This window comes from Thamnophis sirtalis, unplaced genomic scaffold (assembly GCF_051295495.1).
Source record: "Thamnophis sirtalis isolate CommonGarterSnake01/CBP01778 unplaced genomic scaffold, rThaSir2_p1.2 scaffold_12, whole genome shotgun sequence".
NCBI lineage: Eukaryota > Metazoa > Chordata > Lepidosauria > Squamata > Natricidae > Thamnophis > Thamnophis sirtalis.
Window position 1 is genome coordinate 17,641,793 of NW_028261392.1, and position 72,089 is coordinate 17,713,881.

Below are 72,089 nucleotides of genomic sequence, written 5' to 3' on the forward strand. Positions count from 1 at the left end.
TAGGAGATAGGACAATCAATCAATCTTAGTTACTGTAAGAGATAATATGCTTCAGTTACCAAAGATTGAAGTCAAGGAATGAAAAAAATCCATCCCCATCATATGATCCTAGCAAACCCTAATAACTATTTGGGTGAGGACTATTTTGAAATATGCAGTACCAGAGTGAGAAGTTGTTGTATCATCATTTTTCCCTTATGATCTTAAATTTCTGATAGCTAGAAGGAAAACCTGCTTGAACACAACATCAGAGAGAATACTAAGTAAACACTAACATTTTTAGCTGCTCTTGTTTCTAGAGAAAGCATTATATTTGCAACAATTTTGCAGCTGAACATGTTTCATTCAGGATCTGAACAAGCAAGCACATGTATATCATAGAATTTAAACAGGTTTAGAATTTATTTTCTAAACAACTTTTATTTCATGTTTTCACAGGGAAAAATCTGTGAGCATATTGGTCTAAAGAACCTCCACATCTATAGCAATGAATTACCCAAGTAATTAGAAGAGAGCGGATTTGCATAATTTCTCCTGTTGAGTTCAAACAGCTTGAATGTATCTTTAATTGTGGGAATGATTCAGAGAATTAGGAAATAATGCACCAAACAAGCAGCTTTAATATTCAGCAGCAAGCTATATGAAGAAGCCTATTTTTTAATCTGATCATCAGTATCTTCATTTCACACACAAACACACACGCGCACATGCACATATACACATACACCGAGTTTCCAATTCACAATAACTATGTCTATGTATCACAATAAGCTAAAACTAAATGTAATTTGTTTAATTGCCCATGAAGTCTAAACATAGTCAAAATGGTAGAGATGAGCTTCAAACCAGAGAAGTGGCTGTTTTTGCTATCAAAATTGCATTTCTTTATCCCACAGGCCCCCGCAGTAAGTACTGAAGAATAATAAAATAAAATAAAATAACACAAAATAATATGGAAATGTTCAGAGTTTAGTAGAATGTACACCAGTGCCCCTTGCCATTTGGTTCATGTGAAATGTTTCCCATTTCTTCTCAACACACACCACTTGGTTTTATCTCCATTATTGATCTTCTTCACTTCCTCACAATCTTCTTTTATTGATGCCTCTTCTATTCACCATGATAAACGGAAAATATTGTGAACTTACTGTTATTAATTAGAATGATAACTCAGTGCTGCTCATTTAAAAACTGATCAGAGCTACCATTGTCATCACACAAATCTAAAACTCTGCTATCTTGTATCTCAAGCCTTCACTGCGATACTTTGGCAAAATAAATACAATTATAAAATCAGGAATAGTTTCCAATGTTGGCTGAAAAACTTTGGAACCAGATTTTATTAACATGTCCCGTCTCCCCCAAATGTAAGCAGGAAATATAGTACCGTGGTTAAAAATTATATATACATCCTTTGATAATTAGAGAAGAATGGTGCATAAAACAGAGGATATGTTAAACAGGGAAGAATTTCTGGGATAATCTCTCTATCTCAGATCAAAAATAAACCAGAAATTGTAGCAATTAATACATTGTTTTTAGAAGGGCTAGACAAGATATACACTCAACAAATATATTTGAAACAAGAGTAAAACTTGCTCTTTCCAATCTATTCCTACCAGCAAAATCTAGGATGAGTCATTCCATCTTTTAATTGAAAAGAAATATTAAGTTTCTGTGGGGATAAGCTCTAGATCAGGGGTGTCAAACTGGCAGCCTACAGAACAGATGTGTCACATGAAGGCCACTTCCATGCCAGCACCGCGAAGGGGAAAAACATCATGTTACGTCACGTGACAGCAATGTCACATGGCGAGTTTGACACCCGTATTCTAGCTATTACCACTGTCCTTAGTGGTTAACATTATTGTCAGCTATCTATTAGCATCTTATCACATGGAGGATTATGCTAGAGTTGTTTGCACTCCATGCAGACTTGCACAGTCTCCGGCATTGTGACGAAACTTGACTTGACTTGGGGTCAAAAGTTATGGTGCTGGACCTTAAACCAGTGGATCACTCAGTGATCACCCAGAAGCTGTGCAGGAAGGAAGAGAACCTTGTAAGATGGTGATTCCAATTCCCAACCCCTGAAGCACCCTGACCAGGAAAATGTCATGATCAACAGTATAAAGAGCCACTGAAAGATGAATCTGCTGCTTCTGCAGAATGATAAGATGCTATAGGGCAGTGATGGTTAATCTTTTTATAAAGGCGTGTCAAAATTGTCTGTGTGTGCACATGCCCAGACCCACAATAGAATGCGCCCCAATCACCTGTGCATGCCCGCATGCCCTCTATGCATGCGTGCGCCCCCCCCACATATGGGGAGCAGTTTTCAACCCCCCCCCCAAGCTCCTGAGGCTTTCCTAAAGCCTGAGGAGGGTTCAAACGGCTTCCCCTGACCCCCCGGAGGCCCTCTGGAAGGCAGAAACAGAGCATTTCCAAACTTCCAGTTGGACTGTTGGGCCTCTTTCTTGCCCTCTTCAGGCTCTGGAGGCTTTCCTGAAGCCTGGGGAGGGTGAAAACAGCCTCCCCCCCGGCCCTCTGGAAGGCCCAAAAATCAGCTGACCAGTGTGCATGCTGAGGGCTGGCATGCTTGCAAATATGCCTCCATGCCATGAGTTCACTATCATGGCTATAAGGCAAGGAACCAAAGAATTGTAGCAACAAGATGGGGAGGATATGAGAACAAAGCAAAGCAAATATTTTCCTTAAATGTAGCTTCATTAGTTCTTGTTTATCATTAACTATTTGAAAAGAGGTTTTATTCTCCAGAATTTGTGTGTGAGTGGATTTGAATCTGTTGCCAGCTATTCAATTTCTAAATGCATTAGCCAAGACAAACAAATCTGTATTTCTTAATCTAGTGGGAGCTGAAAGCCATCCCTACTTCTTACAAGGAAATTGTGGTTAATTGGTTTAAGAAAAGAAAGAATTTTGACAGGTTTCAGATTCCTTACAGCTTGGCAGACATCATGGGTGGCATCGTAACTGCATTGTTTTCAAAAACACGTGTGTTATTTTGAGTTTTCAAAAGAATTAAACATTGTTTGTATTTGTCTTCTTTAAACCCTTGATTTCTGCATAGTTTTCTGGTTCGGGCATGCATTAATACCAGTTGATTCTCCAATACAGATGGTCCTCCTCTTATGACCACAATTGAGTCCAAAAATTATGTTGCTAAGTGAGAAAAATTTGTTAAGTGAGTTTTTCCCATTTTACCATTTTTCCTGCCACTTATGTTAAGCGAATCACCGCAGTTGTTAAATCGGTAACACGGTTGTTAAGTGAATCAGGTTCCCTTCAGAAAGTCAGAAGGTCACAAAAGTTGATCACATGATGCCAGGACATTGCAACCATCATAAATATGATTCTGCTGTCAAGCATTTGAATGTCAACCTGTCACCATGAGGATGTTGCAATGGTCGTAAGTGTGAAAAATGGTCATGAGTCACTTTTTTCAGTGCTGTTGTAACTTAGAATGGTCATTAAGTGAACTGTTGTAAGTCGAGGACTGCCCGTACTTGATAACTTCAAGGTGAACTTCTGAGTTGCATAAGGTGACCAGACGTCCCGATTTCAGCGGGACAATCACGCTTTATAACAATTTTTCCCGTGTCCCGGAGCGTTTTAAAAAAGTCCCGATTTTCTGGCTTCATGTTGAAAGCCCAGTGGATTTGCTTAAGAAATCCTAACCGGGGCAAGACAAAAGACACCCTGTCTAAGTAACCTCTCTCTGTGTCCCAGTACTTTCACTGAAGATATTAAAACGTTAAAGCAACAAAATGGACCCCCCACGCCTCTTTTTACCTCATTTTTAAGAAAAAATGACCAAGTACCATAGAGCTCCAGGAAACACGTGGCTAGAGAGGTTGGAGTGTTACTTCCTGGATTTTCCGGAAGGGAGGGGCACGGAGGTTGGAGGGCTGCTCCAAAATGGTGGCAAAGATTCTTTGAAAAATATTTCCCTGACTAATTTCACCATTTCAATTTGCTCAGTTCTTTGTATTAACATCTATATCATTCTGGGTTGACTTGTAGTGCAAGCCTGCTGGTAAGTGAGCTGGATTTTTTTCTTTTATTTTTTTAATGTATTTTAAAATAATGTAGGTTTTTAAAAATGTGCAGCTGCTGTTTTTTTTATTCAAAACAATATGTGTAACACTATGATGTCCCATGGAAAAATCATTGAATTGATATCTGCAAATATCTGTAGTAGGAAGAATGGATATTGTTCCCAAAGCAAGGTTAAAAAAAACCCCTGAAAGAACAAAAGGGGTTTTTTAGGGTATTTTCCTGATCAAAACTATAATTGTTTCTGCATGATACCCTTAATCACAAATACCCAACTACACTTCATTCTAAATAGTTTTATTTCCTTTATTGTATGTGATTACTCAAGTCCAAAAACTGAGTTAATTGGATAAACTCAGCTCCACAATTTACTAAATATACAGTTACAGGAATTTCATGTATAGTATGCTGTCTGACTTAATTGAACATAGGAGAATAATATGAGAGGGATTTGATGTAAAATAAGCTCTTTTAATGAATTCAAAATCAACTCAGCAGACAAGACACGAGAGTGAACATAATACACACTTTAACAATATTTTTTTTTCTTTTAGCCATCAAATACTGCAGCAAATGTGTCAGTAATAATAGCAAGACAGGCATAGGATTTTCCAGCCAGGTTAATTTTACTTTTTTATGGTTTTGATGTTGTATTTAATTTTATCTGTATTAGAAACTTATGAAGGCTGTGCAACATTTTGAGGTGGTATAGAGTATGTAAAGGCATGAATACAGTAGAACCTCTGGTCACAACCATAATTTGTTCCATAACTTTGCTCGCAAACTGATTTGGTCATGAATCAAATCTAATTTTGGAAATTTGGCGCTTACAAAAAAAAATCGTGCAGAAGGGGAAATCACCAGCCGGGGGGGGGGGGGCATTTTTTCTGATGCTTACTATAGCCTTATTGTAATTATTATCATTAATTCTAATCTACTGATTATAGATAAGATCTTTTGGTCAACCTGCCAGAATTAGGTAATTAGATAATTCTGGTAGGTCTGTGTGAAGCAATATTTCAGGTTAAAAAAAATATTCCTAGGAGTTTTACAGTCTGAACATTATATGTGCTTGCCTGCTGTTAAGTGAGCTGGGTTTTTTTCTTTTATTTTTTTTAATGTATTTTAAAATAATATTTTATTTATTGTGCATAGGATTTTTTAAAATACTTTTATTCTGTGTGGATTCTTTTTTTACATTGTCTTAGACTATTTAAAAAAAAGATTTTATCCAAAATACAAAATACCAGCTGCAGTTATTCACTTAAGAACTGTGGCAAGAAAGGTGGTATAGTGACCAAAGTTACAATGGCATTGAAAAAAGTGACTGATGACCATTTTCACACTTAGCGACCATTTTCACACTTAGCGACCGTTGCAGCATCCTCATGGTCACGCGATCAAAATTTTGATGTTTGGCAACAGATTCGTATTTATGATGGTTTCAGTGTCCTGGGGTCATATAATCACCTTTTGAGAAAGTCAAATGGGAAAACCAGATTCACTTATGCTACTAACTTATCAGCTGCAGTTATTCACTTAAGAACTGTGGCAAGAAAGGTGGTATAATGGGCTTAGTGACCAAAGTTACAATAGCATTGAAAAAATTGACTGATGACCATTTTCACACTTAGCGACGATTTTCACACTTAGCGACCATTGCAGCATTCTCATGGTCACACGATCAAAATTTTGATGTTTGGCAACAGTTACAATTTATATTTGTAAATTGTAGTTATGTTGAAATAAAAAAAATTACAATACTATTTTTGCGTTGTATGAAAATTTTTGTTGCTCCGTATAAATTTTTTAATCAAGCCCCCCCCCCCCCCCCCCGGTCAAAGGTGTCCATCTTTACCAATCTGAAAATATGGTCACCTTAGAGTTGCACAACTTTCAGTGAAAAATATTTCCACCAGAAACAACTATATTCAACTAGAGATAGAAGACATAAAATGCCCCAGCTATGCTTTTGGTCTTTTGCAACGTGATGATTGACTGATTTAAAATGACATCTAAGTCAAAACATAATGAATGTGTAGGTATGAAACATCTGGTCACCTGATGTCTTTAATAAGAACTAAATTTCCAGTCAAAGGGAACCCACCACAACTGACATCTTCTGACAATTTCTATGGTATTTTGTCATATATTTCCTTTTAGTGCTTCCCTCCCAGCAGAGATAAAATAGGCATTTTCAAGCCTGTGTTTTAATACCATGGAAGGATTTGGAATTGAAGACTCTTACTAAGGCCATCTGTCAGTAACTATGACACGTCTTTCCCAGGTTCCCTTTCTTTATTCCATCATTCCGCAACAAATTCCAAATTTTATACCTTATTGCTTTTTAAATGAAAACATGAAAATGCTTAGAGAAATAAAACTGCAAAGTAATTCATAAAAAGAGATTGCCCCATACTGTTTCTTATGAGCCATTATAGAGGGTAGAGAGGCAGTAACACAGACAGAGTAGCACACTGTTTGATCTAAAAAAGCAGGGATATAAAACCATTCTTGCCTGCTGTGAGAATGACAACCAATGTGTTTTCCTAAATCTAGAACCATAACAAAAGAAGGATGTTGATGGAACAAGAACTGGCCATTTTTGAAGACGTCATATAATCTGGAATCTCATATAAGAATAATAAAGCCTCCCAAGGTTTTACACGAAATCTCACAATAATTTTTCCATAACGTCTAACACATTCTAAAAAATCAACAACACATAGTATGTGTTTTGGTGCAAAATCACCAACCAATTAGATTCAGTATAGGTAAACCTCAATTTACATCCATAATGAGTTGGTCATTTCAATTGTATGGTGGTGGAATCCCCTGTTTTCTGACCAGACTGAACTGGCTTTTCACCTGGCCTATGGTGTTTGTAATTCTTGCTAGTCTGTTTGGCAACATGGAATAGGATTGTGTGTGGCACCTTGTGCCTACACTCTTGCAAGGATCATGGTTTCGAGAATGGTCCATCGGTGATTGGAACTGGGGGGGCAGAAGCTGGATTTTGGAACTGCTGAATACATGGTGCACACAGGAAGTATTCCATGTATTTTGTAACAATTGGCAGTGTGATGGTGGCAAGGAGGATGATGATGCTGAAGCATGAATGAGAGGTGCCTTTTTCCTTGTTGTCACATGAAGATGAAGGATTTTCTGTGGGAGAGGCAGAACTGGACCAGTATGGCTTAGCTGTCATAACCCTGTAGCTGCAGTTTCCTCTGATGCATGGTTAGGTACTCATTTTTACCTTCCGTCTGGCTGAGATCTAATGTCAGCGTTCCAAGTATCATGTAGAATTAAATCAGAGTCCAAGGCAAAACGATCCTTAAAGTTCCAATTTAATAAAGCAGACATCTTAGCACATCTGTGTTAATCCCAATTCTGGAAATGACATCAGAATTTCACCCAGTTAAAAGTTCATGATCTTGTCCCCACACCCACAATCCATCACATGGTCCAATCTTCTTCTTCCACACTAGCACCCACGCACAGCTGCTTCCGGTCAGGTGCAAAGGTGCGGAGACAAAAGATGACCTTGAGCTTCTAGACAAGAATGAAAACAATACATTCCACAATCCTACTCCTGTCTATTCCCCACTCCCATCAACTATACTATTGAAACAGCATAATGAAATAAGAGAAAGTGTGGCAGGCCAAAATTCTAAAAGGAATATAATTGCAGGCCTGACATCTAGAAGGTGTTAGTAATAGCTAACCACATGAACTGTTTAATTAGCAACAGAATAACAAAACTGGAAGGGATCTTGGAGGTCTTCTAGCCCAATCCATGCTCAAAATAAGACCCTATACTATGTCCGACAAATGGCTGAGGATCTGCATGGGAGGCAATGGTCTTTGAGTTAACCCAAGCTTATGAGACATGGTAAACTGCCCAAATATTGACATGTACTGCAATTCTGTTAATATAAAAGGAAACCACCCTATGATAATTTGTCTCAATAAGATCTCACAAACTTATCAGTTCAAATGCCGTTTCAGAAAGCAGAAGAGTAGAAAGTTTATTTATTGTTAAATTAGAGTTTATCAATGTCACAAGAGTTATGTATTTCTATTTTAGCAGAGCCAGATATCAGTGTTTATAGAAATACACAATATTGAGCAATTGCAATGGAATTTACTGCATAAGAAAATTGTTAATTTCTCTTGTAGGTCAAATTAAACATTTTCAATATATTGTATTTAACAGAATATAAAAGTTGATGAAGGATTCAACTTTACATCAATTCTCTTATTTTATCTTTGAAACTTAAATACTACAATATTTCATAAACTGGTCCTGTCAATCTAAAATACCTAATAACTAGTCTTCTTCTTCTATGTAATTGACGGTTGATAGCCAATTACAAAAATTGGAAAGACCTTCACTTTTTTGATGTTCCCAGAAGATAGAAAATGATTGGCTGAGTTTGTGCCATCCTTGCTTGAGGAAAAAGAATCTCCCATGTAGTCTTTACAATGGCTCTTTACTTTATGAAAATGTTGCTATATATATTCACCATAGAAGGGTTAATACCCTCTGCTAATCTTGGAGTTGACTTTTTGGACTAAGGTTTCAGGCTGGTATCCTATCAATTAATTGTAATAGTCCATCAACTGCTTACCAATGCCAGAATAATTTAAATCTTGTTTACTAGAGAAGTAATTTTTAAGATATACAAAAGAAGAAATTGAAATCTTCAAGGCATGTGACCTAATTGTCCTTGGGAATCCTTTAACATAAAAGGATTTCATTTCTAGCATGTGACTTAGACCTCTCATTATGAACAGTTTAAGTGGAAGATGGAATTATGATCTGTGAAAGACCTGAAATTTTGGTCTATGGAAACCACCACTCCATCTTAAATGATTACACTTGGAATATTGCATCCAATTTTGGTCGTCATGATATAAAAAAGATGTTGAGTGCAGAGAAGAGCAACAAATGTGATTAGGGGATTGGAGGCTGAAACATATGAAGAATGGTGCAGGAATTGGGAATGTCTACTTTAATTAAAAGAAGGGTGAAATGATAGCAGTTTTGCAATATTTGAGGGGCTGCCACAAAGAGGAAGGGGTCAACCAATTGTCCAAAATACCAAAAAGGCAGGATAAGAAGCAATGGGTGGAAACTAATCAGGGAGAGAAGCAACTTACTCGGTGGTGGTTTCCAGCTGGTATACCCCAGTATGGGCGTACCAGTGCAACCCACTGCCCGCTCACATTCCTTACCTGTATTTAAGCCAACTGGGCCATTTGTGCATGTGCACGCAGCATATGGCACCTACGCGACCTCCGCCCAGCAGCTGCAGCATCACAGGGTAGTGGGTACGCATGCGCGCACAGCACACATGCCCAAGGTGGACATCTGACCCTGTCACAATGTACCGGTTGTGACGGGATCCAGAACCTACCACTGAACCTACTTTAGAACTAAGGAGACATTTCCTGACAACAACTAATCAGTGGAACAACTTGCCTCCAAATGTTGTGGATGCTCCAACACTGGAAGTATTTAAGAAATTAGACAACCATTTGTCTGAAATGATACAGGATTTTCTGCTTGCAAGGGATTGGATTAGAAGACCTCCAAGGTCCCTTCCAACTTTGTTATTTTATTCAGTGCTCCAAAATTCCATTGCATTTCACTTTGTGAAAAAGCTGCACCAATTGATCCATAATGCATAAAGCAATGGAACACTTGTATTTCAGTATGATAAACTGCACTTAAATTTAAAGACATACATTTCCTTTATTTATTCGTTTTGTCATTGTTTTAAAAAAATAAATTCTCCTGGATTTTAATGGAGCTAGGAAAATGTCTAAAATTAATTCTATGATTTGTAGCACCTTTCAGGTTCCTGAATTCATGTGGATGTGTGTTTTTTAACCTCAGGTGTACATTGTACTACCAAATCAGGTCCACATGCTGAAAACCTTCAAAAGAGCTTCACATTCAAACATCTTTCAAAATTCTTTCCAGAATAAACGCATTATATGGATGTAGAATGTACGATATGGAGGCAACATTAGAGACAGATTGAGGTTAAAAGAAAAATGTGAGAGGCTCAGTCATCAGCATTGGCACAATGCATAGCTGCATAATTTGTGATCCGTCAAGCTAAACATCTACAGTAGGGACTTCAAATTTTCCTCTGAGGTCATCCTGCTTGTGATAACACTATAATTCATTTTGTATAGTGTTCAATATTTTGCCACTTTGTTGATAGGGACATGTCATGTCTAAAGCGTAGCACAAAAATACTGCTTTTCATTGGTAACATATGGCCAGCAAAGTAACATTCAAGGCCAATGGTGTGTAAGAAGCACTACCAAAGTTACTAATTACTATCAAACTTAAAATATTGACTATAATGTAAATATAATTGTGATATGAACAATTAATATTATTACAAGTGTTAGCACTACTGTTATTATATTATTAGAGAAGGTAAAATCAATAGGAGGGCAATGGAGAATGGAGAACTATAAAGGCTAAACATGAATGCCAATACAGAAGGCTGGATAATTACTTTATATTGTTATGTATGTTTTTTTGTTTTTGTTTGTGTGTGTGTGTGTGTTTTTCTCTCTGTTTTTAAAAGTAAAAATGTTTAATAAAACTATTTTTTTAAAAAAAGCATGATATGTAAGAAGCACTCTCAAAAATAAGCATAAAGCAACAGATAGAGCAATGATTGATTGCATGAAGTTCATTTCAGTTTAGACCATGAAAATATCCAATAAATCTGGTTTGGGCTATTCAGTACTATATAGATAGCTTTCAACTTATGACTACAATTGCAACTGGAATTCTATTGCTAAGTGATTCATTTATTAAATGTAGTTATGGTGCCTGATTTTATTGCTATTTTTGTCATGTCATAAAGCAAATCATGCAGCTGTAGAACGAACTTGACCTCACATGGACTTTGTTTGTCAGAATCTCCCTGTGAAGTTCGCAAATGGGCTCATAGGATCTCAGGATGCTGCATCTATTGAATTCAGGCTGGTTTTCAAGTGAATTTAGATCGTTACAGCTGCAACAGATTTCAGTGTGACGATCTGCTGTAAATCACATTTTCCAGGATCATTGTATTTGAACAGTTGATAATGGTTGTTAGTTGAGGGCTACTACTGTAGATGAAGCTTCTTGAAAATCTATGGAGATTCTCGATCATCCAGTTCATGGTAGTCCAAAATGTGCTTTTTCAAGAGGCAACTGGACTTTCTGTTTTTTCTTTGAAAACATTTCGCTTCTCATCCAAGAAGTTTCTTCAGTGCTAAAGAAGCTTCTTGGATGAGAAGCAAAAAGTCTTCAAAGAAAAATCAGAAAATCCAGTTGCCTCTTGAAAAAGCAGCTTTAAGACTTTTTTGAAATCATTTCTTTGATTTGGCAGCAGAAATGGATACTTTATAGACAGAACCAGTAGTAATAATACAATATATGGAAAAATAAAATCCTGTTAATATCTGTAATCGGACAGAATTTTTTTTTTTACAAAAACAATCAAATACAGTATATTTAAGGAATCATAGAACATGACTTTGTGTTTTGAATTAGGTCTTGACATTTTTGAAACCCTTTAGAGGTGTTAGGGTGGCACAGTGGCTTAATAGTTAACACATGCTGAGGTTGGAGATCTGAGCACCATGCAACAGGATGAGCTTACGTTCTTACCCCTGTTCCTGCCAAATCTAGCAGTTTGAGAGTAGATAAATAGGTATCACTTTGGTAGAAGTTAACAGTACTCCATGATGTCATACTGGCCACATGACCATGAAAATGTCTTCAGACAGCGCTGTCCCAATGGCCTTGCAATGGTGATAAGCACCGCCCTCTATACTCAGTAAGGACTAGCTGAATAAAATCTGCAGGGACTCCTTTACCTTTTCCTTAATAGGCAGAGAAACAAAATTATGATGAAAATGGATGTCATGAAATTGAAGTTCGAGTGCTATGTGGTTCATCTTCAAGGTTTCAAAGTTGTCTTGATTAATTTTCTATGGAAATTGCAAAACAGAAGGACTTTTCAGCAGATTGATACAATAGCACATCTTATGAACATTAGTGAACTGCCTTGCCTTGCATGTCACCCATTCTAGTTGTCCATCCTTAAGATATTCAGTGAAGAATTGAACTTTAAAGCTGAGTTTATAAAATTTGCAGCAGATTTTTTTTCCCCCTCTCCCTTTGGGCTATATACTACGACGATAAGCAAAGGAGAGAAGACTCTATATTTAAATCATGCTGCAGCTATTGAGTTTGCTTGATCTTTTATTTATTTATTCAATTCCTTATTTTACAATTATTACCACCCTGGGGTAGAAACCTGGCTACGAAAATTATATGACTGTTGAGAAGCAAGGATTACATGATGAAGGATAAAGTGTTTGGCTTAGAGGAACAACAACTGAGTTGATAATTATTTAGGATACTTTAATCTATTTTACCAACTCACTGAAGCATTTAGTTGATGCTTTATTGAAGTATTAGTCAATAAAAAACAAGTTCTAGTTCACTTGAATATCAATACTGCCGTTACAGACAAATAAGGGAAAGGAAAAGATTTGTGTGATGCTGCCTATATTTTAAAGACTTACTACTTTGTGCCTTAAAGGAAAATTAACAACCCAATTAGATTGTCAGAAAAGTTGGTATTCATTGTCCCAAAGGTGTTTTTTCAGGAGGCAACTGGACTTTCTTGGATTTTTTTCCTTTGAAGACGTTTTGCTTCTCATCCCAGAAGCTTCTTCAGCTCTGACAGGATAGTAGGGAATGGAAGGTGATTCCAGGGTGGAATGGAAAGGATCCTTTCAGAGCTGAAGATGCTTCTTGGATGAGAAGCAAAATGTTTTCAAAGAAAAAACAAGAAAGCCGAGTTGCCTCTTGAAAAAACACCTTTGGGACAATCATGCACTGGATGACTGAGAATCTCTACAAGCTGGTATTCATTATTTTCCCCAGAAACTTAGCTGCTCCCATGGTCTTTGCATGATTCTGTTACCATAGTATGAAATCGAGTGGCGGATTAAGGCTCGCGAGTGCCCTAAGTACTGACAAATCTTAGTGCCCCCTCTCCTTTGTACATACTGTACAAATCTTCATGGTTTTTTTCTTTCTTTCTCAACTTTGTGGTGCCCCCTTTGGGCCTGGTGCCCTAAGCATGTGCTTAGTCTGCTTAATGGTTAATACACCAATGATGAAATATATTTTCTCCAATCCTAATTTCAATTAAACCAACGTTTCCTGAGATTTTTAGTTCCATTTGATTTGAATGCAAGAATGTGCTATTCCACATTAACTTGTTTCCTTTTGACAAGTGTTTCCTCTTGAATTTGGAAGCCTTTTCCCTGGGTAGCTAAGTTTCTTTAGGCTTTCTGACAATTTATTATATTTCACTTAGTAAAAAGTTGGATTTTAATCAAAAGAGCTTTTTGAGGGTGCTCATCATTCAGACCAATATCCTGATTTTATAAATGTTTCTGCCTTACCATTATTTTAGAGAGCTCTTGATGGATCTTTTCCACTTAACAGAGTGGGATATCAGCTGGTTATTAGATACCAGTATTTTTATTGTATTTTTCATTGCCAGGAAGGCAAGAAATGGGTCTTAGTATTTTCTATCTGAGGAGGTAAACTATTTTGGATAGCATTTAGGGTTGGGGGAAAATGAGTATTTGTTTTTTATCCTTATATATCAAACTTTCATGGGTGAATCTGGATCAATTAATTGCTTTTCAGCTGCCAATATTATAATTGGAAACATCCAGAAGTTGTCAAAAGCTGCCTTGAATGAGATATGTTCCCTCAGGGATGGGCAGAGTGATGTGAAGACCTGGGTGTGCACAATTCATGTGTTATTCAGCAGGTTTCTTAACAAGTCTGATCATGTCAGAATGAAAGGAGTTGACAAAACAAAACATGCATTTGAAGTAGCTGTGGCATTTGCCCAAACCTTGTTTATGGAAATGAAATTTGTCCGGAAACTTTTGGGATATATGAAAACATTATGAAGGAATGTCATCCAACCGTGATTTGGAAGTAATTTGAAATTATCCCATTAAACCCAACACATTTTAGAGTCATCTCTGCTGAGAGATAAATGTCAAATATTTAAATCAGGGAGGGAAATACATTCTTATAGGCTTTCAAGGAGAAAATCAATATTTTAAAAAAAATCTTACAAGGGCTTACAACTGGAACATTTAAAAAAGGCTTGATTTGGGGAGGAGGAGGAGAAGGAGGAAGAGGAATATTTTCAGTCTTTAGGTTCAAGCATGCTGTCATTTTCCCCTACTCCACATTGAAAATAAATATATCCTGAAATGTAGGACCAACTGCGAATGAACTTATAAGAAAAAATCCTAGCTGCAAAATGTTACTGTTATGCTATCACTGGAGGAGGAGTATATCATGAGAGTGAAGATGATATTAAAGTTCAAACTCACTGGGGAAAATATTATCAATCAATTAACAGCTGGATAATTTCATTCATTCAACAGGTATACAACTGGCATAGTGGGCTAGAATCAAGCAGCATAGAAGCCTTGGACAGAAAGACCAGAAAAAGAATGACAGTGAATCATGTCTTCATCCATGAAGCAACTTTAACAGAATTTACATACCAAAGAGTTTAGGTGAAATATCTAAATATCTAAAGCTGGGGTGTCAAACTTGATTTGATTGAGGGCCACATCAGGGTTGTGTTTGACCTTGGGGATAGGGGTGGGGGACATGACCAGCTCAACATGATTCGTTGAGGCTCTGTTTTGGGCTGCAATGGCCTCCTGCAGCCCTCTGCCAGCGAAAATGGAGCTCAGGGGGCTGCACATCCTTCCTGGCCTCCATTTTTGCTGGCAGAGGCACCACAGGCTGATCCTTCGTTGTTTTCAGGGTGGCCTTATAGACTGATCTAAGTGCCCTGCTGGGCGGATTCGGCCTGCGGTGTTGCATTGGTTCTGGAGACTGAAGATGAGTGAAAAGCAAATCAATCCACGGATAGCAAAATCAACAGAAGCTTATTTAGTATCCAGAATCAACAGCAGAATCAACAGCACCTTATTGAGCGTGAGACAGGATTTATATAGTTTCTTAATGTCTTAGTTCTCACCTACTTTACGTGTTATTCCATTATTGGTTAACAAGTCTCCAAGGCACAGTAATTGGTTAGTAATTACATCATTGGTGTTCATGAGAATATGCATGTTTTCACACATAATGAAAGAATCAAATATTATACATAGAGCAGTAAATATTACAGGTTATACATTGTATCATCCCGTGTCCTTGTTCATGCTTGGGAAACACTGCAAGCAAAGAATTGTGAAGTTTGCAATCAACGTGTAACCACAGTTCTAAGAACCATCCAGATGATGCATTGTAATAACCCTACACCGCGGGCCTTGAGTATGACACCCCTGCTCTAAAGAATAGTGAAGAAGATGCACTGAAGTATACTATGAATGTTTACTGAATGCCTGAGAGACAACACTGGCCTACAAGAAAACCAAATGAAGAATAGAAAACAGACATGGCAAAGCAAAGTATTATATGGCTGGTACATTTTAAAAATAATAATAATAGGCTGATCTGATAATATCAAGAGTTGGCATTGGCTAAGACCAGGACGTTAAAGAAAGAGTGAAAGGGGCAGCATAAGATCAAGAACAAAAGCATACAAAGACAGAATTGATAAGCCAGCAACGGACTGCCAATGCTGCCTTTTTCAGCACAGAAGCTGAAAAAAAAATAGCTGAACCTCCTAGTTAGTTATTGCAAGATCAAATATACTGACTACAAATAACAGCATGAAAAAGTACCAACAATGATGCATTGCAATATCTGCAAGAATTGCAAACAGGAACCAAGAATCAACTGACAAATCTCTCTTCTTTTCTCCAAGAAGATTGCTAAAATGCTTCCATAACACGCACTCCTCTCCTGAGGCTACCACTATCCATCTGGCAACTTTAAACTTCCCCTAGGAAGGGACGCACATCAAGAATCTCACAAATGAGAGTGCCTTGGACTTTATATCTAGGGAAAGCTTCTTAAGAGCACATATTGTTATATTGGTTCTGACTAATGAAGAATAAACATCAGTGTGGATCCTTAAACATAGAACTATCTAGTAATAATTTGATAAAGTGACTGCACTTATGAAAGAACAAAGTAATCCTAATGTAGAATAGTTTGTGCTTAGCAGGAAAAAATAAAATAAAAATTGAACTCCAGCTCCAGCACCAACAGAGAAGAGGACTCACTATTACTGTACAATGAAAAGGGGGAGAATTGAATTAATAATAAGGAGCTGTGGTGGCTCTGAGGTTAGAACACAGCATTGTGTCAACCCTGAAGTTGGCCTAACTGTGGTCATTTTCTGCTCTGTAGCCTTTCCTATGTGAGTTTAGTCTTCACATTGCTTCAGGGCTGACACAGCCTGGAGCTGACAAGCAGGTAGGGGCGGTATAGAGATAGCTGGGGAGGGTAGCCAGAATAAAATGATTTCCCCTGGGAATCAAGGACATTTCTGCAGGTGTTTGGAAGGTGGAGACTGAGGTTACCTAGCAACTGGACTGTATGCTGATTGTATTATGTGACTGGTGACTTTAGGGGGAGAGACAAGCTTTTATTTTAATTGGGTGCAAAATTAGCAGGAACTTAGAGCTGGTTTTCCACCAAGTGTGTGCCAATATGGCATGTTCCTATAAACTGTTCTTTGAGGAATATGCCTGCCTCAGTGTTCTTATTGCTGGAGATGTATTACTTGGAACTTGACACATTGCAGGCTAACTCTGTTGACAGCCAGGAGTTCGATCCTGACCAACTCAAGGTTGACTCAGCCTTCCATCCTTCTAAGGTTGGTAAGATGAGGACCCAGATTGTTGGGGGCAAGATGCTGACACTGTAAACCACTCAGAGAGTATTTTAAAACATAAGTGCTATTGCTATAATCAGATGTTTCAAACTGATTGAGTCTTACTGCCTTGCATAATGGTTTATCCAGCAGAAATTCAGCACATGACAACTGTCTCCTTCATTGCATTACTCTGCCAGGAGTAGCTGAATCTGCAGAACTGCCTTCTGTCATGACTCTGTAGGAGAAAGAGAGCTACCCATTTCGGTAGAGATCTGAAGATTGCAGTGCAAAAAAAATCCCCCAAAACACGAAAACCCCTACAGATTTTATACAGTGAACTCATAGTTGTCATGATATAACTGTTAAAACACGTATGTCACAGCTAACTATACTTTTCATTTATCAGGCTAAGATTTCTGACACCTTAATCTGCATCCGACCCTCTTGTATTCCCAAAAGAGACGATACCATTGTCAGCAGTACTGTGCAAATGTAACTGCATGTGTACATTAATAGTTTTCTTTACTCCTTTCAGTTCTCATACATGTAGCAGCTATTTGTTTTTCTTCTCCAATCTGTATACTGCTGTTGTAGGGAATAAAAGGCAACAAAACAAAATTATTCCTGTTTCGCTTCTTGCACAAGAACCAGATGTCTCCAATGAGCAAAACATCAAATTTATAAATGAGAAGGGAGCTGCAGCTCACATCTGGAAAATACAAAGGAAACCTTTAAAAAAGATGAAATTAAGCCCGTGTGAGAATTTTTCATTAGCAGCCTGACTCACGTGATTCGTAAGCATATTGAATTTAAATTTCTCTAGTTTGTTGTTTTGGATGATGTAGTAACAACCTTTTAAGGCAGTGATGGGCAACCTTTTTGGCACCAAGTGCCAACACCTGAATGCACATGCATGCATAAGCATGTGCATGCACACATAAGCCGGAGCGCCAGAAACCCAAAGTCCAGCTGGCAGGCTCATGCACGCTTGTTTTTTTGGCTATTTTTGGCCCCAAAACAGCTTGAAAATGGACCCCAAAATAGCCCCAAAAAACCAGCCTGAAAACTGCCCCCAAAATATCCTTTTTCACCATTTTTCAGGCCATTTTTCAGGCTATTTTTAGGCGCTCGGGCACCCGTGAAGACCAGCTGGCCGGTGCACATAGGTGCACCAGAAACCAGAAGAGCAGCTGGTGATGGCACATGTGCCCATAGAGAGGGTTCTGCATACCACCTCTGGCACGTATGCCGTAGGTTTGCCATCCCGGTTCTAGGGTAATGTACTAACAATATTCTTGGAAATCTAGATCTTACATTATATTACTGTAGCGAATCTTAATCAACCAAAATAGGTATTTAGCCAATCACTTTTCATTCCTCAGGTTTTTTTTTTTACTTGGGGAGTGGGGGTTTGATAGTTGTCTTTTCTTTGGAGGAATGCTCAGTTGAAAAAGTCTCTCTCTCTCTTCACTAGTCATGAGAATGTATGTAATGTTTATTGATTATTAGGGATCTACTGAATAATTCCCCCAGTGCTCTTAGTTGAACCTCTTTACCTCTATAAAGATTTTTTTTTTAAAAAAATAAGCAATTTCTTTTTTAAAAAAATACTTCCTCTTTTTTCTTCCCAGATTGTATCATTGGTGGCGGGGGGGGGGGGCATTCCGCTATGCTTATTTAATAATAATCTATATTTTGCTGGACAGTATCTGTTACTAGGTAATATTCAACTCCACTGACAATGCTGATGCTCTACAAAGAGACTTTGACTATGTGTCAGAATGGTCAAACAATTGGCAACTCCAATTGTTAAACACAGCTCATCTGTCTAGAACCCACACTGCATATCAGACATTAATACAATTGAGCGAGTCCAAAGATATTTCACAAGAAGAGTCCTCCACTCCTCTGTTCACAACAGAATACCTTATCCCACCAGGCTTGAAATTTTGGGCTTAGACAACTTAGAACTACACCATCTTTGGTCTGATCTGAGCGTAGTACAGAAAATTATCTGCTACAATGTCCTACCTGTCAATGACTACTTCAGCTTCAACTTGCAACAATATACAAGCACCCAATAGATGCAAGGTAAACCGCCCCAAACTTGATTGCAGAAAGTACGACTTCAGCAACAGAGTGGTCAACGCCTGGCATGCACTACCTGACTCTATTGTTACATCCTCAAATCCCCATGACTTTAACCTTCAACTGTCTACTGTTGACTTCATCACATTCCTAAAAGGTCTGTAAGGGGTGTGCATAAGTGCACCAATGTGTCTAGCGTCCCTATCCTACTGTCCCCACATTCATATCCATTTCCTGCATTCATAACCATGCTTATATTTATATCTGTTATGTTATACATGCTTGACAAAATAAATAAATAAAATAAATAAATATTCACACTCTTCTGCAGGGTGCCACCAAGTTGTTATATGTTTAAAGAACTGCTAATACTCCTGACTATTGTGTTTGTGTTTGTGTCACAAGCCCCTACAAAGCTAAGCAAAGGATTGCTTAAAGGATTTGGCAGTGACAACACTGTTGCCCAGGGGACAGCCAGTTGCCAAGAGTAATGCAGTGCAATGGATTGTGCTGATATATTAACACCCTTTCTATGCACAATATATCTATTTGGGACTTATTCCTGACATTTCCCACTTTCTGAACAGTGAAGAAGAAAAGAGAGACTGAGAGTCAGGTTGTGGCTGGTTGCTCCCATTATCATTTACCTGCTGTGTCTTTTATCAGGCTATCCGAATTGTTTTCATGCCAGATTTTCTTGATGAGAATGCTAAGGTTTTGTGTGGTTTTTTTCCTGCTCTCACAATACTTTCCTTTTTTCCCCCCTTTAAAAATGCATCACCTTGTTTTTGATGAGAGCTTGAAAAGCCAATTTCTTTGGAAGTATATTTGTTTGCTTCCCTTCCAGCATAATTTATGAATGTTCAGTGAAAGGACATGTCTGGTTTGTTCAAAAGTTGTTGCATCGTACAGAAGAAACTTTGTAGTGGAATGTCAAAAACCAACAAACTTACCAAAATACACACACACTCACATTGTGTGTGTGTGTGTGTGTGTGTGTGTGTGTGTACAGAGAGAGAAAGGAGAGAGAAGAGAAAGAGAGTGAGAGGAAAAAGAGGGGGGAGAAAGAGAGGGAGACAGGAGAAAGAGAGGGAGAGAAAAAGGAGAGAAAGAGATGAGAAAGAGAGAGAAAGAAAGAAAGAAAGAAAGAAGGAAGGAAGGAAGGAAGGAAGGAAGGAAGGAAGGAAAGAAAGAGAAAGAAAGATTCTAAAGTTGACATGCCAATAAAGGAATAATAAAAGGGCTTGGTTTTACAGATGTCATGTGAGTATCTAAGTTTTATCCTACTACTTTATTCCCTACAGTTAAATTTGGTATGATCTTACCTTTGATTCTTTTATAGAGTCATAACTTTTTGTGCATAAGCATGCAATCACCTCTAATGGAATAATACTAGTACTGGCATTCTTGCCAAATGTGAGATTGGAAGCAGAGTGCTGTTCCAACACATCTTTCTTTTTATTGCAATCAAAGGAAAGCTACAAAAAGCAAAATTCTTCCTTTTAGAATGGCACTGGTTCCAAGGAGCTCCAACATCCTCCTCCCCCGACCCCTTACTCTCTCACTCTATTGTGGAACTACCTGATTTACAACTGAGATTGCTTCCCCTTCTATGGAAGAGGAAGATAGGAAGCCAAATTTGTTTTTTTTTTTTTCAGAAACTTCTGCCAAAACTATACGACATTGTCAAATATAAAGCGAGAATTCATTGCTCACTTCATTGCTCAGGCACATCATGTTCTGTTGTGTGAAATAGCATCACCCTAGAGATCTTTATGTCCCCTACTTTGACTATTAAAAAAGAATGATAAGAAAATGAAATCCTGGATTTTTCCAACGTTCTTGAGTTTGGGTAGGAGGCCAAACTTTTGGTAGGAACTTATATATTAGTTGAATGTTTCCTTCTGAGAAATACATTGGGTTTTTCTTATATTCTGGGATGGTTTTTTTGGAGGGGGGGTTGGGATGTTGTTTATAACTAGACAAGCGATGCCCTTTGGGTCATCATTTCAGATGTATTTCTTTATCTAAACAGAGAAACAGAATGGGCAAGAACAGGCAAAAAAAGGCAGTGGGAGCAGCTGAATTTTCTCAGCTCAGTCCTTAGAATTTAGCAATAATGCAGAGAAACAGATGAGACAGCAATGTGTGGATGTCTGGCAAAATGCCAGTATGAACAGACCTCTTGCACTTTGAACAGGAATAAAGGTTTTAAGGTAGACCTAATTAATACCTGGAAGGACGATACTTTTAGCAACCTTAATCAACTGAATTATTAGATTATTTTCTTCCATGGCTTGTATTTCGTGGTGTTTAAAGTTATCAAGTTTGGGGAGGTAGGGTTGATATAAAAAAAATAGTAAGAGAAAAACATGGGTTAGTACTTTGGTGGAATACTGGAAGACTACCAAGATGATGATGATGATGATGATGATGATGATGATGATGATGATGATGATGATGAAGAAGAAGAAGAAGAAGAAGAAGAAGAAGAAGAAGAAGAAGAAGAAGAAGAAGAAGAAGAAGAAGACGACGAAGACGAAGACAAAATAAGCCTGAAAAAGTCACCAAAAATCAGGTGGTCAAGATCTTGTGGGATTTTCACATACAAACGGACAAAATACTGGCGCATAATACACCAGACATCACACTGGTTGAGAAAAATAAGGTCACAATCATAGACATCGCAATACCAGGTGATAGCAGGGTCGCCGAGAAGGAACATGAAAAAATCTCAAAATACCAGGACTTAAAAATCGAAATTCAACGAATATGGCACAAACCAGCAGTGGTAATTCCAGTGGTAATTGGCACACTGGGTGCTATTCCAAAAGCACTGGAATGACATTTAAAACAGTTAAAATTGACAAAATCACCATCAGTCAAATGCAAAAAGCCACACTGCTTGGATCTGCACGCATATTACGAAAATACGTTACGACGTCTTAGGCCCCTGAGTGGGGCCCGACTAGTAATCAATGCCAAATCCGGCGAAACAACTGGCCGCTGTGATACAATTCTGTTGCTGCTTAACAACAACAACAACAACAACAACAACACTCCAAGAGGAAGGGAGAACCAAACTAGAACTAAGGAGAAACTTCCTGACAGTTACAACAATTAATCAATGGAATGACTTGTGTCCAACATCTGTGGATGCTCCAACACTGGAAGTTTTAAAGAGATTGGACAACCATTTGTATGAAATGGTATAAGGCAGTGATGGCGAACCTTTTCGGCACCAAGTGCCCAAACCAGAACATGCATGCATGCACCTGCGCCAGAGCACCAGAAGACCAGCTGGCTGGCACGCGCATACCTTTTTTAAGCTTGTTTGGGGGCCATTTTGGGGCTGTTTTCAGGCTGTTTTTCAGGCCATTTTCAGGCTCTTCTTCAGGACATTTTTAGGCTGTTTTCAGACCCTTTTTGGGCCATTTTCAAGCTGTTTTTTCGCGGGAGCACCAAAAATGGCCTAAAAACAACCTGCAAAACAGACTGAAAACAGCCTGGAAATGGCCCAGAAAATGGTCAAAAACAACTTGTTTGTTGGGTATTTTCGGCTGTTTTCATGCCATTTTCTGGTGCTTCAGCAGCTGGCAATGGCACATGTGCCAACAGGGAAGGGTCTGCATGCCACCTCTGGCACCTGTGCCATAGATTTGTCATCATGGGTATAGGGCTTCCCGCTTGAGCAGTGGGTTGGACTAGAAGACCTCCAAAGTCCTTTCCAACCGTATAATTCTATGTTCTATATTTTTATAGAATAGATGATCTGCGTCTATCACACCAGATGCAAAAAGTGTCTTGCCAAGTTTTATATGTCTCACAAATCTCTGGTAAAATGCTACTCAGTCTCAAACAAACGAAAACATCCATTTGCCCAATTGTTGCAGCCATTTTTCTCAGTTTCCTTGTCTCACACGTATCCCCTGAGCAACTTTTGCTCTCAGGCACTTGCCTGAAAAGTCTATTGCTCTCCCAAAATAAAAAATAATGAGACTTTTGACAACCAGCTTTGTGAAACATTGAAAAATTGGAAGAATCCGAGTATTCCAAACAATACAGATTTTAGCACAGTTAATACTTGGCTGAGAAATGTGGAAAAATATATATGTTCTTTATAGTCCTTTAAAGCAGAACCCAATTAAATGAGCTGGGTATCAGGCTGGCTATAGAGGGTTTGGATTCCTTCTGGTTTTTTGCTATGTCAGAGTCTAATGAGATGGCTGCATGCTACAGATAGGCATACTTGAATAACTCATGCTACCAAATGAGACACATTCTCCTTTATTCTCTGGGACTGGCTGTAGATGTTCTGCACAGAATACAGGATCTCCAGTTAGTTTCATCTCTAATGGCTGTGTATGATCACTATGAAAAATCCGTAAAGGGAGACTGACAATGTGTCCTTGAAAAATGCCCTACCTAAGTTTAAGTGTTACCTAAGTCTACAAGGCATAATTTGTTTACTAATCAAAGGAAGTCCTTTAAATTCTTTTGAACTGCCTACAGAACAAAAAACATCAGAATCAATAGCAATAGCTTTTAAGGATTTAAGGAGGGACGACGCGCAGCCAGAGTTTCAACTAACAGAACTCTTTATTCAGTTGACGGCGATTCAAGGAACGAAAACTCGCGCCAAGGTATTTATATTCTTTTTTAACCAATCACTGGCCGGGGACGAGACAGCAACTGCTGACGTCAGTCCCTCGGCCAATCAACAGGAACATTACGTCGGCAACACCCTCTGGAGCTCTCAGCCAATCAGAGAGCTAGAGGGTGTTACTGACAGCAAGAATAATTAACCAATATTTAACACCCCTTCCCCCCAGTTCTGCGCATGCCCGAAACGGAGCATGCGTAGTCCTTAAGATACGCTGGGCGGCGCCGGACCCGCCCAGATCTTCTCATTGCAGGGGAAGTCGTCGGCGGAGGAGGACCTCCTCGTGGTAGCTCCTCCCCGAAGGGAGTGTAGCTCCGAGGCCCGCCCTTTCGAGATGGCCCAGAAGGCGGGCTCAACTGCAACGGTAGGTGTAGCCGTGGGGGCGCGTCACTTGTCGTGGGGGGAATCCTCTGGGCAGCGTCCTCGGATTGAGCTGTTGGACTGGCGTCCCTTTGGGTGGCGCTTGGGTAAGCAGGGCCTGGTGTGGCGAAGGCCCTCGTTTGCGGACTGCCGGTTTGAGAACGCTGTTGTTGAAGTAGGAGGGGGCCTGGTGTGGCAAAGGCCCATGGATGTGGTCTCTCGGATTGAGGGCTTTGTGCTTGGTGCAGGTTGAGGCCTGGAGCGGCGAAGGCTTCACGTTGCAACCCCGGTGCTGCGGTGTTGTCGCTCAGGGGTTCGCGGCCACCGGCCTGCGACGGGAGACGCCTCCTCAATTGATCCAGGTGGCGTCTCCATTGGGTTCCATCAGCCAATTGGACCCTGAAAGAACAGGGGCCAGTCAGGGCAACGATAGCACCCGGCACCCATTTTGGTTCCCCCGTAAAAGACCGAGCCCACACTGGATCCCCTAGCTTAAAGGACCGGGGAGGGAGGACCCCCAGATTGCTCGGCTGATCCCCTGAATAGAGCGGGTGAAGCCTATCCAGGGGAGTCCGCAGGCGCCTGCCCATCAAGAGCTCCGCGGGGCTTTTGTTGGTAGTTGGGCAGGGGGTGGAATGTTGGCTTAGCAGGTAAGCCGCCACCCTTGCCTGCCAGTCGCCCCGGTCCATGCGGCCCAGTGCCTCCTTAGCTGAGCGGACCGCCCGTTCTGCCCGGCCATTGCTGGCCGGGTGGTACGGGGCTATGGGCGCATGCCGGATCCCTTGCTCGGCCAAGAACTCCTGGAAAACGGTGGATGTGAACTGGGGCCCATTGTCAGAGACCACCACGTCCGGCAACCCATGGGTTGCGAACATTTTCCGCAGGGCCCTGACCGTACTCTCGGCTGTGGTAGAGCCCATGAGGACTAGCTCCACCCACCGAGAGTAGGCATCCACCACTACCAGGAAGTTCTGGCCGTGGAAGGGACCGGCGAAATCGATGTGGAGGCGAGACCATGGGCCTCTCGGAGCCTCCCACTCACGAGCAGGCCCGGCTGGGGGGTTGGGCCTGGATAATTGACAGGTCGTGCAGCGGCCTACATGGGCCGCTATCTCTGTGTCCAGCAAGGGCCACCAGACATAGCTACGGGCTAATGCCTTCATCCGTGCTATGCCCGGGTGGTCCTTGTGGAGCAGATCCAGAACTAGTGGCCGGAGTGCGGTGGGGATCAGCACCCGATCCCCCCAGATGAGACATCCCCCGTGGAGGGAGATCTCCGCTTGGCGATTTTTAAAGGGCTGGAAGCCCTCTGCCACTTTGTCCGTCGGCCATCCTCTTAGAACCCAGGAAGAGACCTGGGACAAGATTGGATCGGCCTTTGTGTGGGCCGCTACGTCCGCGGCAGAGAGTGGGAACCCGGAGGCGGCAATGGAGAGGACAGAGAGAGAGGGAACGGGGGCGGTGTCCGTCTCCGGGAGTGGGCAACGGCTGAGGGCATCTGCATGCCCTAACTGTTTGCCCGGACGGTACAGCAACGTATAAGAATACGCTGCGAGGAACTCCGTCCAGCGAGTCATGCGGGGGGATAGAATGGAGGGGGTCGGCTTGTCCCCCGCCAAAAGCCCAAGGAGTGGCTTATGATCGGTGACAAGGGTAAAGTGCCGACCGTAGAGGTAGTCGTGGAACCTCTTAATCCCGGACACTGCAGCCAGAGCCTCCTTGTCGATCTGACTGTAGTTGCGCTCCGCCGAGGAGAGTGTCCGGGAATAAAAGGCCACAGGGGCTTCTGAGCCATTAGGGAGGATATGGCTCAGGACAGCCCCTACTCCGAATGGGGAGGCGTCACACGCCAACGTCAGAGGCATCCCATCATGATATTGAATGAGGACTGCCGATGACGTCAGTGTCTCTTTGACAGCCGCGAACGCATGCGCTTCGCGGCTTCCCCAGCGCCAGGCCGCGGATCGGTCGAGCAACCGATGCAGCGGCTCGGCTAGTGACGCCTTGTGAGGAATGAAGGGGGCGTAAAAATTGAGCAGCCCTAGGAACGCCTGTAGCTCCGCCCTGGAGGTGGGAGCAGGGGCGTTCTTAATGGCGGCAATTTTAGAGGGTGTAGGGTGAATGCCTTGGGCATCTATTAAGAAGCCCAAGAATTCTACCCTAGGGACAGCAAATGAGCATTTGCTGCTTTTTAATTTTAATCCCGCGCCCCTGAAACGACAGAGGACCTTCCTTAATACTTCGATGAGTTCTGAGCGGCTCGTTGCAGCGATCAGAACGTCATCGAAATATGGAACTACCCCCGGAAGTCCATGGAGCAGGCGCTCCATGAGACTTTGGAAGATCCCCGGGGCCACGGATACACCGAATTGTAGGCGGCGACAACGAAAAGCCCCACGATGGGTGACGATGGTCTGGGCAGCCGCCGCATCGTCATCCACCGGGAGCTGTTGATAGGCTTGCGCCATATCCAGTTTGGCAAATATGCAACCCTGCCCCAGGGAATGGAGCAGGTGTTGCACAACAGGGACTGGATAGGGGTTTGCCTGAAGGGCCAAGTTGATCGTCGACTTGTAGTCGGCGCAGATTCTCACCGAGCCATCCGGCTTGACCGGAAGAACTATGGGTGTCTCCCATGGAGCATGATCGACTGGCTCGATGACACCCTGCGCCAATAATTTGTCAAGTTCGGCGTCAACCTTGGCCCTTAAGGCAAAAGGCACCCTGCGGGCTTTCAGCCTAATAGGAGCAATCTGAGGATCTAAGCTAAGGGAGATGGGGGTTCCCTTATAACACCCTAGCTGTCCATCAAACACATCAGAGAACTCCTGTAGGACGTCCTCAATAGTTGAAGTTTTCACTTGGTGCACCCCCCCAATGGACAGTCCCAGTGCCTTAAACCAGTCAAGGCCAAGAAGAGCCGGCAAATCATTTTTTACAATGATGATTGGCAGCTCTCCCTCAAACTTGCCATACCTAACAGGAATAGGAAAGGATCCCAGAACAGGGATCAACTTTCCTTGGTAGTCCCTTAAGAGTACCCGGGATGGGGCTAACTTATTTTGGGAAACTGTAGGGCAGAGATAGGAGAACATGTCCCATGACAATAACGATCGGGAGGAGCCAGAGTCCACCTCCATCTGGCAAGGCTGACCTGCCAGGTGGACATTGGCTGTGATTTTGCGGCTGCCTGAGGAGGCCTGATTGATGGAAGTCTCCACTTCCTGCGGCTCGGAAACAGTGTGGCAGTCATCTCCTCTGCGAGCTGGTCTCGGGGGCTGCTGGCGGCGCTGCTGCTGCTTGGTTCTCTCATTAGTTTGGAAGAAGGCAGGGGCCGGCAAGGAGGCTCGGCACACTTGGGCGATGTGCCCCTGCCTCTGACAGCGGCGGCAGATTGCGTTTTTGAATTGGCAAGTTTGGCGGTCGTGGCGGCCTCCGCAGCTAAGGCAAGGCACCCTGGGGTTTTGCGGTGCGGCTGTGGATAGAGCAGGTGGCTTCCGCCGTGGTTGTGCACGGACTTGGTCGATGTTGTCTTGCTCCCGGACCTCACAAGGTGTAATATCATCATAGTCAATGTCATGCACTTGTGAGGCCGGTGCCGGGTTAGTTGACAGCTGTAGCCGCTCCAAATCCGCTGTTGATTGCTCAGAGAGCTCAGCTGCTCTGGCGATCTCGACTGCCTGGAGAAGTGTAATGTCGTGATGGCGGAACATGCGGCTTCTTAAGTGTACATCCCGCACTCCGCACACAAACTGCTCGACTAGATTTTCTTCTAGGTTCGAAAAATCGCACTGGGCCGCCACAGTGCGCAGGGCTTCCAAAAATTGACTGATCGTCTCCCCCGGCTTCTGTACTCGTCTCCTGAACGCGAAGCTGCGGGCAATTTTGGACGGCGTTGGGGCATAGTGCCCCTTCAATTTCGCCATCAAGTTGTCCCAGCCCAATTTGTATGCGGGTCTGGGAGCAGCCATAGCTCTGGCTGAGGCAAACATTGAGGGTTCGCAGCATGATAAAAAGAAGCTGCACTTCTCCTCATCCGTTTGAGCCTGATTTTTTGTGGCGATTAAATAGGTTTCAAAGCGCTCCATGAATCCTTCCCAGGATTCACCGGCGGAGCCGAAAGGAGCGAAAGGCGGCAATGAATTCATATTGATTAAGCTGACTTGTGAGGAGCGGAGTGACTGAGGTCGTGACAGAAAAATTTTCCCTCAGCGTTCGGTGCTGGCGCAGACAGCGACTTACAGCAGCTAGCTGGAATAAACTCTCTGTCCTTAAACCTAGGCTTGCGTGGAATCGCCGGATCCCACCTTCGTCGCCAGTTTTAAGGATTGACGGAGGGACGACGCGCAGCCAGAGTTTCAACTAACAGAACTCTTTATTCAGTTGACGGCGATTCAAGGAACGAAAACTCGCGCCAAGGTATTTATATTCTTTTTTAACCAATCACTGGCCGGGGACGAGACAGCAACTGCTGACGTCAGTCCCTCGGCCAATCAACAGGAACATTACGTCGGCAACACCCTCTGGAGCTCTCAGCCAATCAGAGAGCTAGAGGGTGTTACTGACAGCAAGAATAATTAACCAATATTTAACAATAGCAATAGCAGTTAGACTTATATACCGCTTCATAGGGCTTTCAGCCCTCTGTAAGCGGTTTTACAGAGTCAGCATATTGCCCCCAACAACAATCCGGGTCCTCATTTTACCCACCTCGGAAGGATGGAAGGCTGAGTCAACCCTGAGCCAGTGAGATTTGAACAGCCGAACTGCAGAACTGCAGTCAGCTGAAGCAGCCTGCAGTGCTGCATTTAACCACTGCGCCACCTCGGCTCTTATACCCAGAGTCTATATTCCCTTCAGGGATATCCAAGGTGTGAATATCATGCCAATTTCCAACTAAAGCCAGCAGGCACCTATACTGGGGTGCAGCTTCATATTGTTCTGACCTAAACATCCCGAGAGCTTGAAGCAAACTCCTGGTCCCAGCAAAAATCTCTTTTATGAATTTACTGTGAATTCTGCTCATTCACATCCAGCAAAGTCTTTCAAGGGAGGATTTACAGTCACAGACCTTATCTGGCTTGGAGGCAGGCCAATATCTGCAAAATGTGGCAAGGAATCTTGGAGAGTCATGAACCAATTAAGTGAACTAATTGTTTCCTGCAAACTCCACTCCCCTTTTGCTCCTCTTTTATTTCCTTTTGGAAGGACCATTCTTCATCCACCTGTGGCCTTAGTCCCAAGTCAATGCCTATCCTTTAGCGGTTCCCTTTGTCTGGCAACTCTGTGCATGGGCACACTGGGAACTGACTCCAGTTGTTGATCTGCCGGCTCTGGATCCCTTAGAGCCCTCATCAAAGCCTTCCCCAGACTCCTGAACTGCCCCAAATTCCTCCCAAACCTCCTCACTTTCCAAATTTGCTGCCAGCTCTGCTGACCGCTGGAGGGCCACAATAGCATATTTGAAGATGCTGGAAGCAAAATATCACTTTACTGACAATGGCAACAGCATTTCATATGACCAGGAAGATAATAGTGGACAATAGAAGGCAATGGTGAGCTGCTCCTGTAATTTTCCCAGAAAAAACACACATGGATACCCAAGGCTTCTCTCTCTGTAGTTGGCTTCTGCTGCAAAAACCCCAACAGGTAGAAGAGAGTATAATAGTGAAAAGGCATCCTAGACAAAGAATATAAGTTTCTATGTGATTCCATATGAGTAGGCATTAGTAGGTTACCCTATAGTTAAATATGTATGATTTAACAGTTTATATTTAAAAGATCTGCATATTTGAGTAACATGGGTGTTTCTTATCAGAACAATCAAAGCATACTACTTGTATAATCTTTCCATTCAATTGATTCTAACTGGTGCTTTGGTTTATGGAGTAGGCTTAAAAGCTTCAGGTTAACTAAGTTTATGTCTCTCAACACTTTATTAAACACCAAGATCTTTACCCAAATATCATTAGTAAAATGCTACCTTAACTTGTCTTCATCCTATGCAAAGTATTAGGCATATGGAGGTAGGAATTTAGATAACCCTATTCCCTGTACCATTTTATCATGGGGCCCATCCATCCACACCAGTGGTGAAATTCATTTTTTTACTATGGGGTCTGTGGGTGTGTCTTGGTGGGCGTGGCCTGGGAAGGATACTGCAAAATCTCCATTCCCACCCCACTCTGGGGCCAGCCAGAGGTGGCATTTGCTGGTTCTCCAAACTACTCAAAATTTCCACTCCGGTTCTCCAGAACCTGATAGATTTCACCCCTGATCCATGCCGACCTGGCCATTGTGATCATCCCATTCTAAAAGCTTCTCCCTAAAGCGCAAAATTCTCTAAGGTGTGTTCTGACACCCTAAGTTTTTGAATCCCTGTCTGAGTTGCCAAGCTTTAGATTTCAAAGCCCCCATTTTTCTATCTGCATCATTGTATGGCATGTGTGAAATAAGAACAAATGAGTGTGAAACTGTATGTATTGTGCTCTTTGTTAATCAGTGGTTGCTTTTGTTTTTATTTTGTTTTATTGGTGGAAACTGGGTTGGCAGGGAGAACTCTTCTTACAACCCTTTTTAATGACTGTCCAAAGTTATAATGGCATTGAAAAAAGTGGATTTTAACCACTTTTCACACATGATCTGTGTGGTCATGTGATCAAAATTTGGACAATTAGCAATAGCACTTAGACTTATAAGACTTATAAGAGCCGAGGTGGCGCAGTGGTTAAATGCAGCACTGCAGGCTACTGCTAGATCAGCAGTTCAGCGGTTCAAATCTCACCGGCTCAGGGTTGACTCAGCCTTCCATCCTTCCGAGGTGGGTAAAATGAGGACCCAGATTGTTGGGGGCAATATGCTGACTCTCTGTAAACCGCTTAGAGAGGGCTGAAAGCCCTATGAAGCGGTATATAAGTCTACTGCTATTGCTATTGCTATTATATACCGCTTCATAATGTTTTACAACCCTCTCTAAGCCGTTTACAGAGCCAGCATATTGCCCTCAACAATCTGAGTTCTCATTTTATGGACTTTGGGAGGATGGAAGGCTGAGCCAACCTTCAGCCAATGGGAATCTTAACTGCCAAACTGCTGGCAGCTGGCAGTCAACTGAAGTAGCCTGCAGTACTACATTCTAACCACTCTGCCACCACTACGGCTCTTCAGCTGGTTCCCATTCAACTGGTTCATATTTACGATAGTTGCAGTGTGGGCTCATGTAATTCCCTTTTTGTGACCTCCTGATGGGCAAAGTCAATGGGGAAGCCAGTTTCACTTAACAACTGTGTTAACTGAACAATTGCTTTACTTTGATTTATTTATCAACTGTAGCCAGAAAGATTATAAAATGTGCCGGAGGGGGGGGGGCAGGGGGGCGGAAGACTCATTTAACAAGTATCTCACTTAACAACAGAAATGTTGGGCTCAGTTGTGATTCTCAGTTGAGGACTGTCTGTATTTCACTGCAAAATCTTGGTGTCTTTTTTTTTTTTTTTTAGGAAACCCCACTGGAAAACCTTGTGCCAAACTTCTTTAGTAACCCACCAGATTGAAGCTGGATGACTGAAACTTGCTTTCCCTTGAAGATTGCTCCAATATGTGAGAAAGGCACCTGCCTGTGTGTTGGTGAGCACAGGTTGCTACCAGTTTCTTTCTGGGTGAAAATGATGGGGGAGATTATTACTTATGAGTACAATGATCATAAAGCCTTTATTCCAGAAAGTTATCCTTTAGGTATCATTTAATTGTTCATTTTCTTGGTTATGCTCTTGAATTTTCCTTTGTAAAATAAAGTTATAAACCTATTTTAATCCTCTTTTAGCCTTGTCCCATTTTCAGATTTGACCTTTTATTTTTCCCAAGAAAATATGGCCACTGTCCTTTATAGGTTTGTACTGCAAAATATGAAATATTTTAAAGGCCTTTGAAGATGGGTCACCAGCCAAGCCAGTATTTTCAGATTGCTGATGTCCCAGATCTTCCACCTGGGGTCCTTTGGACCCATGTTCATAATTTACTGGTTCACCTTTGCTTCTTCAAGGCAGACCAGAGATCTCTTTGTGGTCTCCTGTCCCTTCCACAGCAAATTCAACCCAATTTTCTTAGAGACCAGCTGATGGCTGCCATTCACTTGCCACATTTGGTGTGGCATGACCACTCCTAGGATTCCCCAGCCAATCTTTGTGGAAAGCAGGCCACCGTAACCTCTGAGCATGCATAGAGTTTATTTGCGCCCTCTGCTCCCACCCTGCCTTCTTTGGCCTGTATTTGGACAGGTGCTGCTGGGAAGCCCACAGATGATGAGATGCATCATAGGCGGACTCTGCTCAGAGCTGGGTGGCTTCGGGGTCTCCGCGGCGGGAACGGTTGGTGGCTCTGGTGCCTGGGTGGGAAGCAAGGTCTCTGCTGGGTTGGGAGTCTCAGTGAGTGGTGGGGGCATGGTCTCCCCAATTGCGGGGCCCAGGGACTCCTCGGCCAGGAGACCAGGCCCAGAGGACCGGCAGAAGCGTAGCAACTGCAGGAGCCTTTCCAGATCCTTCTCCATGGTACCCCAGAGCTTTCCACATGGCTCATCTTCCATCTGGTCATGTCTAGAGGAGATGGGATCATTTCCCCCCTGCAGGAAAGGTGAGTTGCTCCCCTCCTGGGATCCCCTTCTTTCCACCTGGTTCTCAATCCCTTCTCGGGATATTTTTATTTCCAGTGGATTTTCAACTCCCTCCTTGGCTCCTTTGCTTTCTTCACTTTGCTGGGGATTCCCAACAGCCTCTCGAGATCCTGTCCGATCCACTTCAACTTCTCCTCTAGATCCCTTTGTCTCTAGTGAAGTCCCAAGCAATTCTTTTGAGTTTTTACTTTCTAGCAGACTACTGTCCTCCTTTGTCTCCTTTGGGGGCACCTATTAATGGAAGAAAGGATACCACACTTAAGGATTTTGAAAACCAATCTTTTGGCGGCCTTCCCAGGATTCCCCAGCCAGCATATCTGAAGATGGATAGACTTCAATTCTCAAATTGCTACAAAATGCTTCAAGATGGGTGACCTTTATTTCCCAGAATTCCCCAGTAATCATGCTAGCTGGGCAATTGCAGGAACTAAAGTTCAGTCATCTTAAAGATGCTGAGGTCAAGAAACTCTGCGTTAATACATCGAAGACCTTTTAGATGCTGGGCTGAATGGTTCTAGGGAAGGAAGGTAGCATTAATTTAAATCAGTTAAAATTCCTTAGTTATTCCCTAATCATATAAATTATCCCCTTAACATAAACATATGAAGAATGGTTGCAGGAATAGGTACGTCTAGTCAAGTAAAAATAAGGACCAGGGTAACATGATATCAGTGTTCCAATATTTGAGGAGCTGCTCCAAAGAAGAGGTGGTCAACCCATTATCCAAAGTACCTGAAGACAGGAGAAGAAGCAATGGATGGAAACTAATCAAGGGAGAGAGCCAGTCTAGAACTAAGGAGAAGTTTCTTGACAGTTGGCACAATTAATCGGTGGAACAATTTGCCTCCAGAAGTTCTGAAGCTTCAACACTGGAAGTTTTTAAAGAAGAGATTGGACAACCATTTGACTGAAATGGTATAGTGCTTCCTGTTGGACTAGAAGACCTCTGATGTCCCTTCCAACTCTGTTATTCTGTATCAGTCCAACAGAAGGAGTCCAATGCATTCTCTAAATTTAAAGAATGTGGTAACCTGCTGGTTGTGGATTTCCCCAACATATCAGCAGTGGGGTTTCTTCTCTTTGACTGAAAATGCATGAAGTGCCCAATCAAGAATAGTGGCCTCCATCACTGGAGGCCTTAAAAAGAGATAAGGCACCCATTTGTCTGGCATGATATAGGGTCTCCTATTCAAGCAAGGGGTTGGACTAGAAGACCTCCAAGGTCTCTTCCAACTCTGTTTTTCTTATTCTTCGTAAAAAAACCAACAACAACAGTTTTTCTACATGATTCACTTTTGTTTGCATGAGTGTACATGTGGGTTCGTGCATATGTGCATTTCTTAAGTTGGTGATCTTATGGCACTTTTGACACAACTAAATTTAAAGTAAATAAATAAATCTATTATCATTTTTGCATTTGCTTGATAACCACATTTCCGTTTATGAAATGCAAGTAGCCATCTAAAATGTTCAGACAAACCAATAAGATTTAGCTCACTGGGTATGCCATATAATGTGAATGCAGTCATTCTTCAGCTGGGTATCGGATTCAATGTGTCATGTGAAACCATCTCGAGTGATGGTCAGTTCATCTTCCTTTTGATTTCAGGGAGACCCTGGATGTTAAGCCCCCTTTTTTTGCCCCCCAGATTGCTTACCAGTCCCTCTCTCCAAGGCCTGGAGCCTCCCTCCTTCTGTTCCTCTTCCAGGGTGCTAGGGATTTGGGCTAGCCCATATCCCCTTGGCCCAACCACGTCATAGGCAATGAAGAGGATGCTCCAGGCCATGGCACAGCAGCCACCCAGGATGACCATCAGTGGCACCCAATAGGCCTCCCACCGCAGGGACTCCAAAAGAGGTTTCCGGGAGTGCAGCTGCTGCTCGCGGGGGGATTTAGACCCACCCACCAAGAAGGAGGTGAGCAGGAAGAGGTAGATGGCACCACGAAGTCTTTGGGGAGCCATGCAGGCAGCTTCAGGCAGCATGGAACTGGCCTAGGTGGTGAAGGCTTGGTCTTCCCTGACAGTTACAGGCCCCTCTGCCTCCTCCCCTCCCTCCATTGTGACATCATAGAAAAGATGACCCAACAAAGGTCACTTGCATAAATACCAGCCACTGGGGTGGGGAGTTATTCCCTTTTCAGGGAAGTTGCCAGCAGGTGGCACCTTGTGCTTAGCCTCTCATGGCACTTGGGAGATGTTGCCACACACAATATCCCCAAATGAGATCCAATTTCATTTAGATGCCAAGGCCCAGGTTAGAAACCAGGAAATAGGGAGCTTTAGCTCTATAATAGGAGAGCTGGCTGGGTGACTTTTGGCCAATCAACAGGAGATGGTGAGTTCTACTCCCAATTGAGGCATGAAATCCAGTTGGGTGACTTTAGGTCAATAACCAGCAAATGTTTTGATCCTGGAATAGGCTCAATAAGTTAAAAGGCCTGCAATAGGCTCAATGAGTTCTAATCCTACAATACACATGACAAATGTTTGAGTGACTTGAGCCAATCACCAGTTGAGGGGGAATTCTAGTTGAACCTTATACATGAAAGCCAGTTTCGTGACTTGGGTCAGTAACTAGGAAGTTGTGACTTCTAGTCCTACAAAAGGCACAGTGAGTTCTAGTCCTACAAAATGTGCACGAAATCTGGCTGTATGACTTTGGGCCAATCACCAGGAGACATAGAACACAGAACATAGAATAACAGCATTGGAAGGGACCTTGGAGGTCTTCTAGTCCAACTCCCTGCGCAAGCAGGAGACCCTATACCATGTCAGAAAAATGGTTGTCCAGTCTCTCTTTGAAAACCTCCAGTGATGGAGCACCGACAACTTCTGAAGGGAAGCCATTGGTTGATTGCTCTAACTGTTAGGAACTGTTAGGAAATTTCTCCTTGGTTGTCAGTTGCTTCTCCCCTTGGTTAGTCTTCAACCATTGTTTCTTGTCTTTCCTTTTGGTGCTTCGGAAAATAGTTTGAACCCCCCAGTCTCTGTAGGAGCCCCTCAAATATTGGAACAGTGCTATCATGTCTCCCCTTCTTCTTTTCATTAAAGACATATCCATTTCCTGTAACCATTCTTCATATGTTTTAGCCTCCAGCCCCCTTAATCGTTTTTGTTGCTGTTCTCTGTACTCTTTCCAAAGTGTCTACATCTTTTTTTTATATTGTGGTGACCAGAAGTGGATGCAGTAGACCAAGTGTGGCCTTACCTAAGCATTATAAAGTACTACTAGAAGTTCATGTGCTCTCGATTCTATTCCTCTATCAATGTAGCCTAAGATTGCATTGAATTTTTTGGCTGCTGCCACATACTATTGGCTTATATTTAAGTGACTGTCTACTAAGATGCCAAAATCCCCCTCATGATTACTGGCAACTACGACATGTTTCACCTAGTCTATACCTATAATGTTGGTTTTTCTTGCCTAAGTGTAAAACCTTACTTTCATCTACATTACATTTCATTTTGTTCGATAGGTACCAGTGTTCAAGTCTATCAAGATCTTTTTGGATCTTGATTCATTCCTGCCTTGATTTACGGTTCGGTCTGCAGATTGTAGGTTCTGTACCACTAAGAATTGAATCTCCTACCTCCAGTACACACCTTTTTTTCCCCTAGAGAACTCTGGGATACTTTTGTTCCTGCTTCAGAAATGCTGGGTTGTGCCACTTTTTTAGAAACTATTGATGACTTTCCGGGAGCGGAGGACCCACATTCCGCCAGCCTCGGCTCCTGCTGCTTTCTCCCAGAGTTCCAGCAGGCCTGCCAAGGAGGAGCCCAGATGAGGCTAGAGCGAGAGCCGCAGAAGCTAAAGGCTGGCCACTTGGGGCTTGGAAGGGGGAGCAGAATGCGGGTCCTCCACTCCCGGAAAGTCCGGGGTGGGAAGCGGGGCTGGCCCGTTTCCTCCCAGGCCTGCTTAGAGATGGAACCGTGGCTCCGGAGACTCGCTCACGGCCGCCTTCTCTGGAGCAGAGGGGGGCAATAGAAGAGGAGCTGAGCCTCTTGCCAATCCAGGCATGGCTTGCGGAGTGCAAAAAGGGGAGGGGGGCTCTTGGAACACCCCCACCCCTCTTTGCCTTTCGCCTCAGCGGCTCTTGCTCCAACCTCGTCCGGGCTCCTCATTTGAAGTAGTCAGCTTCTTTTTACCACTTTAAATATTTTTCAGGGAACTATTTTTGTTTCAACTGGGAACCAAATAATACATACATGTTGCAGTGAATTTTGGGAGGTGTTCAAGAATAACTATAATTTTCTACAGGAAACTGACCATTTCAAAATGATGTCCCATATTACTACACTTATATACTTGATCAAACATCTAATATCACTTTATAGCTGCATATTATAGGAGATGGATGATTGGAATTTTGAATTCCTCCCCCCTGCACTCTCCCTTGGACCCACCTTTTCCAGCTGTGTAAGTGGATCATTTCAAGTCTCCTCTTGTCCGCCCACCATGATGAAAATGTAAAAAAGTAAATAAAAAAGGAACTTAGGCACGATTTGCTGCTCCCAGATCAGGAGGCAGAGAACTACGGACCTCCTTTGCATAAGGAATTTTTTGCCTTTTAACCCTTGCTTAACACTGAGCAAGGGTTAAAAGGTGAAAAACTCCTTATGATTTTTGGTTTGGTTTTGGTTTTATTAGTATTTGTAGGCCGCCCTTTTCCCTGAGGGGACTCAGGGCGGCTCACACAAAACCGGGAGGGGGAATACAGACATTAGATAGACACATATAATAAAATAGTAAGCAACATACATACATCATTCGGGAGGGGTAACTATCCTTATCCCCAGGCCTGACGGGCGAGCCAGTTCTTCAAGGCTATGCGGAAGGCTTGGACGGTGGAGAGGGTACGGATCTCCACGGGGAGCTCGTTCCAAAGGGCCGGGGCTACTGCTGAGAAGGCCCTCCTCCTTGTAGTTGCCAGCCGACATTGGCTGGCCGATGGAATATGGAGGAGGCCTAATCTATGAGATCTTATTGGTCGCAGGGATGTAATTGGCAGAAGGCGGTCTCTCAAGTATCCAGATCCACTGCCATGTAGGGCTTTATGGGTGACTAATAGCACCTTGAAGCGCATCCGGAGATCGACAGGTAGCCAGCGCAGCTCGCGGAGGATAGGTGTTATGCGGGTGAATCGAGGTGCACCCGCAATCACTCGCGCGGCTGCGTTCTGCACTAGCTGAAGTCGCCGGATGCTCCTCAAGGGCAGCCCCATGTAGAGCACATTGCAGTATTCCAGCCTAGAGATCACAAGGGCCCGAGTGACTGTTGTGAGAGCCTCCCGATTCAGGTAGGGTCGCAACTGGCGCACCAGGCGAACCTGGGCGAATGCCCCCCTGGTCACAGCCGTTAAGTGGTGGTCAAATGACAGCTGTGGATCCAGGAGGACTCCCAAGTTGCGAACCCTCTCTGAGGGGTATAAAATTTGACCCCCCAGCCTGAGTGGTGGAATATTAACCAAATCTTTGGGAGGAAAACACAACAGCCACTCGGTCTTTTCTGGGTTGAGCACAAGCTTGTTCACCCTCATCCAGTCCATAACGGCCTCAAGACCCCGGCTCATCACGTCTACCGCTTCATTGAGTTGGCACGGGGCGGACAGATACAATTGAGTATCGTCCGCATATTGATGGTATCTAATCCCGTGCCTGCGGATGATCTCTCCCAGCGGTTTCATGTAGATGTTGAATAGTAGGGGGGATAAGACCGAGCCCTGAGGCACCCCATAATTTAGGGGCCTAGGGGACGATCTCTGCCCCCCCACTAACACCGACTGCGACCTGTCCGAGAGGTAGGAGGAGAACCACCGTAGCACGGTGCCTCCCACTCCCACCTCCCGCAGTCGTCGCAGAAGGATACCATGGTCGATGGTATCGAAAGCCGCTGAGAGGTCAAGGAGGACCAGGATGGAGGAATGTCCTTCATCTCTGGCTCTCCAGAGATCATCCATCAATGCGACCAAAGCGGTTTCTGTGCTGTAACCGGGCCTGAAGCCTGACTGGAAGGGGTCTAGATAGTTTGCTTCCTCCAAGGACCGTTGGAGCTGAAAGGCCACCACCTTCTCAACAACCTTCCCCAAGAAGGGAAGGTTGGAGACTGGACGATAGCTATTAAGAACAGCTGGATCCAAAGATGGTTTCTTCAGGAGGGGTCTCACCACCGCCGCTTTCAGTGTGGCGGGGAAGTTCCCCTCCCGAAGGGAGGCGGTTACAACCGCCTGGATCCAGCCTCGTGTCACCTCACTGCAGTTAGTAACCAGCCATGAGGGACACGGATCCAGAACACAGGTGGAGGTACTTACAGCTCTCATGGCCTTGTCCACATCCCCGGGGGTAACGTCCTGAAACTCAACCCAGAGCTGTTCTACTTGATCCCCCTGTGTCTCGGCTGGAACTGCGGGGGTGGAGTCCAAGTCCGACCGAAACCGAGCAATTTTGTCCGCTAAGAATTGGGCATACTCTTCAGCTCTGCCCTGCAAGGGTTCCCCCGCCTCCCCTTTGTTCAATAGGGAGCGGGTAATCCTAAACAGGGCGGCTGGACGGGACTCAGCGGATGCTACCAGGGTGGCTATGTGGGATCTTTTTGCTGCCCTAAGTGCCCTGGTGTATTCCCTGGTGCAGGTGGTTACCATTGCTCGGTTCGATTCGGACTTATCGGACCTCCAACGGTGCTCTAGGCATCTCCTCCGGCGCTTCATCTCCCGGAGTTCCTCGGTGAACCAAGGGGGTCTCCGGGATCCGCCGCCTCGGAGGAGCCGCAGTGGCGCAATCCGGTCGAGGGCCTCCGACGCTGCCGAGTGCCACGCAGCAGCCAGAGTCTCCACCGGACTGTGGGCGAAAGTGTCAGGAATAACCCCAAGCTCTGTCTGGAACCTTAACGGTTCCATAAGACGCCTGGGGCGGAACCACCTGGTCGGTTCCTCCTCCCTACAGTGGGGGTTTGGCCTCCGGAAGTCGAGCCTCAGTAGGCAGTGGTCTGACCACGACAGGGGTATGATGTCGCTCCCCCTCAGACCAAGATCACAAATCCACTGCTCCGAGAGAAATACAAGGTCAAGCATGTGTCCCGCTGAATGGGTTGGGCCTCGAATTACTTGGGTCAAGCCCATGGCTGTCATGGAGGCCATGAACTCCTGCGCCCCATCAGAGTTTTCACCGAGCGACGGCAAATTAAAGTCCCCCAGGACCATCAACCTAGGGAACTCAATTGCCAGCTCGGCTACTGACTCGAGGAGTGAGGGGAGGGCTGCTGCCACGCTGTTGGGAGGCAGGTACGTTAGCAGCAGACCCACTTGACCCTTGAGGTCCAACTTTAACAGCAAAGACTCACACCCGACAATCTCCGGAGCAGGGACCCTACGAGGAACTAATGACTCCCGGATAACAGCGGCCACACCCCCACCCCTTCCCTGGGCTCTCGGCTGATGAAAAGGAGGCATGTAGTTCTCTCGCCTCCCACTGCAGTTAGCACTAACCAGAGTCATTCTGGTAGCAACTACCTTAGCCTTTTTCCTTTTAATTTAATTTTCTTTTCTTTTCCTCATGACACTGGTGAGGCCCTGCCTACCCTGCCTACCCTGACTGCACATCCCTGCCAATCATCCAATATCAATTACAGACAGTGAATATTTAACCACTGGCATTGGGTATGCACCCTGCTAAAGGCTTTATTCAGCATGCACCTGTAATCCACACAGAGGTGGAGGGAACCATCTGTTTTGACAGGGGTTACTATGGGAGTCGCACATCCGACGTGGTCAATCGGCACTAGGATTCCTTGGGCAATTAGTTTGTCTAGTTGCTTATTCACCTTGGGCCGTAGAGCAAAAGGGACCCTTCGGGGTTTTAGCCTGATGGGGGTTACATGGGTGTCTAGGTTAAATGAGATGGGACACAGTGTTGAACATTAAAGACAGAAACCAGATGTGTGTCTTTGGTCCAATTAAAAGGAGACTTTAAGATGGTGATGGTGAATTTTATTCATGCAATACTCAAGGTAAGTTCTAATCATCCAATATGAAAGACAAAAGGAGGAGTGATCTTTTGCCAATTCAGTGAACATTTGAGACAGACCAGATGTGTGAGTTTCATCCTATTTAACAGTAGGAGATGGTAAGTTTTATTCCTGCAATAGTCAAATTAAATTGCAGTTGTCCAATGTGAAAGAAAAGTGATGAGAGATCTTATGCCAATTCAGAAAAAGGTGAGTTCTAGCCCTGAAAAAGTAAATTGAATTTTTCCCCATCTAAATGTACAATATTTATCTGAATTTACCTTATTACAACCACCAGGAGAACGTGAGCTCTAGTTGGACAATTTGAATGGAATTCAGCTTTTTTACCTTGGGCCTATCGTTATTTGGTGAGGTTGAGCTTATATTTAAGAGAGGAGACAGCTGCATTAGTTTCATCCTATTTAACAGTAGGTGATGGTAAGTTTTACTCTTGCAGTAATCAAGCTAAGAGGTAGTTATCCAATTTAAAAGTATGAGAAAAACAAAATGAAGAGTTATCTTTTGCTAATTCAGTTGAACATTTAAGACAGAAACCAGATATGTGACTTGGGTCCAATTAACAGGAGACACTCCATAGGTGATAGTGAGTTTTATTCCTGCAATAGTCAAGTTAAGTTCTAGTCGTCCAATGTGAAAGACAAAAAAAAGGAATGATCATACGCCAATTATCCCAGGAAAAGGTGAGTACTAGTCCAGCAAAAGCAAATTGAGTTTTCCTCCACCAAATTGCACAATACTTGCCTGACTTTATTCCTTTCACCAGCAGAACGTGAGTTTGAGTTGGACAATTTGGATGGAAGTCAGCTTTTTTACCATGGACTTATTGTGATTTGGGGAAGTTGAGCTTATATTTAAGACAGAAGACAGCTGCATGAGTTTCATCCTATTTAACAGTAGGTGATGGTAAGTTTTACTCTTGCAATAATCAAGGTAAGTTCTAGTTATCCAATTTAAAAGTATTTGAAAAACAAAATATAGAGTGATTTTTTTTGCAAATTCAGTTGAACATTTAAGACAGAAACCAGATGTATGACTTGGGTCCACTTAATAGGAGACACTCCGTTGGTGATGGTGAGTTTTATTCCTGCAATAGTCAAGTTAAGTTCTAGTTATCCAATGTAAAAGTATGTGAAAAACAAAATGAAGAGTGATCTTTTGTCAATTCAGTTGAACATTTAAGACAGAAACCAGATGTATAACTTGGGTCCAATTAACAGGAGACACTCCATTGGTGATGGTTAGTTTTATTCCTGAATTAGTCAAGTTAAGTTCTAATCGTCCAATGTGAAAGACAAAAAGCGGAATGATCTTATGCCAATTCTCCCAGGAAAAGGTGAGTACTAGTCCTGCAAAAGTACATTTAGTTTTCCCCCACCAAATTGCACAATACTTGTCTGACTTTACTGTATTCCTATCACAAGGAGCACGTGAGTTCGAGTTGGACAATTTGAATGGAAGTCAGCTTTTTTACCTTGGGTTAGTCATGATTTGGTGAAGTTGATCTTATATTTAAGACAGAAGACAGTTGTGTGAGTTTCATCCTATTTAACAATAGGTGATGGTAAGTTTTACTCCTGCAATAATCAAGGTAAGTTCTAGTTTTCAAATGTAAAAGTCTATGTGAAAAACAAAACGAAGAGTGATCTTTTGCCAATTTAGTTGAATATTTAAGACAGAAATCAGATATGTGACTTGGGTCCAATTAACAGGAGACACTCCATTTGTGTTGGTGAGTTTTATTCCTGCAATAGTCAAGTTAAGTTCTTGTCGTCCAATGTGAAAGACAAAAAGAGGAATGATCATATGCCAATTCTCCCAGGAAAAGGTGAGTACTAGTCCTGCAAAATCAAATTGAATTTTTCCCCACCAAATTGCACAATACTTGTCTGACTTTATCTTATTCCTATCACCAGGAGAATGTGTGTTCTAGTTGGACAATTTGGATGGACATCAGCTTTTTTACCTTGGGCTAATCGTGATTTGGTGAGGTTGAGCTTATATTTAAGACAGAAGACAGTTGTGTGAGTTTCATCCTATATAACAGTAGGTGATGATAAGTTTTACTCTTGTAATAATCAAGGTAAGTTCTAGTTATCCAATTTAAAAGTATGTGAAAAACAAAATATAGAGTGATTTTTTGCAAATTCAGTTGAACATTTTAGACAGAAACCAGATGTATGACTTGGGTCCAATTAACAGGAGACACTCTGTTGGTGATGGTGAGTTTTATTCCTGCAATAGTCAAGTTAAGTTCTTGTTCTCCTATATCCATGACATTCAGTTAAGTGACCTTGAGGCAATCACCAGACAAATGTGAGTTTTGTCCTGCAGGAGACACGATAGGTCACTGAGTGACTTTTATCCAATCCTAAAAAGGTAAAGGTTCCCCTCGCACATATTTGCTAGTCATTCCCAACTCTAAGGGGTGGTGCTCATCTCTGTTTCAAAGCCAAAGAGCCAGCACTGTCTGAAGACAGTGGTCATGTGGCCAGCATGACTAAATGCAGAAGATGCATGGAACACTGTTACCTTCCCACCAAAGGTGGTCCCTGTTTGTCTACTTGAATTTTTAACATGCTTTCAAACTGCTAGGTTGACAGAAGCTGGGACAAGTAATGGGAGCTCACTCTGTTATGTGGTGCTAAGGATTCGAACCGCCGAACTGCGGACATTTCTGATCGACAAGCTCAGCATCTTAGCCACTGAGCCACCATGTCTCTTATCCAATCCTAGTAGACGGTAAGTTCTAGTCTTCCAATAGGCACAAAAGTCTTCCTTTCTTCCTTCCCTCCATGTTTATTACTCTTCTGTGTCTTCTTTGTTCCTCCTTTATTCAGAAGGCCAACTCTCTCAACTTGGGGTACTTGCAAATCTCTCATTTCACTAAATTCAACCAGGCTTGAAATCAAGAGATGGTGAATTCTAGTCCCACCTTATGCACACAGCCATCCTCCCTCCTTATTTTTCTCTTCATTTATCTATTTTCTTCCTCCCTTAGGCAGAAAACCAGCTCACTGACCTTCAAGCAATCACTCTCTCTCAATTCTCGGAAGGAGGCAATGGCAAACTACTTCTCAAACACCTTGTCAAGAAAAGTTCAGACTGTCTGTGAATTGGACCTGATTAAATGAAAGGGGGGAAAAAGCAATGGATGATGAAGATGGAAGGGCATCGTGTCCTGGTTAGGACCACAGTGAAGATGGGCAGATGACCTCTTGGCCTTCAAGCAAAGCAATATCCCCTGTTGCATGATCTGAAGTCAATGGCGGAAATGAGACCCAAACTATTTAACTGGGTGATTGCTGAATGAGCCGCAAGCATTTGATGATGTGTTGTATCAACCAACAAGTGCAGAATTCCCCAAACCCACAAATCAAAACCAAACAACTCTAAGCAGGCTTTCTGGGAATTTGATGGAAGGCAGCTAGGGGATGTAGGCATGGAGGGTTGGGTTGGTGCTCGGTGAGTTGGATACAACTTGGGCTGGGCCAGGAGGAGGACTTGACAATTAGCCCCTGTCTTCTTCTGGAGAGGATGTCCAGACCTCCTGCACCAGTGAAGGAGAATGAAGGGAGACCTGTTTAAATTAATTAATTAATTAATTAACTATCAATTGTAATTTCTCAACTAATTAATGACCACTTGTACTTTCTACATTAATTAATGACCATTTGTAGTTTCCACATTAATTAATTAATTAATAAGTTTTGAAGAACTTGAAAGCTAAAACAATTTCTTAGTCTTCTAAATGTATCTCTGATTCTATCCAATATCACAGAAAAAAGTGTTTCTTTGATATTGCATCAAAATCTCACCAGAAAACAAAAGATAGATTTCACAGAGAAGAATTGAAAAACTTTTCAATATAGTTTTTCAACAGTACACACTGTATTTTATATACCAGATCATCTCGCATTTTATTCATTTAAAATGCCTGGTTGATAAGGAATGAAAATTCATACAATAAAACACTGCTAGCCTCCAATTTCTGGTAGAAAGATTATGACAAGTGACATGTTCTTCAGGTCATAGTTCAAGCAAAATTGTTGTATGTGCAGGAAGCACAAGTAATATACACAGTATCAGTTGTCCCAAAGGTGCTTTTCCAAAAGGCAACTGGACTTTCCTTAAAAAAAAAATGTGTTGCTTCTCACCCCAAAAGCTTCTTCAGCTATTTTTCTTCTTCAGTTTGCTTCTTCGATGAGAAGTGAAACGTTTTCAAGGAGAAAAAAACAACAACAAGAAAGTTCAGTTGTTTTTTGCAAAAGCCTCTTTGGGACAACCATGACCTAGATCAGGGGTCTCCAACCTTGGCAACTTTAAGCCTGGTGGAAGCTGGCTGGGGAATTCTGGGAGTTGAAGTCCGCCAGGCTTAAAGTTTGCCAAGGTTGGAGACCCCTGACCTAGATGACTGAGAATCTCCATGGACACAGTATCAGTTCTTCCCCCCATAAATTAGCTATAATAAGTTTAAATCAGGAGATGCTGCTCAATTTTGAATTGTATCCTAGGGACAGCAGTAGGAAAAAGATGACAAAACTAGATTAAGAGAATCAATTCAATTCCAATTAAAATTCTAGTAAACACAATTCACCTTCATTTATATTTTGTGTTTCTAGACCACCTATCATATTTTTTGGAGTATAAAACGCATCTTCTCCCCACCCTAAAAGAACGTGGAAATGTTGGTGTGTCTTATACACCGAATCAGCCATTTTTGACCTCCGAAGCCCAGTTCCCACATCCCATTTTTGGGAAAAATGAGCAAAAAAGGGAGGTCTTTTCCCTTCCTCCAGCCCCCAGAAACACTCTGCAGGCTTCAGTAGGGCTGGGGGAAGGCAAAAATGCCCCTGGTTTTGTTAAAAATGGCCCATTTTCCACCTGTTTTTTCGCAAAAATTGAGGCATTTTTGCTTCCCCCTAGCCCTACTGAAGCCTGCAGAGGGCTTTTGGGGGTGAGGGAGGACAAAAGCTTTTTTTTCTTACTTACCTCTTCGAAATCCTGGTGCGTCTTATACACTGTTGCATCTTATAGTCCAAAAATGCAGTATCTCCCTCAACAGGGGATTTTAGTTGCTGGTTCTTTTAGTCTTTCATTGGACCTCTGCATAATCTTTTGGCCACATGTTATGAAACCAGATTTAGATCCACAGAGCATGAATTTCTCCTCCAAACCAACATCTTGTGTGCAGAACATGAAGACAATAAGCTAAAACTGAATTTGTTGTCTGTCTGCTCAAAAGCTAGTTGGAAATTATTAGGATCCATACTTAACAGAAGCGGGTTCATATCCTCTACTTATAAATCAGAGATGCCAACTCCAGATTAATATAAACATAGATCAAACTAGTTCACTGTTAATCAAGCACCCATCTTTACTGAGCATTTTAAGTATATATTTTTTTTATATTCTTGTGGAATTATGACTCTCTGTCCAAAAAAAAGTTATAAAACAATAAATGTAAAAATGTCGCTTGTTGCTTTTTGGTGGCTGTGATAAAAGCTGTATTTTAGCATTGCTTAAGGCCGTTGCTTTAATTAGTGGGTCACTTAAAATATATCAATATCAAGCCTAATTAGGCAAAATAAAGTCATAATTAAGAATCTGTCTGGGCAAAGTGCTTATAGGCAATGTTTACTTAGATCAAAGCTCTGTTTGGATATATACTGCTTGCTATATACTGCGTTATTGTTTATAGGCACAGTTGTTAGAACGCAGCCACAGTAGTGCACTGCTTAGAATGCAGTACTGCAGGCTACTTCTACAGACTCTGGGCAGCCTGCAATTTGGCAGTTCGAATCTCACCCGGCTCAAGGTTGAGTCAGCCTTCCATCCTTCCGAGATGGGTAAAATGAGGACCCAGATTGTTGGGGAAAAGATGCTGACTCTGTAAACTGCTCAGAGTGGGCTGTAATAATTGCACTCAACAATGAACTAAAGGGCCACCATCAGTGAGCTCTTGGACAGCACTACTTGGTCTGTTGTGTGGATGCTTGGGTGGTATGGGGCGGGGAATTTTTCTAGTGGGTGGGTGGGTGTTTGGGGATTGTTATGTGTTAGGCCTGTTCCCTGGGTGTTATGTGAATTTTGTTTTATGTGTAAACTGTGTATATGCCATGTTTCCCTGAAAATATGACATGTCCTGATAATAAGGCCGTCCATATTTTTTGGCCCTGAGGCTGTGCCCGGCTCTTTGGGTGCCCACTCGCAAGAGAACAGCCATCCAGCAACCCCAAGCCAATAAGCCCCCCGTGATGATAAGGCTCAGGCAACATTTGGGGGGTCAAAAGAAAATAAAATCCTGTCTTATTTGCGGGAAAACATGGTATGTACAATGACAGTAAAGTAAAGTAAAGCATTGTGAAGTGGTATATAAGTGCTATTGTAATTGCAATTTCTGTTGTAAACAAATCATACTCTATAAAGAAATGCTTAATTTGATCCCGTCTCTGTCTTTTGATTCCTTGTACAAGTGTTTGCAAGATGGTAGCACTCCAGATGTGTTAAATAGGCATTGTTATAATTGTTCCTCAAGTTATCAGAAATTAACCGGATATCCCTGAACTGTTTCCATGCATAAGTCCATGGTTACTCTTCAATATGGGGAAAAAAAATAGAAGGGGTAGGAAATGGTCATTGTAGTACTTATTTACATGTTTGAAATGCATAAAGAAAAGAATTGTCCTCAAAAATTCTTATCTCTATAACATTATTGCTATAATACCTGAATTGTAATGCATTAAGTCAAATAATTGATTAAGTCAAATAAAAAATGATATATTAATTTATTACCGCATCTTGTTTTGGCAGTTTAAAAAACTCTAGATCAATACAAAGGAAATACATCTAATGAATGCATTTTATAGGAGGAAGCATTAATTCTATTAGGGAAGAAATATAATTTTCCAAGCCTTTTCTCTTGTACAGTCTGCACAGTGTGCAAATTGATCTTTCTTTGTCTGTGAGAGAGAGGAGGGAGAGGGAGAGGGAGAGGGAGGGAGGAAGAGAGAGAGAGAGAGAGAGAGAGAGAGAGAGAGAGAGAGAGAGAGAGAGAGAGAGAGAGAGAGAGAGAGAGAATGTACCCCTAAAGTGCAATGTGTCAGAATAAAATTTTCTCCATAATGGTTTCAGTTCTGATTTTACAGTCTTTAGGGAGTTTCTGTTTTACTTTTGGCCAAAAAAGCTCTGGAATCTCCAGTAAACATTACTTTATAATTGTTAGAGTTAATTCTTACTTGATTAAAGTAATTAGATGAAAGCAATTTGATATCAGAACTTGCCAGGATCAAATAAAAGGGATACAGTAAATGAAACCAACCAAAGGCCGGGCTCTCTAGCTCATTTGCTTTTGATATAAATGAGCAACTGCATTGCTGTAATAATGACTTCTTAGTTTTCTTATAATAAAATTCCTTCGCTGAATTCCATGGATTTTTAAGTATCCATTCAATTAGTTCTAGTCTAAGCTATGGTAGATTTTATATCAGTATGATTCTTTAATTTAGCTGTTATAGTGACCTGGAGGCAAGGTATTTGGAAGACTTAACACTTAGGATTTTGTGAATCAATCAAAATGCAGCTTCAATTTGGGATTCAATTTATGCATGAGATTCAGTCCAGTTGAAATTGCAAAATCAATTTGAACTTGTGTTTTAAATTGTTTAAGACTCTATTAATCTTTAAACTGATTGAAAAGCACCAAATTTGATTCATCACATCAAACTGATTTAACAGTTAGATTCAAAAGCTGATTGCTCTGAGTAGGGTTTAAGTTAAATGGACAGCTCAGGTGATAATAATGAACAAACTCTAGATATTTTTATACTCATTTCCCATAATATAAATACCCTTGTAAGTATTCAGCACAAGGTTATGCCCATTCTACCACTCATGGTATCTGGATGCCATAAATCCAGTTGTTATAAATCTCACTTGGTTTTCTAATCAAGAAATTACTGATCATCTTCTGCAAGATCTAAGACTAAGTCAATCTATTCAAACAAAACACCTTCAGCTCCAGTTGATGGGATTAAGAATGATGATACATGACTTTTAAGGATTAACCCACCACCATTAGAATAGCAAAAGACACAAGGCTTACTATATTGTACAACTCCCTGCAGTATGTCAGAACCCTATAAAAATCCATGTACCCATCAAACCTAGTTGTTAGTTGTTCCAGAACTACATGCTGTTGTTGGTTCTGCTTATCAAAAAACAGTGTCCTTCTTTCCGATCAGCCTCCATTTTATTTCTAGCACCTTTCTCCTAGATTGGAACCAGACTGGATTTTTCTTCCAACAAATGCATAAAATAGAAAAGGAAAAAGGGAGCCAACTAAGGGAGATATAACAATTTGATTTTTCTCCCTGTCTCCACATACTTAATAAACTGCTCTATTTCACTGTTTGTTCCTTTCCTTGCTAACATAGCCAGTCTTTCTATTATGCCCACGGCAAGGAACTTTTCTACAGCCCAGGTCTACTTCTATTTTAACTTTGCCTAAAGCAAAATTTGAAAAAAATTCGGATCATTCCTAAGACTATATATATGATCCATTGGAATTTGTGCAAAAATTATAATATTAAAACAGCAACAAACTGGTGGGAACATAAGCCTGAAAAAGTCACCAAAAATCAGATGGTCAAGATCTTGTGGGATTTTCGCATACAAATGGACAAAATACTGGCGCATAATACACCAGACATCACACTGGTTGAGAAAAATAAGGTTACAATCATAGACATCACAATACCAGGTGATAGCAGGGTCGACGAGAAGGAATATGAAAAAAAACATGAAATACCAGGACTTAAAAATCGAAATTCAACGATTATGGCACAAACCAGCAGTGGTAATTCCAGTGGTAATCGGCACACTGGGTGCTATTCCAAAAGCACTGGAAACAGTTAAAAATTGACAAAATCACCATCAGTCAAATGCAAAAAGCCACACTGCTTGGATCTGCACGCATATTACGAAAATACATTACAACGTCCTAGGCCCCTGGGTGGGGCCCGACTAGTAATCAATGCCAAATCCGGCAAACAACTGGTCGCTGTGATACAATTCTGTTGTTGCGATGATGATGATGATGATGATGATGATGATGATGATGATGATGATGATGATTTGGAAGCAAATAGTATATCCTTCTCCCAACAGAATGAGAAGGAAATAAAAGAGAAAGCATACAGTAGGTGTAAATAGAGTCAATTTCTGATTGATGAAATGGTTGTGGAGAATTGCAAAACCTGAATGTTTAAGAATTCTATGATGATTTACAAATAATTGAAGCCCAGTATACATGCTTGTGAGAAAAGGGGAATAAGATAATGAAATTGTTTCAACTGATTAAAAAAAACAAGTTATAAAACATCCGAAAGATATTTAGAGGCAAGACTAGATAACCTGTGATTCATTCAATTAGCATTTCAGAGTTATTTTCTTATCTAAACAGAGAAACAGAAGGATGATGAATGGGGAAAAAGACACAGTAATAGCCCAAACAGTTTCTGACTTCCTGCTGACAATGAGTATCAGAAATCCTTTCCTTCCTTCCTTCCTTCCTTCCTTCCTTCCTTCCTTCCTTCCTTCCTCCCTCCCTCCCTGCCTGCCTGCCTGCCTGCCTTCCATCCCCCACCCTTCTCTTCCCTTTTCTTCCCAGCAGTTAGGTAAGTGGCTACTGCTCAGTGGGAAAGGAGTAAGGGATTATGTGACTGGCTGGGAAACTGTCATGGAACATTGAAAAAAAAAAAAATCCAAACACCAAATACAAGCTAGGTGGATACGACCTCATAGATGACCCTCACTCTGTCAACAACCTTGGAGTATTCATATCAAATGATTTAAATGCCAGAGCTCATTGTAACAGCATTGCCAAAAAGGCATTACGAGTTGTTAACTTAATCTTGTGAAGCTTCTTCTCCAATAATATTGTACTGCAAACTAGGGCATAAAAAACCTTTGCTAGATCAGTCCTTGAATACAGCTTGTCTGTCTGGAATCCACACTGTGTATTGGACATTAACACAATTGAATGAATCCAGAGTTATTTCATGAGAAGAGTCTACTCCTCTAATCACAACAGAATACCTTATGCCACCAGGCTCAAAATTTTGGAATTGGACAACCTAGAAGTACGCCATCTACAGTTTGACCTAAGCATAGTACACAAAATTATCTGCTATCAATTACTTCAGCTTCAATTGCAATAATACAGGAGCACACAATAGATACAAATTCAAGGTAAACCACACCAAACTCGATTGCGGAAAATACGACTTCAGCAACAGAGTGATCAATGCCTGGAATGTACTACCTGACTCTGTTGTACATCCTCAAACCCCCATAACTTTAAACTGTCTACTGTTCACCTAACCCCATTCCTAAGAGGTCATTAGGGGTGTGCATAAGTCAGAGGTGGGTTCCTACCAGTTCGCACCAGTTCGATAGAACCGGTTCATCAAATCTACCGAACCGGTTAGAAGAGGTTCCACCAGGAACGCAGGCCACACCTACAGAAGAGGTTCCAAAAAATTTTGAAACCCACCACTGACACACACACACACACACACACACACAGAGAGAGAGAGAGAGAGAGAGAGAGAGAGAGAGAGAGAGACTCACAGAGCGAGAGAAAGAGAAAGAAAGGAAAAATAAATAAATAAAAAATAAAAAAGAAAGAAAAAGTGAGAGAGAGATGAAAGAAAAAAAGGAAAAAGGGACAGAGAGACAAAAGGAAGGAGAGAGAGAGGGAGGGAGGGAGGGAGGGAGAGAGAGAGAGAGAGAGAGAGAGAGAGAGAGAGAGAGAGAGAACACATGGCCGGCAAGCCACTTCCACCAGGTCACATGACTGGCAAGCCACTCCCACAAAGGAGGCCACACGAACAGAGTAGGTTCGAAAATTTTTTGAAACCCACCACTGGCATAAGTGCACCAGCATGCCTAATGTCCCTGTCCTAATGTCCCCATTTATTTGTACCCATTTCCTGTGTTCTTATTCATGTTTATTCTTATTCCTGTTATCTCATACACATGTGACAAACTAAATAAATATAAATAAATAAAGTTAGCCCATTTAAGATATCTTGGTTCAAAAATTGTTTCCATGTGATGCACCATTTCATTCAGTTATAGGACAGGACAATGAGAGTTTTAGTAATATATGCATAATTCAAACTGAGAAACCAAGCCTTTTCACAAGTTCTGTAAAAAAAGAAAAGCAGAAAGAATGGTTGGTATTGGTAATTATAAACATTGAAGTTTTGTTATTGTTTCTTTTTAAGTATAGTTAAAATAAATCTACTCAGATCAAAGAGTTTGAAGAGAGAAAGAGAAAAAATAAAACCAGAGTAGATAATATAAGGGCATGGATGTGGATCAAGCAAAAGCAATTTCTGACTTATACAGCTACAAGTGAAGATAATCTTTATTGACTCTTTTTAAGAACCAATGTTTTCCCATCTCTATCTGTTTATCACTACCTACATTGTGTTGTAATTCCACCCTATTCATAACAATGTCCTTGAAATTACAAAGAGGGTCTTTAAATACTGGAAGCTTTTTAATACTGAATGTCAGTGTTGCCTCATATTCCCAGAGAATATGCTCAAGCTTGATGCTCTATAAATCAGTGTCACTGAAATTACCCTGAGGAATACAAAAAGCAAAGCTTTGTGAAGAACTAATGTATCATGCAGTCTTTGGGGGATTGTGAAATAAGAACAGTTTGTATTATCCAATTTAGATGTTCATCTAAAACAGAATAGTGATTGATTTTCTTATACAGGTAGTCCTCGCTTAACGACTGATTTCTTTGGTGAACATTTGCTATTACAACAATGATGGAAAAAGTAACTTTGCAACCATTCCTCACATTTATGACTTTTGTAGATCTGTAAACCAAAGGAAACCTAAATTAAGCTGATCGGTCCAGTTGTTTTTTCACTCAGTGACTGTTTCATAAAATAGCAATAGCACTTACATACTGCTTTACATGTCCGGAATTCGGGGGACCCGAGGAGCCCAGACCTTGGCGGGGGTCGCCGCTTTTGGGCGACCCCGGACTGCACAACTTCGGAGGTCTGTTTTGCCTGCTGGGAGCGGCCTGCGTTGTCCGGCGGTGGGGGGCGGCGGCGTTATGTCGGCGTCTCCCAGCGCCCTAGACGATTTCATTTGGCTTGAAAGGGAGAGAGAACCAACTGAACCAGCCCAGACCTTTGCGGGGGTCGCCGCCTCTGGGCGACCCCGGACTGCACAACTTTGGTGGTCTGTGTGCCGTGAGCTGCCTGCATTACTCGGTGGGGGGGGCGGCGCCACGTTTGCTGCAACGGTGGCATTTTTCGGCGATCTAGGCGATTTCATCCTGCTTATTGAGCTGCCTCACTGGGGCTTCGTAAGATCACTATTGCTCCGGAGGGAGAGAGGACGAATTGAATTAGTGTGGGGACTGAGCAGATTGGATGGGCGGTTTTTCCTGACGTTGCATCGGCCCCTCCGGACGGCTCCCTTTACTATTCAGCCTCACTTCCCTCCCAGCACTGCCTCCTTCCTCCTTCGCCCCTGCTCGGTCAAGTGGCCCTCTGGACGCATTCTACTCTTTGCCCTCCCTTGTTGCGGTGAGGCTTTTCCCTGCGTTTTCCACCTGCCATCTGACGCCCCCCTACTGTGGCATTTTAACTCCTGGCCACCTCTGGTTGCGGATTTTGGACTTTCAGACCCGCTAGCTCAGTCCCATCTGACTTTAAACATTATCAACACTACCTCCTGCCATTATCCCTGGGTCTCTATCTGGGACAGCGCTTGTGGAAGAAGGCCCCCTGCTTTCCTCAATTGTTCCGGACTCTTTGGACCTATTCAGACCTGTAGAAGAGGGGGACATGAGTTACGCCCCTGTATACCTTCTCTGGACCATAACTGGATGCTAATTATTGTAACTATTCTAACCATCTCGATTACTGAGAGCCACTTGGCTCTGCCTGGACTCGCACCCTAATCAACTGCGCAATCTATCATTTTCTTCCTTTTCTCTACCTCTTCTCTTCTTACTTTGTATGGGATATGCTAGGGGTATGTATGTAACTGAACGAATGATCCCACTTTTATTGCCATTATTGTTGTACTTCCTGTGTTTTTTTAACTATTACGTGGGGACTGTTTGGGGGAGTGTTTGAGTATGTATGATTCGGAGGGCCTGCCGGGAGTGGCGGGGGCTATGGGGGTGGTTGAGGGGACCAGAGACACAGGAGAGGGTCGGGGTATTGCGGTCGTAACAGGGAGGGGCAGATACGGCGGGGATTTTAGGGCAGGCCATTACCGGGGAAGGAGGGTTCGCTACATTGCAGAGATCCCTCCTTCCGGCCCTAGGAGTCCCACTCCAAGACCAGATGGCGTGAGTAGTCAGGACCCTGGTCTCAGGCTGTTGTTGCTAAATGCCAGGTCTGTTGTCCATAAAGCTCCTCTCGTCCGGGACTTAATTTTAGACGAGAGGGCAGACCTGGCATGTATTACTGAAACCTGGCTGGGCCCAGAGGGAGGAGTCCCCCTTGTAGAGCTGTGCCCAGAAGGATTTCAGGTGCTGCATCAGCCAAGAGCCCAGGGAAGGGGTGGGGGTGTGGCCGCCGTTATCCGGGAGTCGTTAGTTCCTCGTAGGGTCCCTGCTCCGGAGATTGTCGGGTGTGAGTCTTTGCTGTTAAAGTTGGACCTCAAGGGTCAAGTGGGTCTGCTGCTAACGTACCTGCCTCCCAACAGCGTTGCAGCAGCCCTCCCCTCGCTCCTCGAGTCGGTAGCCGAGCTGGCAATTGAGTTCCCTAGGTTGATGGTCCTGGGGGACTTCAATTTGCCGTCGCTCGGTGAAAACTCTGATGGGGCGCAGGAGTTCATGGCCTCCATGACAGCCATGGGCTTGACCCAAGTAATTCGAGGCCCAACCCATTCAGCGGGACACATGCTTGACCTTGTATTTCTCTCGGAGCAGTGGATTTGTGATCTTGGTCTGAGGGGGAGCGACATCATACCCCTGTCGTGGTCAGACCACTGCCTACTGAGGCTCGACTTCCGGAGGCCAAACCCCCACTGTAGGGAGGAGGAACCGACCAGGTGGTTCCGCCCCAGGCGTCTTATGGAGCCGTTAAGGTTCCAGACAGAGCTTGGGGTTATTCCTGACACTCTCGCCCACAGTCCGGTGGAGACTCTGGCTGCTGCGTGGCACTCGGCAGCGTCGGAGGCCCTCGACCGGATTGCGCCACTGCGGCTCCTCCGAGGCAGCGGATCCCGGAGACCCCCTTGGTTCACCGAGGAACTCCGGGAGATGAAGCGCCGGAGGAGATGCCTAGAGCACCGTTGGAGGTCCGATAAGTCCGAATCGAACCGAGCAATGGTAACCACCTGCACCAGGGAATACACCAGGGCACTTAGGGCAGCAAAAAGATCTCACATAGCCACCCTGGTTGCATCCGCTGAGTCCCGTCCAGCCGCCCTGTTTAGGATAACCCGCTCCCTATTGAACAAAAGGGAGGCGGGGGAACCCTTGCAGGGCAGAGCTGAAGAGTATGCCCAATTCTTAGCGGACAAAATTGCTCGGTTTCGGTCGGACTTGGACTCCACCTCCGCAGTTCCAGCCGAGACACAGGGGGACCAAGTAGAACAGCTCTGGGTTGAGTTTCAGGATGTTACCCCCGGGGATGTGGACAAGGCCATGAGAGCTGTAAGTACCTCCACCTGTGTTCTGGATCCGTGTCCCTCATGGCTGGTCACGAACTGCAGTGAGGTGACACGAGGCTGGATCCAGGCGGTTGTGACCGCCTCCCTTCAGGAGGGGAACTTCCCCGCCGCACTGAAAGCGGCAGTGGTGAGACCCCTCCTGAAGAAACCATCCTTGGATCCAGCTGTCCTTAATAGCTATCGCCCTGTCTCCAACCTTCCCTTCTTGGGGAAGGTTGTTGAGAAGGTGGTGGCCTTCCAGCTCCAACGGTCCTTGGAGGAAGCAAACTACCTAGACCCCTTCCAGTCAGGCTTCAGACCCGGTTACAGCACAGAAACCGCTTTGGTCGCATTGATTGATGATCTCTGGAGAGCCAGAGATGAAGGACATCCCTCCATCCTGGTCCTCCTTGACCTCTCAGCGGCTTTCGATACCATCGACCATGGTATCCTTCTGCGACGACTGCGGGAGGTGGGAGTGGGAGGCACCGTGTTACGGTGGTTCTCCTCCTACCTCTCGGACAGGTCGCAGTCGGTGTTAGTGGGGGGCAGAGATCGTCCCCTAGGCCCCTAAATTATGGGGTGCCTCAGGGTTCGGTCTTATCCCCCCTACTATTCAACATCTACATGAAACCGCTGGGAGAGATCATCCGCAGGCACGGGATTAGATACCATCAATATGCGGACGATACTCAATTGTATCTGTCCGCCCCGTGCCAACTCAATGAAGCGGTAGATGTGATGAGCCGGGGTCTTGAGGCCGTTATGGACTGGATGAGGGTCAACAAGCTTGTGCTCAACCCAGAAAAGACCGAGTGGCTGTTGTGTTTTCCTCCCAAAGATCTGACTAATATGCCATCACTCAGGCTGGGGGGTCAAATTTTACACCCCTCAGAGAGGGTTCGCAACTTGGGAGTCCTCCTGGATCCGCAGCTGTCATTTGACCACCACCTAACGGCTGTGACCAGGGGGGCATTCGCCCAGGTTCGCCTGGTGCGCCAGTTGCGACCCTACCTGAATCGGGAGGCTCTCACAACAGTCACTCGGGCCCTTGTGATCTCCAGGCTGGAATACTGCAATGTGCTCTACATGGGGCTGCCCTTGAAGAGCATCCGGCGACTTCAGCTAGTGCAGAACGCAGCCGCGCGAGTGATCGCGGGTGCACCTCGATTCACCCGCATAACACCTATCCTCCGCGAGCTGCGCTGGCTGCCTGTCGATCTCCGGATGCGCTTCAAGGTGCTACTAATCACCCATAAAGCCCTACATGGCAGTGGATCTGGATATTTGAGAGACCGCCTTCTGCCAATTACATCCCTGCGACCAATAAGATCCCATAGACTAGGCCTCCTCCGTATTCCATCGGCCAGCCAGTGTCGGCTGGCAACCACAAGGAGGAGGGCCTTCTCAGCAGTAGCCCCGGCCCTTTGGAACGAGCTCCCTGTGGAGATTCGTACCCTCTCCACCGTCCAAGCCTTCCGCACAGCCTTGAAGAACTGGCTCGCCCGTCAGGCCTGGGGATAAGGATAGTTACCCCTCCCGAATGATGTATGTATGTTGCCTACCATTTTATTATATGTCTCTATCTTGTTGTTTGTATCCCCCCCTTCCCAGTTTTATGTGAGCCGCCCTGAGTCCCCTCAGGGAAAAGGGCGGCCTACAAATTCTAATAAAACTAATAATAAAAAAACTACAGCCCTCTCTAAGTGATTTACAGAGTCAGCATCTTTCCCCCAACAATTTGGGTCCTCATTTTACCCACTTCGGAAAGATGGAAGGCTGAATCAACCTTGAGTCTGGTGAGATTTGACCTGCCAAATTGTAGGCAGCCGGTAGCCAGCAGAAGTAGCCTGCAGTACTGCACTCTAACCATTGTGCCACCATGGCTCAAGAAAGATGAAGTCACTGGTCCCAATTGTGATTGCTAAATGAGGACTGCCTGCATATGATATATTCATAAGCTAGACACCAATAATGTTGAAATTTGTTCATCCTCCCTAAGCAGTAAATGGAGATTCTCTTTGTGAGCCGCCCTGAGTCCCCTCAGGGAAAAGGGCGGCCTACAAATTCTAATAAAACTCTAAAAAAAAACCTCTAAACTCTTTAAGTAGTTATATCAGACATATAAAGAATTATCAGTAATATATTTCTTTCATTTGGATAAAAATTGGAGATAGGTATTGTGAACCTAATTAAGCAAACTGAGCAAAGAGGAGGAGAGAGAGAAAAGAAAGAAGGGAAAAGGTTGACAGCATCAGACATGGGTCAAAATGCTGTTTAATAAGACCTATTATATCCAGAGTCTAAGAATTTCAAACTGCAGAAACTTCAAGAGCTTCAACTATCTTGCATTTCTCCTACTTAATGACTGTATTAGCAGGCACTTTAGTAGGTGAATAAAACCATATCTTGGCTTCTTCCCATCCCTTCATCCCCATCAAACATCGTATCAGACATCATTAATGGGTGGAAATCAAGTATTATCCTCCTGGGCAATATTATTCTGGTAGCTGGTGAGAGAGGCTGGTGAAGTAAAATGCAGCAGCTGAGATTCTTCTCCAGGCTGTCATTGCAAAAGCTTCTCTTGCACCTGGGAAAACAGGTTACCTAGGTGTGTTCAGTCCTGGCATCTCCTAGGCATAGTTTGTGTTTACTAGTACTCTAAAACTGTTTCACCACACTAGTTACGTGCTGCAGGGTTTGCTTTCATGAAACCATTGTGCTAGTAGATGCATTATTGTTTTAAATGTATTCCTATAACCTTTTCTATGGAAACAACCACTTTGCCCAGATAAGAAATGCCAAGTGAAATGTTAAACCTAGAGACATATAAACAAATGCAAGATTGATTCTTTAGATAAACAACAGAACAACAGAGTTGGAAGGGGCCTTGGAGAACTTCTAGTCCAACCTGCTGCTCAAACACAAGACCCTATACTGTTTCAGACAAATTATTGTCCAATCTCTTCTTAAAAACCTCCATCTCGCAACTTCTGAAAGCAAGTTTTTCCACCGAATGATTGATTGATTGTTCTAACCATCAGGATATTTCTCCTTATTCTTAAGTTCATTCTCTTCTTGATTAGTTTCCATCCATTGTGTCTTTTCCTGCTTTCAAGTGCTTTGTAGAATAGGTTGACCCCCTCTTCTCTGTAGCAGCCCCTCAAATATTGGAACACTGCTATTGTTGCTCTTGCTATCATGCAAGAACTAGATACTGGTATTCCATACCTAGGGAAAATATATAATGTGTGGTATATATTATAATGTGTGCAGATGAGGTATCCAGAATATGGTGTGATGCTCAGAACAAGATACTTCCTTACAATTGCTAGCACAGACTGGAATGTTTCTGCCATTCTGAGTTATATAAACTATGAAGTCCAATATCCCTTTACACCAGGACATAATAAATAGAACATCTAAAAGGTCAGCATGAAACAGAAGGCCAGAAATCCTAATCTCATCAAACTCTTCAAAACATAACCCTGGCTGGTTGTTTTGAGTACACTGACAAGTTAGGCTACATAACAAACTGTTAAGGCATAGGATTTAAATTCACAGTATGCCATAGTGGGGTGGTGTTTTCTCCATTGCTTTAGGACTGGGTAGAACAACATTGGTGAACCTTTTCGGCAAGGAGTGCCAAAATGGGAGTGCACGCACACAGGGGAGCACCAGAAATTGGAAGAGCAACTTCCCTGGCACGCATGTGCACACTGGGAATTTGGGCTTCCATTTTCCAGCATGCACATGCACACCCGTCACCTGGGCTTCTGGTTTTTCATGCATGAGCATGCAGAACTGAACAGCGTGCATGTGAGCACCAGAAACCAGAAGCTCAGCTTCCTGGCAGACACATGCATGCCAAGAATCTGCTCTTCCAGTGTCTGGCGCTTCCATGCACGTGAAGACCAGCTGGCCTGCATGCATGTGTGTGCTGGAACCCTGAAGAACAACTGGTGATGGCTGGCGTGCCCAGAGAGATGGCTCTGCATGCCATTTCTGGCACACATGCCATAGGTTCACCATCATGGGGGTAGAACATTGATTATCGGACGTTTCCTATTTCCATTCTTTGTTCTTTCCCTTATTCTAAATAATAGCATACCATAGACTGCAGTATACCAGATTCTGTGTAGTGTTATGACATTAGAAGCTTCAGTTTCATAAGTATTCTAGTGTAAAGGTAAAGGTTTCCTTTATCCAATATCCCTGACTCTAGGGGGCAGTGCTCACCTCTGTTTCTTAACCAAGCGAACCAGCATTGTCTGAAGACACTTCCATGGTCATGTGGCCAGCATTACTACATGTTGAGGTGCACAGAACACTGTTACCTTCCTACCAAAGTGGTACTAGTTATCTATTTGCCTTTGCATGCTTTGGAACTGCTAAGGTGGCAGGAACTGGGGCACATAACAGGATCTCACCCCATTGCTTGGTGCTCAGGTCTTGAACATGGGCTGTCACCTCTCCACACCTGAAGCTTCCTTCACCTGATCCTGAGTTGTCATTGGCAAGGGTATGGGAAACCAAGCCTCCCAGCTCCATCAAGGAATTTGTACCTTGGTCAAAACAACACACATCCTAGCCGGCCAAAGTCAAGGCCATCTCCACAGAAATCAGTAATGGCCGGAGGGAGTGACTTCTACCACCTGCAAAATCGCTTTGTTGGAGAATGTGACTGATGAGACACCTTGGGGGGAGGGAGGAACAGGGTCAGAGGCAAGGCACAAACTGAGTGGGGTCACTAGACCCGTGCCAACATGGCGCTCCTAATAAATAACTGGATTTTTCTTGAAAACTGGCTTGAGGCTCCTGCTTTTATTAGAGCATCGGTCGGAATGCTGACATCATCTTTCCAGTTGACATGTTCAGTGTCTTTAACTGCTGAGCCATCGCGACCCCTTCTACAGTGCACAGATTCAGTTTGGGAGTCCTTATGCCAGTCCGCAATGATGACTGATCATTTTGTGAATGCATCTTCCAAGCCAAACCACACACATTATAACCACATGAAGATTGTTACCCATTCAAGTGCAGCTGCTTTGCATATGGATATCCATTTTTTCCCATGCTCTTACAAACTATCTATTTGGGATAATTTATGATGGAGTGATAAACAATTGAAAGATATGAGTGGCGAGCAGATGCGTAAGGGGGGGGGAACACCTACAGAGAGCTACTTTTAAATCAAGTGTGGCATACTTCCTGGATTACATTAACTAGACTTAAATTGCAGATGTGTGATCTAACAGTTTCCCCTTAGATGAAATGCTATGCTAATATTGCACAAAGAAGATCTTCTATTGTACCATATCACTTAGAAGATGTTTTACTTTGATTTTGGCTATTAAAAAAAACCCTTAATAACATCTAAAAATATAATCAGTTCAGATAAAAAGTTAATTATTGAGTTAATGTGTTAACATTGAAGGGATAATGCACTGTTTTGTTTTGCTTTTGTAATTACTATGAAATATTTAACAGGGAGTGAAATATATATATACCTCTTTCCCAATATATTTCTAAAAAGATTTTCATTCTTTTCAGTACTGTGACGTGCTTTGTTAAATGGCCCACCCTTATAAAGATATTGTGAAACATTTAACTTAATTATATATTTTTTTAAATATAAACACTGCAACAAAACAATCCGGTACCACCCAGTACCACCAATTAAATTATTTTGCAATGTATAGCCTTGCCCAATATAAATTTCATCACCATGATCACAAGATGTGAATGTTTTCCTTTCCTATTAAAACTTGTGACATTTAAATCCTTATTTGGTACACTGTATCTCTCGGTTGTCAAAAATCAAAGTTAAGATATGGAATACTTGCCCGATCTATTGTTTAAAGGTGATTAAAACACATGCATGCATGCACACACATAAACAATATGTAGTCTTTTTGGGGGGAGGAATAGGGAAAATATTACCACTGGAAATGTTCAGAGCTAAAAATAGAGCCTGAAGAACTGCCTAATCAACAATTTCTTCTCCAATATGTTCGGTTACGATAGATAATAACTAGCGAACTAAAGACTCTAAATATACAGTAGACTTTTCAAGACTTTTGAAGAGTAAAGGCAAGACTGAAATATGTGCTCTTTTTATAATGAATGCGGTGCTAAGTTAAACTTGGGCAGAAAAAAAAATCAGCGCTAGATGAAATTTGCACAGTATTATATGCACATGAGTATGCGTTCCTGGGGAACATGGACACTGATGTTCATCCATCGTGTTCGAAGAGGACCTTGAATCCAACAGGTTGTGGGCTGTCCACGATGTGTCCACAGGTGGCTGGTAAGGACTTAATGGCTACGAAATGTTCTGCCACATGTCGGGCAGACCTCTGTGGGCACCATTGTTGCCGCATTTGCAGCTCTGGATTTGCGGAGTACTGGCTTCACTTGTGCTATGGTAGTTCTTCTGTCGTCAGATGTCTGGCAGCCTTGGTGAATCAGCGTGCGGCATGTTGATCGATCTTGTTTCCCAGGAGGTGGTGTCCCAGGTTTTCAGGGTTTCCCAGGAGGTGGTGTCAATATCCAAGTGAATGATATCTACACAGTATTATATGCACATGTGTATGCGTTCCTGGGAAACGTGGACACTAACCTCACAATCAATACAAAAGCTACGAGTGGCACAAATAGTCATGGAAAGATACACGCTCGGCATCACTAGGCAAGATAGAAAGACCTCCACATGGATTAGAGAACAAACAAAAGTATACTACCATATTTTTTTTGGAGTATAAGATGGACCGGAGTATAAGACGTACCAAGGTTTTGAAGAGGCAAATTAAAAAAAAAAAAGGTTTTGCACTCTGCAAACCCCCCAGAAACAGCCTGTTTTTTTGCAAAAACGGGCCCATTTGCCCCCCTAAAAGGCATGAATAGCCTTTAGGGGGCTTGCAGAGTGCTCCTGGGGGGTGCCTCCCCAAAATGAACAAAAACGGCCCATTTATCACAAAAACAGGCCCATTTTCCGTCAAAAAATTTGCATGCATAGCCTTTAGGAGGCTTAAAGAGTACTCCTGGAAGCAGGGGGGGGGGGAATTAAGCAAAAAACAGCCTGTTTTTCACTAATTTCTGCCTTCCCCAACCCCCCAGGAGCTCTCTGAAAGCCTTCTACAGGCTCTGCGTGGCCATTTTGGTGAAGGGGGCGGGTTTGCGGAGGCAAAAAATGCTGGATAAGATGCACCCAGATTTTCAGTCTCTTTTTTGAGGGAAAAAGATGTTTCTTATACTCTGAAAAATATGGTATATCAAGAGCGTACAAGAATTGAAATGGAAATAGGCTGGTCCCATAGCAAGAAGAACTGATGGCAAGTGGACCAAGGCAATCATAGAATGGAAACACCCCCCCCCCCCCTTGGTAAAAAGCACCCATGAAAGAGACTGACAAGATGGACTGACAACATAAGCAAGTATTCTGGGCCAATTGGCAAAGAAAACTCAGGGCCATATAGGTTGGAAACATGCGGAAGAGACCTTTATCTTGTAATGCATAAAAAGGTAAAGGTTCACCTCATACATATGTGCTAGTCATTCCTGACTCTAGAGGGCGGTGCTCATCTCCGTTTCAAAGTCGAAGAGCCAGAGCTGTCCAAAGACATCTCTGTGGTCATGTGACCAGCATGACTAAACACCAAAGATGCACAGAACGCTGTTACTTTCCCACCAAAGGTCGTCCTTATTTTTCTACTTGCATTTTTACATGCTTTCGAACTGCTAGGTTGGCAGAAGCTGGGACAAGTGACAGGAGCTCACTCGGTTACGTGGCACTAGGGATTTGAACCGCTGAGCTGCCGACCTTTCAGATCGACAAGGTCAGTGTCCTAGCCACTGAATAACCGAGCCCCACCCCACCCCCCATGCAATGCATAGACAATGGCTAAAATGATGGTGTGTTCATGGAAGAAAGAGAGAGAGAGAGAGAGAGAGAGAGAGAGAGAGAGAGAGAGAGAGAGAGAGAGAAAGAAAAAAAAATAGCACATCAATTTATCTGTCTTCACTGGACCACCCACAGAGCTGCAGGCCAATTTGCTGCTTGCTGTTCACAATTACAGGGCCTGCAAATGGCACAGAGGTATTTCATCATTTGCAGGTATCAACATGTGGAAACAATAAGGTGGATCCCTTTAAAAGTCGGGGGGGTGAACGCTCTGCTGCATGGACATACTGTATATCTCATATATGCATATAATTCATATGTAATTGGTATTGTAAATGCTTTAAATTGATTCACTCTTTATAATATAGGCTTTTAATATGTTGTTTAAAGGCACTGAGTGCATGCTTATTTCCCACCAGGTGGAACATCTCCTTGAAGACGATGGAATGTTTGAGAAATAGTTCCAATCCATGTTGGGGTTAATAATTATCCTTCACAAGGAACATTCCCAAAGGTGTGAGGAAGAAGCGTGATTTGAGTCAGTGTGCAATGATACAAGTCCTTGGTTCCAGTTAACAAACATTTATGAACTCCTACATTCATAAGGGACATGGTGGCTCAGTGGATAAGACGCTGAGCTTTTTGATCAGAAAGATTAGCAGTTCAGCGGTTCGAATCCCTAGTGCCACGTAATAGAGTGAGCTCCCATTACTTGTTCCAGCTTCTGCCAATCTAACAGTTCAAAAGCAAATAAAAAATGCAAGTAGAAAAATAGGAACCACCTTTGGTGGGAAGGTAACAGCATTCCGTGAACCTTTGGTGTTTAGTCATGCTGGCCACATGACCATGGAGAAGTCTTAGGACAGCGCTGGCTCTTTGTCGTTAAAACAGAGATGAGCACTGCCCCCTAGAGTTGGGAATGACTAATATATATAAGCTTTACCTTAACATTCATAAGTTCCATAACAACAAAGATGACAATTCTTACTTTCTGAATATACATTTCAACTATTTTCTTCATAAATCAAACTTTTATGTTGTCTTTCCTGCTTGTATTCATCCATTCCATATCTCACAATCTGACTAGCTTTCTTCACTTCTGTTATTCTTTGTTTTTCTCTTAGCTTCGTAAGCATCTGTATTCATTAATTCAATATCTCGGGATCAGATCACCTTCATTCAGATATATTACATAATTGCCTTTCTCTTAGTCTTCACTTTATTTCCATTTATTCTCATTAATTCACGTTCTTTTCTATATAGTTCTCTGGCTTTCTAATGTGCAATCTTCCATATATCATGGTCAACATCACTTAGGCAAATAAATATAGAAATGCACTACTCAGCATTTTGAACTTAGCAAAAATGAAGACAATTGAAGATTCCTCCTCCTCCTCCTCCTCCTCCTCCTCCTCCTCCTCCTCCTCCTCCTCCTCCTCCTCCTCCTCCTCCTCCTCTTCCAATATCTTACTTTTTGTGTAAGTTAGATGTTGTTCTGTTACCCTTTTTTCCCCATTGATCTGTATAATTCTTAGCTGCTGAAACTTCCTAATCAGTAAGAAAAAAGAAAATAAAAAGAGCATTTTCTTTTTTTTAAAGTTTGTCTTTCAATGACATTTTAGTAAAGTACAAGGTAGTAGTATAAAATTGCTGACTGCTTCGACATTTACTGTAGCGTAAATTGGTCAAACTGTCTTTGGCCCAATCATAATCAGCTGTATCTCATGCAGTTCAGCTCAGTAAAGTAGTGGAATCCCAATGGAGCACTAAAATATAGATATAAAGCTATCTTATATGTTAATTGGTTTACAAGACTTTACGGTGACTTCAATTTGAAATGTTTGCAGACTGGATCACATTTTTAAAAGGATCTGTGAAGGAAGGGCAAGTTAATTTATGTGCCTCACAAATTCTGCAATTATTTCATCATATTCTACTTCAATCTTTCCATCTGTTTTTAAGAAAGCATCAGTTGGCTACATATAAATTAAGAAGATATTGGCAATTATGTTAATCTGAAATTTAAATAACCACTGTGCAACATAGTGCAGATGTGCTGGCAGAATATGAAGTTTATGATTTGGTTGTGTATTTGCACTTGTTAAGTAATATGAAGAACATAACACTTAATATCATGACTGTAAAAATCCATATGAACCCTAGATGGCACATAAAAGAAAGCTTTCCATGTTCCTTTGCTGCCATCTAGAGGTCATCCGGATTTTACAAGCAGGTAGCTCAAACTTCACTTAGTTGAGGTAACTTTCCTTTATGAGAAATCAGACCAAATTTTTTTAATGTTGTATCCAACTCTGTGATTAAGAACAGAGGTTCATTCTTAATCAGACATAAATAAACAAAGCTTTATTTCGAAATCGGAAATCTTTTGTTTAAGTTACAGTCCTAAACAATTCACTAGCACTAAGAAAATCTGAATGATTAAGGAATGATATTAAGGAATACATTTATGGGTATCATGTTAAGCTCTGCATTTGCTTCATCTGGTATATAAGGAGAAGACAGTTGACTGAAAAACCTAGACCTTGTTCTGGAATCCCAAAGAATCATCTCAGTTAGTATAATCAAAGATAAATGTTTCTTTTTTTCTTTTTTAACTAACGTAATACGTTTTTGTAAAGTCTGTGTTTTGTCCTATCTTATCTCATAGAGTTGAAAGTGGTAATATTCCCTCAAACACAGGTTGGTATATTCTCAGAGTATATGTCTTGATGTTTCAGCTCAATGTTATATTCAGGAGTGAAACATCCAACATCCAGTCAACATGTATACTTCAGTCATTCATAGAAATGTCCCTAATGATTTGAGGCATCTCTTTATGGTCTGTTTCTGAAGTGGTATTCAGCAAGTTCTGACCAGTTCTGGAGAACCTGTAGCAGAAATTTTGAGTAGTTCGGCGAACTGGTAAATATCACCTCTGACTGGCCCCATCCCCATCTATTCTCTGCCTCCCGAGTCCCAGATGATCAGGAGGAAATGGGGATTTTGCAGTAACCTTTCCCTGGGGTGAGGAGGGAAAGGATATTTTACAATAGCCTTCCCCTGCCCCCCCCACCAAGCCACACCCATAGAACCGGTTGAAAAAAAATTGAATCCCACCACTGGTCTGTTTTCCCCATCATCATTATTATCTTGGTGGTCGTGCAGGTGGAAACCATATACACAATCCTTTTTATCTGAATATCTGAAACAATAGCAAATAGTTCATTGAAACCTTTAAGTAGAACACAAAGATACAATTTCTACTAACTGCAAAACTAATGTAATTTTTTTAAAAACCCAGGTGTTTCATACATATTGAAATATTCTGGAAGTAAAAGTGTTGAAAATGTGGGAACGTTTTGAATACATTAGGAATTCCATTCAGGTTTTACCCAAATATTGCTATTCTGGATGAATATTTATACTAGTATACAAAGATTGATACACACTCACCCACACCCACACACATACACACATATACATACACACATACATGCATGTGCATGTGCATGTGCATGTGCATGTGCATGTGCATATACATATACATATACATATACATATACATATACATATACATATACATATACATATACATATACATATACATATACATATACATATACATATACATATACATATACATATACATATATATGAAATGATTGTATATATATGATAATATTATTAGATTATTATTTGCAACCTGCATTTTAGTTTTTTATAGACTAATCTACTTTTCATTTGTTTATTAAATTTCTATGCTGTTTATCTCATCAAGGTGACTCTTGCTTTTCTTTTTGCTTTTTAATTATTAGCTAAATAATGGTCAGAGCAGAAAGACAGAACATAGATCAAATAAATAATATATTTGAACAATCATAAAAGGCATTGGCATAAACAAGAAATGTACTTGCCTTGCCGCGTTAATGCAGTTGAAGCTTCTGGAGGCTTAGTTTGACTTCTCTGAAGCTTGTCCCTGGTGGTCAGTTCAAATGTGTGCAAGCATAGCAGATTTGAGCTGTAAATTGCCTTTGGTATGTTTTCTGAACAGAGAATTGGCATAACTATGCAATAAATATTAATACTTGAAACTGGGCATTATTTGAACCTGTTGGAAGAAACATCCATCTGGGTTCAGTTCCAAGTGGGAAGAAAGACACTGGAAACATGGAGACTGCTTGGAAAGATGGTGTTTAATGATAGAAAGGACCACACTGTTTGAGGTCCTGGGGGAAAAGGGAAGAGATGCTGAGAGTACCTCAGTTTTATGCCCTCTCTGGGCTTTTGAATTTGAGCTTGTGTTCTGATTGGTTGTCAGACTCCCATGGGGCCTGCAGGGGCAACTCTGTAGGCTGTCCTGAGTCCCAAGCTTGGTTGACTCTTGCTGTGTGATAATGTAATGAAAGGGCTTTGGGATTCCTATTATGGCTGTGCCTAAAGGAGGTAGATCTTTGTTATGTAGAATAGACTGACCCAGGCCTTAATGGCCCATTGACAAAGGTGTGTGTGTGGGTGGGTGGGTGGGTGAGTTTCTGCCTCCAGTTTAGGGGAAATATTCTGCCCTTTTAATATTTCCTAAAATATTTCATTTTTCTAGTAGAGGATGCTAACTTCCGACAAATCCTCAAGAGAATTTGCTCTTTTCATAATTTTATCTAGACCATTCTTTTCCACCAACTGAAAAATCATTACATTAAAAAAAACAACCAATAATCCCAAGACACCAGCCAATTCCATATTCAAAATGCATAATTCTCCTTTAACTAGTATTGTTTGCTTTCACTGATTTTATGCATTTATTTATTTATTTCAGCACGAGAGGGTTCAAGCAATATCAAAATCATCACTGAAAAAGAAGGAACGGCTTGAGGTTCCATCCACAGGGATGAGAGTAGAGAATCCAACATACTGGGAAATGTTGATCATTTGGAACCTGCCAGTCAGTACATATTTCAACTTCTTTTGGTCAAAAGTGAAGTCAAACTTCAAAAGATGGGATTTCAGAAATTCTGTTACATGTTCCATCATGCAATATGCATTTAAATGCCTAATCTAATTATTCATTTCAAAAGCCAATTCTGTGTTTATGTGACTTAGATGCTTATTAGTATGAGAGCTTATAACTAGCAATATTTTTAACATATACTTTCTACAATCAAATATTGTATTCCACCTGAAGGTTCCTTTGACTTCAAATATTTTTTTTTGCTGTCTTTTTATTTAATAACACTTAAAGCAGTTAAGTGGAAGATTTGATCTCACTCTTTGGACTAAAAAGCTTTGATAATAGTTTACAATATCTGTAGTAAAACCGATCATGCCATTAGTTTTACAACCTAAAAAACATGACATATAAGGGGGGAAAACAGTTACAGTTCCCAGGCCAATCACCTGGGTGAAAAACAACTCAACTTGTGCAGATTTCTGGAAGCAAGATGATAAAACATTTTTTTTCAAGAGGGTACATAAGTTATTTAAACAACAGAAATTAGAAGCCAAGTAAGATTATAAATAGTTTTTAACAACAAATTAAATTCTGTTGGATTCTACAAGATATATTCCCATGTTTGTATGCATAGGACCTTAGCCATAAAAAGCTACCTTATATTAACATTTGGGAATATAATATTACAGCCATAGATGATTTAACCTATCACATTGTTATACTGTATATTAGCAGGGAACAGTACTGATGATCAGAACAAAAATGATATACTAATATAAAAAGAAATCCCTAATAATTGCTTTGAACAACTCAGGTTTAAAGCTATGGCTTGTAGATGCAAGGAGAGAGAGAGAGAGAGAGAGAGAGAGAGAGACAGAGACAGAGAGAGAGACAGAGAGACAGAGAGACAGACAGACAGAGAGACAGAGAGACAGAGAGACAGGGAGACAGAGACAGAGAGACAGAGACAGAGAGACAGAGACAGAGAGACAGAGACAGAGAGAGAGACAGAGACAGAGAGAGAGACAGAGAGACAGAGAGACACAGAGAGAGAGAGAGAGACAGAGAGAGAGAGACAGAGACAGAGAGACAGAGACAGAGGGATGGAGAGAGACAGACAGAAACAGACAGAGAGACAGAGAGACAGAGACAGAGAGAATTCATTGATGGTGATGTTGAATACTAACACAAATTCTGTCCTTTTCTTGAATGCAAACTGTAAATCAAAGTATTAGTAATATAATATCATAACTCATGTTCCTTTATTCCCTTCCCACTGCCATTCCAACCCCTTTCTGCAGACATTCATGCTTCCTAGCTAATAAATTTTCTTAGAAAGTTTTAAACATATTCTCTATGGTTGATCATAGGACCTAAATAAATAAAGACTAAGAATAAGTATTGGGCTAAGATAGGGATTGAACTATGAGGATGCTTGGTCTAGCATCTGGGGAGATGGGTTCTTTTGGTTTTTATGTATTGTTATTAGCTGTCTAGAGTAATCATATGAGATAGATAGCCATATACGCTCTTTAAATAAATGAAATATAGAGGTTCTTTTAAACAATTTGGTCCCAAGCCATTTAGGATTGTAAAGGAGCCCTGATGATGCAGTGTTTAGAATGTAGTATTGCAGGCTAACTCTGCCAAGAGTTCGATCCTGATTGGTTCAAGTTGACTCAGCCTTTCATTCTTCTGAGGTCAGTAAAATGAGGACCCAGACTGTTAGAGGCAATATGCTGACTTTGTAAATTGCTCAGAGAGTGCTGTAAACGTGGAGAAATACATACAGTAAGTCTAAGTGCTATTGCTATCACTATAAATGAAGCCTTAGCATCTTCAGCCAAATCCTAACTTTACCAAATTCTTTGGCAACAGTCCAAGTGTGTTTTCACAACAACAGAAACTTGACATCTAGTCTCTGTGAAAAACATTTTGCATTTGTTGATTTTCAAGCCACCTTTAAATCAAGAGCTATGTATGAAATGTTGGGTTAGGGAATTTGGACTACTGTGCAAATATGAGTAGCAACATCTGCTTTTTCCAAAGAAGTATATCGATATAAGTTCAGGGAAAGTTCATCATGAATAGAATAGAATTGAATCACAAAACTCTCTCTTCCTAAGTCCATGCACAGTAGAAGAAGCAAAACACTCAGGTTCTGCAATGGGCTTTGTAGACACCATAGGCAGTTGAAAAGACATATTTATGTTCTTGCCATTAGCAGCTTTCATAAAAGCTGCATCTCCTGGTGTTTTATGGTATTTCCTATCATTGCTCTTGACCCGACATTTCTCCAAGGAGAAAATGTTGCTGTTCTGACCTAGGCTACCCCAGCAGCATGAAGCCGAGTTCTCATCCTGATAAACCCCTTTTATTTAATTTACAGTGAATTCCTCTCCAGCAAAGTCCCAGCCCACAGTCTTTCAAGATATTTCACAATTACTGAATCTTATCAGGCTTGGAGAGTGGCCAGGCTGATATCTTTCAGATGCCGCAATACTTGGCAAGAATGCAGGAATGAACTTATTGCCTCCTGCGAACACCCCTCCCCATTCGCTTCTCCTTTATTCCCTATGAAAGGGGACATTCATAGTCCACCTGTGGCCTTACTCCCAAGTCAACCCTTGTTCCTCAGCTGTTCCCTTCATCTGGCAACTCTGTGCATGCACACACTGAGAACAGGCTCCAGCTGTTTGTGTGCCTTACTGATGTCTGACTCCGAAAGCAGCTGATAACTGTCAGATTGCCCTGGCCCCATCTCTGATTCTGATGCAGAGCCCTCGTCGGAGCTTTCCCCAGACTCCAGGACTAGCCCATATTCCTCCCCAACCTCCTCATTGTCCGAATCTGCTGCCAGCTCCACTAGCAGGCCATACCACTTGCACCGTTCATCAGAAAGTTTGTGATCTACATCAGATTAATAAAAACATCTAACAAATGAAAAAAAAATCCATAGATAGTTGCTAGCTGTCCATAGGGGGGTTCTTCACAGTCTGCTCTGTTATTGTCAGGGTTCCAAGTAATCATTCCATAGCAAACAAATTCCGAGGCAGATAAACTTCTCAATGAATAATTTTATTGGATATATCATATTGGCACAGTTCTGGTGAAAACTGACTCTGAAGGTTCCCATGGTTTTCGCCTAATTAAAAGTAGAAGTTTTTTTCCCTTTCCCCAAAACAATTAGTCACATGGTCCAGTCAAGATGTCGTCCGGTTGCCTGGTAACATCACTCCTCTTTCGGATCAAGTGTGAGAATGTCCTTGGTTCCAAGGAGAAAGTATTTTGTTTTGGCTACAAAACCCCAGCTATCTCTATTTCCCTCTCCCTATTCCTCAGCTCCAGCAACACTGACAACCAAGATGGTTTCAGCCAGGTCAGTTTCAGAGTTGACAACCTACCTACAAGGCAAGGTTTCCTGCTCCTGCATACCATGGAATCAGGCTCCATCCTGAAATTTTCTGATAGATGTAGGCCCCTCTCCATTTACAAAGATCAAGAAATAAAGTAAAGTCAAACTAAAACAGTGATAGAATTGTGCTCACACATTATTTCCCATTTTTCATTTTGCACTGTTTAGCAAAACACATTCCTATTATTAGAGTTTGCATCTCTAAATACCAAAGAGATACAAAAAATGCTCCTTGGTTTTCATTGAAAATGAATCATGTTTTGTTTTCTTCTCTCAATTCATGCATTCAAACACCACACCTGATGACTCTAAATACTTCAAAGCTTTCTTACAAATGCTGTACCTACTTTTTATTTCTTCCCTTCCTTCTTGT

The 72,089-nt window shown here is 42.3% G+C and overlaps 1 long non-coding RNA gene across 1 annotated transcript; it reads right to left on the reverse strand.

Moving 5' to 3' along the window:
* Positions 1-31,751: 31,751 nt before the first annotated feature.
* On the reverse strand, positions 31,752-34,558 carry LOC148043261 (uncharacterized). The gene is made up of 2 exons (XR_015698181.1): positions 34,387-34,558; positions 31,752-32,959 (listed from the first exon to the last, which is right to left on the reverse strand). It is a non-coding gene; the product is annotated as an uncharacterized LOC148043261 (long non-coding RNA).
* Between the last annotated feature and the right edge of the window lie 37,531 nt (positions 34,559-72,089).